General features: G+C 39.4%; 4 protein-coding genes across 6 annotated transcripts; 1 reads left to right on the top strand and 3 right to left on the bottom strand.

Moving 5' to 3' along the window:
* Positions 1-3,775: 3,775 nt before the first annotated feature.
* Positions 3,776-6,807, bottom strand: LOC144711924 (uncharacterized). The gene is made up of 3 exons (XM_078586078.1): positions 6,572-6,807; positions 5,302-5,899; positions 3,776-4,758 (listed from the first exon to the last, which is right to left on the bottom strand). The coding sequence occupies exons 2-3, from the start codon at positions 5,851-5,853 to the stop codon at positions 3,916-3,918; spliced, it is 1,395 nt and encodes a 464-aa protein (XP_078442204.1). The 5' UTR covers positions 5,854-5,899; positions 6,572-6,807; the 3' UTR covers positions 3,776-3,915.
* Positions 6,808-14,859: 8,052 nt separating this feature from the next.
* On the bottom strand, positions 14,860-16,966 carry EMB3111 (Tetratricopeptide repeat (TPR)-like superfamily protein). Its single transcript, XM_078586476.1, has 2 exons — positions 15,941-16,966; positions 14,860-15,871 (listed from the first exon to the last, which is right to left on the bottom strand). Exons 1-2 carry the CDS (start codon positions 16,803-16,805, stop codon positions 14,892-14,894), a joined length of 1,845 nt encoding a protein of 614 aa, XP_078442602.1. The 5' UTR covers positions 16,806-16,966; the 3' UTR covers positions 14,860-14,891.
* An 11,499-nt stretch (positions 16,967-28,465) lies between these two features.
* Positions 28,466-31,418, top strand: LOC144712445 (Methyltransferase MT-A70 family protein). 3 transcript variants are annotated; one of them, XM_078586725.1, is made up of 9 exons: positions 28,466-29,029; positions 29,105-29,309; positions 29,373-29,521; positions 30,094-30,127; positions 30,202-30,271; positions 30,379-30,556; positions 30,651-30,740; positions 30,821-30,917; positions 31,226-31,418. In XM_078586725.1, exons 1-9 carry the CDS (start codon positions 28,703-28,705, stop codon positions 31,279-31,281), a joined length of 1,206 nt encoding a protein of 401 aa, XP_078442851.1. In that variant the 5' UTR covers positions 28,466-28,702; the 3' UTR covers positions 31,282-31,418. The 3 variants fall into 3 exon arrangements, with proteins under 3 accessions (XP_078442851.1, XP_078442848.1, XP_078442849.1); XM_078586722.1 differs by having other exon boundaries at positions 28,470-29,029; positions 31,212-31,418; XM_078586723.1 differs by having other exon boundaries at positions 28,473-29,029; positions 29,376-29,521; positions 31,212-31,418.
* Positions 31,419-36,769: 5,351 nt separating this feature from the next.
* On the bottom strand, positions 36,770-44,923 carry APP1 (aminopeptidase P1). Its single transcript, XM_078585914.1, has 17 exons — positions 44,765-44,923; positions 44,634-44,697; positions 44,421-44,560; positions 44,070-44,354; positions 43,862-43,984; positions 42,036-42,350; positions 41,357-41,443; positions 41,002-41,069; positions 40,119-40,179; positions 39,742-39,876; positions 39,577-39,657; positions 38,457-38,511; positions 38,259-38,363; positions 38,100-38,171; positions 37,718-37,842; positions 37,475-37,630; positions 36,770-36,931 (listed from the first exon to the last, which is right to left on the bottom strand). Exons 1-17 carry the CDS (start codon positions 44,855-44,857, stop codon positions 36,914-36,916), a joined length of 1,983 nt encoding a protein of 660 aa, XP_078442040.1. The 5' UTR covers positions 44,858-44,923; the 3' UTR covers positions 36,770-36,913.
* Positions 44,924-64,238: the final 19,315 nt, after the last annotated feature.

Here is a 64,238-nt window from a genome sequence, read left to right as displayed (position 1 = left end):
ATGCACAATCATTGGATTCACATCCAATGATTAGTATCTCAGTGATTTGACATTTTCATGATTTTATGCAAGAACATGGAACAAAAATTAAACTAGAACAAGTGCAAGGCTGTGATCGGACAGAGTGGAGGATCCAAAAAATTTGCTCTAATGGAGCATATCAATCGTAACCGTCGGAGATGTAGAACTCAAGGATGATAAAAAGCATCAGGTAAGATAAGATACAGTTTTTTTCCCAAATCACATCAAAGGGGGGAGAAAAGTTCCTAGATATTCTCCCCCTCAGATCTCAATCTCTATATCAGAAGAGGCAATGAAGTGAAAGGCATATTTTGAGGTGACTAGAGATAAAATCTGTGTATTTTTACTCTGATTGGGGTAAGATTTCTTCTCATTTATGTTAATTCTCACTTTCCCATAGCAAAATGCCTTCTGCGATACATTTAATAAATGGCAGTTTTAGGTTGTAATAGATCACGCTAAAACCATTAAATATTAGTAAGTTTATTTTCATTAGCGCAATACTCCTCTATTGGTTACCATCTTGACAACACATTATATTCTTCCCACCTTGATCTAGATTCACATATTCTCGATCATTCAAATATTATTTCTATTCCTCTCATCTATTTTACTCATATTTCCAATTCATTCGTCCCTGTTGATGGAACATAACACTCAGATCAATTAAACATTTTTCTATGTAGATCCACCTCTTACTCATCACGATACTCTGCTTCAGGTGCTTAAAATGAAGTAATTTTTTGTATTTTGTATTTATCTATCCCTCAAGATGTGCACCCTTTTTCTTCCTCCCTCATACTTTGCTAATATGATGTACCTACTTGTATAGCTTTATTTATGTAAATCTACATCTCTGCAATTTTACTATACCCCATTTTCTCAACATTTTAAAGACCATTCAGGTAGCTCTAAGGTAAAGGTTTGGTTTAAGTGGATCTTCATCGACGAGGTGGTTCCTTGAGGTCCACAGATTACTTTATTTCATTGTATACAATGCATCCATTTTTGTGTGTTGGACTTAATAAGCATTGGTTGGACATATATATATCGGATTTATTTGATTGGAATTTCTCATGGAATGTAGAGATATAATAATGTGTTCAAGGTCAAAAATTTAAAGTTCAATAATTGTTCACATTTATTAGTCAATGCCCTAAACCTCTGTAAATAAAATGTCTCTATTACAGTCTAAAATGTTAAAGTTGTAACTGATCAGAAAATTTGGAAATTATACAATGAAAATTTTAAGGCAAAATATAACTGTTCCTATTTATTAGTCAATGCTTGAAGAAATTGTGTATTAAAAACACTATTATAAAATTTAATATTTTGAATCATAAACATGATCAACATCTTTGGGAATTTAAAATTTATAAATAATTTTTTGAATTACTGATTTGAACTTTTACAGAAAATATAAAGCTAGAAGACTAAGATAACTAAAAAACTTGGAAAAATTGGCCTACAAAAAGTGATATTGTTTGGATGATGAATAATTTTTTTATGGAAAAGCATAATTTTAAAAATAGTGTTTCAACATTTAGGGATCATATCAATCAAAAAGAAAAAATCAAATTGAAACTGAAGAGATAAAAATTGTAAATACTGATTATATGTTAGGTAGATCAACCATTTATTTGAAAGACATTAAGAGGAATTGTATATCTTTTTTCAGATAAATAATTTCACCAGCTATCCAATATTTGATTCATATTATTGAAAAATTATGATGTTATTTAACTCATGATCAAGTGCGTATACTTATGGAGAATAATATTTTTTTCATATATTTCTCAAATTCCCAATTTTGATTAGTGATGATTTTTTAGAGCTTAAATCAGGCTGATATTTTTTTCTAGAGAATCATATTCAAGTGCAGAATTATAAAATAATTTTATAACTAATATTTTTAAAAAAAAAATTGAAACAAACATTAGACAGATTTTTCATGCTATTTTAAACTTTGATAAGGCCGAGAGAGAATATGATATGCCAAATTCAATAATTTCGATATTTTTATTATTCAAATAAATTTTAACCTTTGGGGAAACTTAAGCTACTAAATAGTTTACTCTTTTCCCAAAATATAAATTAAATCACTCACAGAAGAATCTACTAAAAAAATACAAAGGATAAAAATGTCATGAAATAAAATGACGTTTTAATTAAGAAAATTATTAAATCCAAGTTTATTCATGTGTCACCTACTCATCTGACTAAAAAAAATCACAATATTAAACGTGTTGTATAGGATATAAAGTTAAAATACCTAACATCCCATGTCAGCTATATTTGAGGGATAATTCAATCCTGAATGTTAAATGAAATTATAACGAAATCCAACACCATTGTTAAACAAAAAATAAAGTCATAACATTAAAATCATCCAAACTAATGCTCTTGCATAACAAATGAGAGTGTATGATATTCAAAATATGTCTATTAAATTCAGTCCACAAAAAGATAGAAATGTAATATCCTTACTCTCAAATGCCTCTGTTCTTCTTCCTGCATTCTCCCTGAACTCAATTCAACCAATAATTCAAAATAAATATTTTGCGTCTATATTACTTTTCATAACTTTATAATAATATTTCACTCAGAAACCTCAATAACATTCTTTCTAGATTTTACTTTCTCCTTAATTTCCTCTTATATATAAGTCATAATGAGATCATATGAAATAAAAACTAGTAGGAATACCAGGTCTATAAATGAGTTTAAAAATAATTTGTTTAACCATTTTTATACCACAATCCAATCATTTCATTTAACAATTATCCCTCCACATAAATCGTGATCATATCATTTTCAGCCTTTGAACCATTATCTTCGTACAATATCTGAAAACACCATATCAACTGGCTGGATGAATCTTTTGGAGGTCTATCTCAAGTGAGTAAGCTTACAGATAGTGAGAAAAAGCTTGGGGAGGAAAAAGGAATTTGATTGGTAAAATATGTAATATATATGTTTTCAATCACAGTACACCACATCACTCGAGACAACAGTAGTAGTCATCCTTGTGCAGCTGTATTAGGTTGGGGATAAATAAAAAATTATTTTTTCCCACGTTTTTTATTGTCATATTCACCATTTTTGCACTTAATATAATTCACACCTCTATTGGTAAATACTCTTTATACCGAATTGACTAAACTACAAAATAGTTGGTGCCAGAGCATCTATTTATTCTCTGTTAAATGAAATATTATAAAGAGACTTTGTAAACATAATTAAATGTAGTAAAAGAGCAGAAAACTTCATATTCCACTTCCAATAATTAATATGACGAGACACTATTTCCTTCACTCTTATGTCACCAATATGTTTTTTTCTCCCAAGAATTATTCTCCAAAATGCGTTCAATAATTCATTCAATATAAACTACTCTATACGGCGTTGTAGACTTTACCAATGGCCATCCAAAACAAATGTTAAGCAGTCAATAATTTTGACCAATGATATAAAACACTAATCTTCATCACCTGACAACTTAGATCCAAATTCTTAGGTTTGTCCCATCATCATGCTACCAAAACTCATTATTCATAATCATAGATATATTAGGTGCTAGTGCACTACACTTCATCCCAAAAAAAAGTATTTCTGCATCATAATTCAACATGAAATAGTGCAGACAAGTTCCCAATAGTTGACTATGAGTTGACCTCAGTCATAGTGCCTTTTACTTATGGCTTGACTATTTTTAAATGTTTTCTAAGCAAGACATTCCAACTCAATCAGCCCAGCCTTCAATCTTCACTGTCACAAGTTAAGAATCATGATAATAAATATTCACAACATGGATGGGGAACCAATGACCCAATAATAAAAGGTAACAAGACAGACATAGACACAGAGAGATGATCAGTGGTCACACATATTAAGTCAGCCCCAGCCCTGGGGTAGCTGCCAATGACGGTGCCAGAACACCGACACCCGAGACCAGACAGGAAACCGAAACCTGTTCTCCAGCAGCTCATCAACAGCACCGCCGACTCTTAATGGCAGCCACACGTACCTCGAGTCTCGCAGATCTGCCACGTTCCACCGATCAGCGATAAACACAAACCAACCAGGCAACCCCCTCAATGGCAACACAAAGCTCCCCTGTGCAAAGAAAGTGGTCTCCCTGAAAATCTTGTTACCACCCACGCATGGGCTCCCCATCGTCTCCCACGGGCCCATTATCGACTCCGCTGCATGCACCTCAGCCCGGTTCGGAGCCCACCCCGTGCACCCCGAAGTGATCATATAATATGTCCCCTCGTGCTTGAACATGGCCGGGGCCTCCCGCCGCCGGCCCACCAGAACCCGCCTGACTGGCCCGGCAAGGTCGAGATAGTCAACGGTCAGCAGCCCGACATGTAGCTCACTGTTGTCCGCCGATGAGTAGACCAAAAAGGCGGCGCCATCGTCGTCCTTGAACACCGTCATGTCTCGGCTCTCACAGCCGTGCGGTCGCTTGCTGTATAAAAAGTCAAATGGGCCTGTTGGCGACCTGCTGACGGCCACCCCGACTGCGGCCTTCGTATAATTGACATCATCTACATGCATCCACATCACGTACTGCTGGGCCAACTCATTGTATACTACTTTTGGCCTCTCCAACACATTTCCCACGTGTAAATCGTGTGATGCGTTGACTTTCTCCGCTGCCAGCACCACCCCTTCGTTCTTCCACGCCCATAAATCCTTTGACGAGTAGCAACTCACCCCCACAATATCTACCTGCTCAACAGTCAACCCAAAAGTCAATCTAAAGATAAAGTCAAAACCAATACTAATTCAGAATGTTAAAAGTCAAAAGCCAAGGATGAGCTGAGAGGTTAAAGGCAATCATATATCACTAAGATTTAAGTCAACCCTTAGTACAAAGACAAAGTCAAAGCCAACAATTGCTAGAAAGGCGAAAGTCAAAATATGACACAACGGTTAACATTTGAGGATAGTTATACGTGCTAAAGTCTATCAAGAGGTAAAGTCAAAGCCAGCACTGATTCAAAAAGCTAAAATCAATCCAAATTGACAAGGCCGCAGTCAAGATTAAGTTAAAGGACTTAAGTCAACCCCAGGTGAAGCCTAAAGTCAATCCCAACTCAAAAGTTAAGTATAAGAGGTTGCATGGTCTAAAGTCAATCCTAAGTCAAAGTTAAAAACACTAATTCAAAAGGTTAAAATCACTCTTAAACGAAAAGCTTTGAAAAAAAATATTCTCAAGCCAGTCTCAGATGGTTAAAATTGAGAAGATGGCGTAATTTATGTGGTACTCACTCGGGCAGTGGCTTTCTTGTGGGCCAGGTAAGTTGGCCCGTCTTTGTTTTCACCATACCAGTAATAGGTAGCAGAGGACTCTACATAGAGGATTCCGCCACCGTGGGCCTGGATCGGGTTACTGTCCGTGTCCAGCCAGACGCGGCCGGGGTAGAAAAAATGAGACTGGTCACCTTCCACTGCTGGGTCAACGGCCGAGCTTTGACCGGGGAAGAAGAAACTCCGCAGATCAGACGATTCATCCAGAAATTCATCAATTATGGTGGGGGGCTTCCTGGGTCCTCTCCGCTTAATCGCCCGAGGAGATCTTCGTGCTCGGGGAGGGGGTAGGTGGAAGATTTCCTCTTCAATCTTTGCCAGATCTCTGGCAGCAGAGAGCTGCAATGATCGGATGGCCCGGATCTTTTCGTGGGAGCTTCTGAGGTTGGATGTGTAGAAATGGACGATCAGGATGCACCCCAGCACGCTCCAGACGATTGCTGGGACAGGGGATCTAAGGCCTGCTAGACAGCTCATGATAGTTGATCTCCTGTTTCTGATCTTGGGTTTCATTTTTCTTGCTCCCTTCTGTGGGTCTCCAAAGTTGAGTTCATGAGCCCTGCAAGAATCCCAAGCGGACGGAAAATTCAGTTTTATCCCAATCAGATGGAATTGAATCTGATTTTTGTTGAGTATGATGCAAGCTGACATAGCAGATCATTTTCAGGAATTAAAATTATTTCACATAATTTTTCTACAAAAAACATCCTGATACAAATTCAGATTCTGATCGCCAAATAAAAAATTCAAGAAATTGGGAGAAGGGCTACTGGGTTTTCTGGCTTGGGATGAAATTGGATGCAAAGCACAACAACATAAATTTAAGCAAAAAATTCAAGGAAAATAAACAATTGACAACAATTCCAACCAGTCACTCGTGCATTTCCCTGAGGATTTTACTGCTGAAAGAGGCTAGCGCATTTTCTTATCAAGATCAATGTCATCATTTTTTCAACACCTTCACTCTAACAACTCCAACAATTAATAAAAAACTCCGCATCCGACCTACTCCTAACGCCTTCAAATGCAGGAAAAGGATGGCCCCGACATGAGATCTGGAACATATGCTGAATTGCAGCAAGTCAGGGAGACCTCTATCAATCAATTCACTTTCTATCCTCAGACAGACGTTAATCGAGTCAAAAATCTACCGCAGAAGGAAATTCTTCGCGTTTGATTCATTCAGAGAGTATGTAAAGAATTGGGGAATCAGATAAAGTCCAGAAAGAACCTCGCAAGGGCTCGCCAAGGCCATGCAGAGCACCACCGCTGCAGCGATCACATGCAGATGCGAAAAAATCGCGATCTTCGTCTTCAGACGACGGATCTGCTCCGAAGAACTTGTGAAATCGGATAAAGATGAAGAACAGACGGCTAGATTGAACGCGCGACGGTCGACAAGATTGGGGATGGCGGATTCTTCGTCACTGCTCTATCAGCAAAGCGGCCAAACTACCGACCATGTCGAAGGTCAGATCTACAAGCGATGTTGTAATTATCTAGAGCCATTATGGGCCAAATATCTTGCAACTGGGCCAAAATAAGCCCACATACATACATACATACATACATACATACACAAATACATATATACATCACATCACATGCATATACATGCATACATACATACATACACACATACATACATAAATACATACGCATTCACGCATACATACATACATGCATGCACAAATACATTTATACATCACATACATATATACATGCATACATACATACATACACACATACATACATAAATACATACGCATGCACGCATACACACATACATACATAAATACATACGCATGCACGCATACACACATACATACATAAATACATACACATGCACGCATACATACATACATACATGCATACATACATACATACATACATGCATATATGCATACATACATACATACACACATACATACATAAATACATGCGCATGCATGCATACGTACATACATAAATACATACGCATGCACGCATACACACATACATACATAAATACATACATACATACATACACACACACACATACACACATACACACATACATACATACATACATACATACATACATACATACATACATGCATGCATGCATGCATACATACATACACACATACATACATAAATACATACGCATGCATGCATGCATACATACATACATACATACATACATGTTGAAGATATTGGGGCCCTTTCTTTCTTGGGCTTTCCATCTCTCTCTCTCTCTCTCTCTCTCTCTCTCTCTCTCTCTCTCTCTCTCTCTCTCTCTCTCTCTCTCTCTCTCTCTCTGTCTCTCTGTCTCTCTGTCTCTCTCTCTCTGTCTCTCTGTCTCTCTGTCTCTCTGTCTCTCTGTCTCTCTGTCTCTCTCTCTCTCTCTCTCTCTCTCTCTCTCTCTCTCTCTCTCTCTCTCTCTCTCTCTCTCTCTCTCTCTCTCTCTCTCTCTCTCTCTCTCTCTCTCTCTCTCTCTCTCTCTCTCTCTCTCTATTGGTGGGCCCTACCCACCATCGCGTAAACCCTATATTAAGCCCCCATCGTGTATGGGGGAGTCACATCAAGAGAAGTGGAATAGTCATCCTTTCCTCTCTCTCTCCTCGTCGGAGCTCCCTCTCCCTCCTCGTCGATCTCTCTCTATCCTCTATCTTTGACTTGGTATCAGAGCTCCAGGTTTCCGGCGGCATCCTTCTCAAATCGGCGGCGGCCTCCTCCTTCATCGACGGCGGCGTCCTCCTTAATCGAAGGCGGCGGCGTCCTTCTCAAATCTCCTTAATCGACAGCGGCAGCGTCCTTCTCAAATTGGCAGCGGCGTCCTCTTCATCAACGGCGGCGTCCTCCTTAATCGACGACGGCGGCGTCCTCCTCAGGTCGGCGGTGTCTTCCTTCATCGTCGGCGGCGATCTGCATCCAGATCGGCGTCATCCTCCACCATCAATGTTCTCCTTCATCGACGGCGGCGATCTCTATCCAGATCGGCGACGTCCACCTCTATCGGCAGCATCCTCCTCCATTGACGGCAATCTCACCTTGACGGCGGCAATCTCATCGACGGCGTCGACCTCTCCTCAGTAGGGCATCATTCTCGCCCTCATCCCTCTCTCTTGGCAGACAGAGCGTCATGGCCGACTCGTCTGAGATCTAATCGACCCTAGTGGCTCCCTCCTCGTCCGGGATTCATCTGCCGGGGAAGCATTCGATCGTCACGGCCCTCACCTGTCCGGCGTACACCTTCGATGGCACCAATTATGGCTCATGGTCCACGGTATTCCTTGAGTTTCTTAACGCTCACCGACTCTGACATCATCTAACAAATCCCCCGCCGAAGGAATCAGATCCGACTTATGCAGAATGGAGCTCTCTGGAATCTGATGTGTGCACATGGCTATGCCAAAGCGTCGCGAATAACATCATGGAGCCGATCAGCCAAACCCGTCCCGTTCGCGCTTTATGGCAGAAACGGGCGACGATGTACGCCAACAAGAGCAATGTGAGTAAGACAGTGCGCCTATATGAGGATTTATTCGCTTGCAAGTAGGGTTCCCGGTCTCTCCAGGCCTATTATGGTGCGATCGAAGCTATATTCATGAATCTGGAGGTATATCAGCCTTCCTCGACTGATCTCGAGACACTAGCCCGCTATAAGGACGAGCTTAGGGCAGGAGCCTTTCTCAGTGGGCTTCGTCCAGAGCTTGCAGATATGATTTGGGGTCAAGTGCTCGGAGGCACCCGAGTCATGCCCACTAAGGAGATTTTTGTTGCTGCACTCCGGGTGCAGGATAGTCTACCGCCCTCATCTGCTCCTCCCTCCACTGAAGTGTTTGCACTTGTTGTCTCAGGGGGTTCCTCGAAGCCCTTTGGGAAAGGGCCATCATCTTGGAAGAACCGAAACTCCTTCCCTCCTTGCAAATATTGCGGGAAGATGTCTCATCTTGCCGACAAGTGTTGGAAGGATTTTGGGAAGCCGGCCTAAGTACTTGCAGCCTCGGGGGGAAAGCCAACTTCGGTCACTTCGAGTGCACCTACCCCATCTGGGCCTACCCCTGGGGTAGTCATTTTTGTCTCCTCTGTCCGTCTCTCCTCACCCTATCATGTCTTTGCCCTCTCCGTCCTCTCTGGGTCAATTCCCAAGACATATCTTGAAGCTTCGCAGGTACCGAAGTGGAAGGCTGCTATGGATGCGGAATACGCCACATTCCTTCAACGCGAGACGTGGAAGTTGGTGCCTCGCTCATCACATGCTAATGTGGTCTCATGCAAGTGGGTGTACTGCTATAAGTACAATCTAGATGGCTCCATTTCTCGTCATAAGGCACGCCTCGTGGCTCGGGGGTTCCCTCAAGCCTATGGTCTCGACTATACTGAGACCTTCTCTCCAGTGGCTCGTCTCAGCTCCATCCGCATCCTCTTCTCCGTCACTCTTAATCAGGCCTGGCCACTTCATCAACTTGATGTCTCTAATGCCTTTCTCTATGGTGACCTAGCAGAGCAGGTGTATATGGAGCAACCTCCTGGGTATGTTGCTTAGGGGGAGTCTTCCCAGGTATGTCTCCTAAAGAAAGCGTTTTATGGCCTGGAGCACAGTCCCCGTGCCTGGTTTCACAAGTTCGTTCGCGTACGGTTTTCTTTCCACGGTCTCCGACCCCACTGTGATGCGCAAGAATACTCCTCGGGGTTGTGTTGTGTTGGCTGTCTACGTTAACGATATTATCCTCACTGGCAGTGATGAAGCTGAAGTTGCTGCCACTAAAGCCTATCCGCCACTGAAGTTGCATACGTACATGGAATCTGACTCCAAAGACTTCATTGAATTGTCTACCTCGAGTTATTTCCTCTTATACAGAGGATGGAAAAACCCATTTTGAGCACTTCATCATCAATGTTAACTTATCAATGCACCAAACTAATATTGTTTGGAATTCCATGATTAGGGACTCGTACGACATAGTCAAAATACAATTATATGTCAATATATCTTTGGTATCTTAGACCTAAGGACCACTTACACAACTATGATGTGAATATACATGATTGGTAGTTTGGTACGATAACATTAAATGATTTGTACATACCAATTAGGTAAACTCTTTATGGTAAAGTGCATCTACTCTCTATCCTTAGTGTCTCCACACTAATGGCTAAAGAACCGACCATATACACCATATGAGTGAGGCTATATAGTGTATTTTATATGAATACTTCAATGTACATCTTGAATATTATTCAAATAAGAATATTTAAAGCATGTGCTTAATGGCCAGTGATCTCTGCATTAACATCTCATCATAATTCATGTATTCATGGGCTTCATTATAAGCATCACATCGGCAATATAAGGACTATACTATATTAATGAACATCTAGAAACACATGGAATGTGAGGCTGGGTTTTCAGCCACATATATTTCCATCAATGTATTCACCTTGTCACGTATTGTTAGGATTATACCATATTTTCACGTATCATCTTCAAATAACCAAGTCATAACTTATCATATTCTGTCAAAGTGTGTGAAACATTGACTGAAGGGATTTCCAACTACATCCAAATAACAGTTTTAGGATTTCTCATTACTTGGGGAAATTTTAGTGCATGCAAAGAATCAGTACTCGGGGAAAAAAATTGAATCTCAGGGAAGTGCAACTGGAGAGAGAGTAAGGATGGTGGAAGGGTGGTGGGAGTAGCGTCACTTCCACATAGGGATCGGCAATCGTCATCTGTCATGTCATGTGTCACCGTGACGGTCTCGTGACGAATGACGTGACGGTGACGGTGACGAATCAGAGGGCCCATGACGGTGACATTGACGGTGACGGATGGCCCGTGACAGTGACGTGACGGTGACGGGGTGGTCCGGACGAGTGACGTCAGTCACGGATGACGTCCGTCACGGTATTTTAATAAGTCTCTCTCTCTCTTTCGTTCTCTCTCTCTCTCGCTCTCTCCCTCTCTCTCTCTCTCTCTCTCTTTCGTTCTCTCCCTCTCTTGCTCTCTCTCTTTCGTTCTCTTCCTCTCTCGCTCTCTCTTTCTCTCTCGCTCTCTCTTTCTCTCTCGCTCTCTATCTTTCGTTCTCTCTATCGCTCTCTCTCTCTCTCTCGCGATCTCTCTCTCTCTCTCGCACTCTCTCTCCCGCTCTCTCTCTCTCGCACTCTCTCTCCCGATCTCTCTCTCTCGCACTCTCTCCCGCTCTCTCTCTCTCGCACTCTCTCTCCCGATCTCTCTCTCTCGCACTCTCTCTCCCGATCGCTCTCTCTTGCACTCTCTCTCCCGATCTCTCTCTCTCACACTCTCTCTCCCAATCTCTCTCTCTCGCACTCTCACTCCCGATCGCTCTCTCTCGCACTCTCTCTCCTGATCTCTCTCTCTCGCACTCTCTCTCCCAATCGCTCTCTCTCGCACTCTCTCTCCCGATCTCTCTCTCTCCCGATCTCTCTCTCTCTCTCGCACTCTCTCTCTCCCAGATGTGCCGTTATGTGAATAAAAATACATAACCTATTAAAACGAAAAAAAATTCCGTCACGGTGACGGTGACGTGACGGTGATGAGGGTCTGCGGATGAGTGACGGTTCGGTGAAGATTTTCCTGAAAATCCTTGGACGAGTGACGTGACGGTGACGTGACGACCAGTTCGTCATGTCGCCGTCCGTCACGATTCGACACCGTCCTGTCACGTCCGGGGCGTCACGTCCCAGACGTGCCGTTCCTTACTTCCACATAGAAGTACACTGCCAAGGGAAACCCCAAGATAACAAAACAATATGATAACAAAATAAAAAATGTATTGATCAGAAAGGAGACATTACACCCCACTATATTGGACTTAGGAAAACAACATTCCTCATGGGATATCGGAGTATAAACTTGTCTTTATGGAGCAAAATTTGAGTTTTGAATCGTTCAAATCTTAATGCATGTTTTGTGAACACGAAAAGTGATATATCTGATTAAAGAGATCATGGTCAGGTTGCAGCACCCTGATAACCTTGATGACCAAATCATCATAATGATTAGTGGGGGCACAATCTGATCAGGCTTCTTATCATCCAACACTATCACCGATCAATCAGATTGAGCCTTCCAGCCCATTTAAGTCATTTAATTTTAGAATAATTTACAAGATATTTCATGAACGTATGGTATTATATTACATAATAATTTGAAAAGTTAAAATTATTAGCTCATTAAGTAATGTTTTTTTAAAAAATGAGTCATAAGTAATGGTGTATTCATTAGGTAATGCACGAGAGTCACCCACTCATAAAAAATATTCAAATATTAACATTTGGTTGTCACTAAGTCATCTTATATAATTTTGATCTCATTTTGTAACATAATGATTTTGAAGTCATCATCCAATTAAGTAGAATACTTAAATTTTGTTGTCACTAAGTGTAATTGTGTACTAAGTAATGTTAAAATAGTGAAATATTTTTAAATCACTAGTAATGTTGTAAAATTGTGACCAATTAAGTAATACTAAAGGGTCACCAAATAATTGAATCATTAACTTAAAAATAAAATAAAATTTTATTGAGTCACTAGGGTTCTATCATTTCTCAAGCATCAATTAAAACAAAAAAATCCTAAATCATTAAATTTCAGCATCACGTTAACATTACATCAGTTTATATGTTCTTAATGTTAAACAGATCCATATCATTTAACTTCGAAATTATTCCTAGAGACATTGTAAAACTGTTCATTGATGAAATAAATTAACAATTTAAGTGGCATGCGGGTTATTGCCAATGCAATATCATTGTGCATTAAGATTAAATTCATATGGCATCTAATTGTGCATATCTAATTCACAATACTTCGCGTACTCTTGAGAGTACCATTGCACACTCAGTGGTCCTCACAAGACATAGATGTGCAGATGATAAATAGTAAGATATGCAATAAAATACAAATATAAATGAATGACCAAATAAGTCAACAAATAGAGGGAGCATAAACATATACAATGGATAGACAAACAAATATACAAATAAATATATGAACGTTGAAATCAATCAAATTGATAAAGGAGTAAAACCCACCACATTTAAATGCTTAAAAAACATTTAGCTCGACAGTAAGTACAGTCATTTTTTTCAATCTTTACAGCCTCAGAGTTCCTTAAAGTTTTTCAAGCAGTCTTTGACTGTGAATTCTCTTAATTGGAAATAGATGCTCCTTTCTGTTCTCTTGAAATTAATGCAATCTTTTTTTCTAAGGATGAAACTAATGCGACTTTCCTCAAGTGTACATATTGCAACTACTTCAAAATCCAGAATTAGAGAAGCAATTGTCCAAAAAAAAATCCAAATTCAGGATTCATCCCTGTGAAGAATAATTAAGACAAAATTTAAGAGCATATACTTGTAATGCTAAGTCCAAATTTTTCCATAGATAATTTAAAAGTTTTGTCAAGAATTGATGGGTAACCTCGTACCAAGGCCATGGCCTTGGTCAACAAGTTGAAAATTTGAGTTTCTTCATGCCATCTTTGTCCCATAATTTATTGACCGAAGCAAGGCACAAGAAGATACCACTGATATTGGGATAAATAGAGTCCAATTACTAGGCTCTGATCAATGAATCCTATTTGACATCAACCAAGCGAGGACAAGGACTGATCTTACAAACTGGAAGCAGATTAACCATCATCACTGTACACTAGCCATCTTCATGATAGACACAAAAGTACGGATGATGATAATTTCATCATCATTAATGTCTTCGCCCACATCTTGTCATCACTATCATCATCCATGTTTGGGCTTGGAATAATGACAACAATGACAACTCATCATCGACTGATGGATCACAATGACAATTCCGTATGGCACTGTCATTGTTGACATAAAAGTACGGATGAAGATAATTTCATTAATACGGATGATAATAAGTTCATCGTCATTAAATTCATCCCCCCATCTCGTCATCAATATCCATGGTTGGGCTTGGATGAATGACAACAACAACAGCTCATCATCAACCAATGGATGTTGATGATAATTCGGAATCATCATTGTAATCGTTGACACAAAACTACAGATGAGGACAATTTCTTCATCATTAATGTAATCCCCCACATCTTGTCATCGTCATCGTCATCCATGTTTAGGCTTGGACTAATGACAGCAACAATGACGAATTGTCATCGACCGATGGATGATGATTTGGCATAGTCATTGTCATCGTTGACACAAAAGAACGGATGACGATCATTTCATCATCATTAATGTCATCCCCACATCCTGTCATCATCATCGTCATCATCATCGTCATCCATGTTTGGGCTTGGACGAATGACAACAACAATGACAATTCGTCATAGCCAGACGGATGATGATGACAATTTGGTATTGTCATTGTCATCATAGACATAAAACTATGGACTAATGACAACAACCTATGGAGAATAATGATAATTCATCATCGTCATTATCATCTTTCACTTGACATAGTTGATACCAAAACCTACAGAAATAAACAACACTAAGCTTAAAAGAAGGCGAACTGCAGGATCCAGAGGAACCAAACCTTGTTAGCTTAAATCTCACCACCCACTTGCAAAAAATAAGTCACAAAGACTCTCGTCAACAGGAACCGCTGATCCTTTAGAAAAAGACCTCTGCAGCAATTTTCTCCTCTCTTTTCTGAAGAACTCGGCATTATTTTTCCTCCCCGCCTTCTCCATGCCCAAGATCAGCACCTCGAAAGTTCCCAAAGTGGCAGAAAACCCTTCCTCCCTCATCCTTGCGTAAGTCTCCAGCCCCTTCTCCACCTCCATGGACTGAAGGTAAACGTAAATCAGACAAGTATAAGTCAAAGAACTCTTCTCAGAAGTTGGAGAAGAAGAAAGAAACCCCGCTGCAATGGCAGGCTTTCCTGCCCACACCAGACCCAAACTCAGCACAGAATCAAGATAAATTCCAAGAGAGCGGCCTTCCTTCTTCATTTGTTCAGCGATCTTGAGGGCATCATGAACACGGCCTGATCTCAGAAGAGGGCCGAGAAGAGAGATGTAGACCCGGCTATGGAGGGTCTGCTCGAGCTTTACGCTGAGCAGGAACGCCAGCAGAGCTGTCTCTATAAACCCTCTTCTTGAACTGGCAAGAATAATATCAGAGACGAGCTCCTCGCCCAGTTCTTTGTTTTTCAATAGCATAGCTTCTAACATGACATCCATGGCGGCGAAATTGCGCTTGCAGAGAAGAAAACCGACGATTTTTGAATCTGGGTTTGCCACGTTTACATCAGAAGAGCTTCTCAGTTCTTCAGCCAGCAGGTGGGGGTTAACCTCGCGGAGAAGAAGATCGCTCTGGCCGGCTCTTCTCAAGCTCTCCAGAGCATCTAGAAAAACGGGGAGACGAAGAACTAGAGATTTATCTTTCATGTACCTCAGGACTTTGGTCATGGCCGTAATCTCCCCAAACTCGCTGCATTTCTTCACAAGTATATTGCAAGTCGCTTTGTCGGGCTCCACCTCCGCTTCCCTCATCTCGTTCATGATTTCAAGAGCAGCCTCGAATCGTCCTGAGAAATTCAATCTTCTAGTCAAAAAACGATCAAAACCCATCATCGAGATTTTAGTTTAGCAGCTACCTGATCCGGCGAGGTGTTCGATCATGACAGTGTAAGTGTGACAATTCGGCGAGAGACCCGCCTCGATCATCTCCTTGAAGACTCTCGAAGCTTCCTTCTCTCGGCCATGGTCGAAGAGGATCTTCATGAAGGCCGTGTAGGAGACGACGGTCGGGAAGTAGCCCCCTTCCTTCATCTCCTTCCACAGTTCAATCGCCTTCTCAAGATCACCCACCTTGGCAAACCAGGCCATGGCGGAGGTACAAGCGGCAGCGTCGATTTTTAGCCCTCTCTCCTTCATCTCCTTGAGCATGAGCTCCATTGACGAGATCCTCCCCGCCTCCCCGAAGATGTCGAGCATGGTGGTGTAGGTGAAGTGATCGTGCTTGAATCCCTTCACTTGAGCAACCCAGACGAAGAACAGCCAAGCTTTCTCCATTGGGGGATGAGTCTTGAGGACTTGATTCACCGTGTACGAATCCCATTTCACGGGAATCGCCTTCAGATCGCGCTGCGCCTCTTCCCATGTCGAAGATCGCAGGATTCTTGAAACGGAAGCGATGATTTCCCTCATGTAGGGCGCCTTCGGGGCTTCCTTGTTCGATCTGGCGGGGTTTTTAGGGTTTCTAGAGCCAGATTTCGATTGCCGACGGACATTGATCGATCTTCCGCTGCAAATCTTCGATTCTCGATCTCTACTCGTGCTCTGCAACTCCGTTGTACCTTCGTTCTCCAATCGATTGACTTCGCGGCGTGGACAACGATGGATCTTCGAGATTGTACTCTTGAATTCCGATCGCGGAACGCCGAAACTTCTCCAGATTTTGCAGATTCTCTTCGATGCGCGTATCACGGTGGCAGCATTGCTGAGGCCGGCGAATCGCATCAAATCCACGCTTCTTCTGCGATTAGAAAACGTATCAATGGCAAATCAGCAATCGAAGAAGAAGATTCATCGAGGAGATTTCCGCAAAGGTGGAACTTCACGATGAACAGAAAGAAATTAAGTTCTAAATAGATTAATGAATGTGACAATTGAAAGCCCAACTGTTTAAATACGTTTCTGTTATACTGTGGATATATGCCTGACTTTGTCTAAGCCCGCAAGTTCATTAATAGTATTTTTACCTAAAAAATAATCCCCAGTCTATATTTAATTTGTTTCCTTGTTGAATACCTTTGGACATTGTTTACTAGTGAAAATTTCGGATTAATAAAGTGAATACAAAATAATATTAGCTATTTCTATTGAAACTTCTAGTTCTCCCGCCAAAAAATGTAAGCTGGTATAGATGGTAAATAATGATCAGAATGATTCAAGCAGTATCTTGATGCTTACTACAATATTGTAATCCATTGCTACAATACTGATATCTGATACGATTATTTATCCTAATATTGACATATGTCTTCAGCCCAATGGTTGGATGACCAAATTGAATATTGTTGACGGATATCAGAAATTGGCAAAATCCGATATCTGCCTTTACTGATATCCAGATAATGATGGTGACATTGCAATCAGCTGCTACATTACCAATATCTGATACCTGATACCGACATATAAACAAAAACATGTTTACAAACGTGTAACTAAGTGTCACGCAGTCAAATCCGGAGATAGGAACAGTGCTCGGATCAAACGTGTGACGGTCTCAACTCTTGCAATAACGTTTAGCAACATTCACTTGAATAGCAGAAGTCTCTTTGGATAGCTTAAGATTGCTTGGAGTTTAAGGATAGAGGGTAGGGCTAGGCCCTTAGCATCAAATCGAGACATTGTATTATAATGAGCAGAATTGCATTAGAGGTTGTAGACATTACAAAAGGGGAATACTAGTGACGATGCCGAAGTAACGAGACGGGCCGCAACACATGTCGTTGGGTTGCTCCTACGCCTTGAGGCCAGCAACTCCGCATGCGCGCTTGTGGGCATCGCTGCCACAAGCAAGCCCCAGGCTGGGCATGCGGCCACAGTCTTCAGCGCATGTGCCATGGTCTTCGGTGCATCCAACCCACCTCTGTGGTTGGTACTCAGTCTTGACGTTCCATGTGCCACTAGCGTTTGCGCAGACACCTGTATTGCTTTGGTGCACCTTGGCGTTACCGTGCTCGTCGTCCCAAACCTTGATGCATGCGCACCGCAACACTACCCATAGGGCCGTCCCACGCCCCACAGCCGTCTTGGTGCTCCATGCGCCATGCCTTAATGTCGCGGAGGAATGAGTCCCACCTAGCGCAGCGCGCGCAACACTTGGAGCCTGCACACACAGGATGCGCAGCCCCGCCAAACACTAATCGGGAAGTGGAGAGGAGCAAATCGGATAAGGGATAGACACGCTTGTTTGATTCTTTTTGTGTGAATTTGTGCGATTTGTTCGTTCTATTTGGTTTTTTGAACAGGACAATAATGAACTCGCACAGATCATCACACAGACCCGTGTGCGGTTCGGATTGTTCGGTTTGTGCAAAATTGTAGTCATTTTTTTAAAAAAGATGACACGATTTTTCCCTCTCCCTACTCCTTCAGCGCTCTCCCAGTCCCCTCTCTCTATGTCTCTCTACTCGTCGCGGCCGTCAGTCTCGCTGCTCCGACCCCGGTTTGGATGAGGAGCAGAGTGGAGTCAGTCTCTGCTCATCTTTTTTATTTTTGATTTTAGTTTGTGTTCTGGCAATCCGAATTTCCATTTAGGGATTCGAAAGTGATCTCGAATGACGGCGATATGATCGAGTTCACTGTCATTGGGCTCTCGTTTTTCCCAATTCAATGGTTCTTGCCCTCGATGTGAACTGGCTCTAGCCTTAACAAACTGGAATTTGAAAATTTTGCCATGCCATTTGTGAATCTACGGTGTATATCTCATGGGGGTCTTCGGTTATTTTACGGGACCATCACCGAATAGAATAGAATTTTGTAGAATAGGATTATGTGTATGGTTTATAAATTCATGGAATAAATCATTGGGTATAAGGAAGATTTCCCTCCTGGAAGAGTTCCAAGTTTAGGCTGCCATCTTCACTAAACAATAATTGAAGTCAGCATGAGACCCAACAGGAGTGTAGCTGGCGAATAATAAACTAGGATTATCTTTGTAACTATGTAATTTTTATTTAGTCTAAATTGACTCAAAATATTCATATGATTTTAATTCTCACTCGTAATTCTCACGGATTCAGCCTCATAAAATATATTTAAAAATCTTAGGTAAAGGAAGAGAACGAAATATTACTTTGGAGAATAATAACTGGATACATCGCCAAATAGAATAGAGAAATAAAATGATTTAAGAAAATATACCAATAAGATAGTTAAGAAAAGAGTTGATGAAGATTTGAGTAAGAAAATAATAGATAATAGTGAGATAATAATACATATACTTATTGTATTTGAAAAATATGGCATCTAGATTGTTAAAGTAATGCGACATTAAGATAAAATATGGTCAGGATTGTTATATTTTCATGTGCATTCGTTCATTTTTTCATACAATATGTGGTTTCTCCACGATCGTCTTGTTCAATTAGAGAGATTTGATGCAAATTTTGATTTCCGGTTGGTTAAGGCTAGAGCTGGACTAGGACCTCGAGGGCATGGTTAGGATTGGCCTGGCACAGGATAATTTTGTCGAGTTGATTTAGTGCGGTTTTTTTCTTCCATTACGGCCTTGTGATTTATGAGAAGTGGAGCATGAGTTACAAGATGTATAAATCACAAGGCTATACTGCTGGAAAATCAAATCCATAAACTGCTGGACTACAGCTTCCGGTGTTTGATTCCAAAGTATTTAAGAGTCAAGTTCACTTTTTCCGAAGGGTGTTAGCAGATAAGGTTGAAAATTTTGCTATACCTGATCTCCCACTTTGAAGTTATCTATTTGGTGCTTTTCAGGGAATCGTTTCATAAATTATCATGAAACAATATGCCTTTCTATGTTATCTACTGGTCCACTTCTTTAGCAATAGTGTCACTAATGGCAGGATAATCGGGTCCATAGATTGCTCGAGAAGAAACAAATTGAGTGGGGGCTCAACTTGCAGGACTCTTTGAAATAGAGTGGCCTAGTTGAATTCCTTTTATTGCAGCCAAATTTTAATCTAATTTCCTCGTTTGGATTTACGATTGAATCTGGCATGGCACGTCGTTTGGATTTACTGTTGCATTCTTTTTTTTGTATTGTTCATCCGTGTATCTTTCTTCGATTCGATGAAGGGAAAACAGAAGAAATCGATTGGAATTTTGTTTGAAAAAAATGTCTTGTTGTTATCATGACGCATTATCTGTGTTTTGCTTCTTTTTTGGCTGTCTGAAGCAGAAAACAAGATATGGATTGGATTCTATAAAGGAACAAGAGGGATCTCATGCAGTTATACAACACAATGCGTTAGTTCCACGCATTTTACGTCTAGCTATCTCTCGTACATGTCCTTTGCTTCTCTATCTCTCCGATGGTAGTAGTTAAACAAATAAATTGATAACATTTTGATAAAAAAATCTTAATATTATTTGTCATGCTTGCATTCTTGTTTATGTATTCTGTATCTCACATTCTATCTTCCGTCTGATTTTTGCTTCTACATCTGTCCCGTGAAGGGGAAAAATGAGACATGGATGGGATTCTTATCTGAAAGAAAGAATTTTTTGTGTTATTTATTGTCATATATTTCTTTTATTTTGCTTCTATATCTCTCCGGTGGAGGAAAAGAACAGGTTGATGAGATTTTATTACGAAGAAAAATAATATCTTTTTGTTATTTATCATTGTGCTGTTGTCATTTTGTTTTTGCAGCATCTAGACTGTCGACTTGGCATATTTATTAAAAAAATTATCCACTGAGTTTTCTTTCTTCACCATAACGCTAGGAACAATTCATGATTTTGCCTCGGAGGTATTTTATAAGGTGCGCAGATATGGGATTCTCGTCTGAAAGAAAGCATTTTTTGTGTTCATTATTGTCATATATTCCTTTAATTTTGCTTTTATATCTCTCCGGTGGAGGAAAAGAACAGGTAGATGAGATTTTATTACGAAGAAAAGGATTCTCTTATCGTTAATTATCATTGTGCTTCTATCATATGTGGAATTTACATCTCAGTACGACTATGCTCATCTGCATTTTGATTCTATATATATCCTGTGAATGAGAAAGCAATAGGTGGGATTCAAGGATGAACAAATAATTTCTAAAAAGAACAAATAACCCTTTATCCTTGGACCTAATTGAGTAGCTATGATACATGAGATATATTACTCTTTAATTTTTTATTAGCTTGGTAGATGACAGTTATTTATGTTAAATGGAAAAATGCTTCCAATATCCTATTGCGTTATATTTCACATTTTTTCTATATTATAGTTGCACTTCAAACTTTGACTCAAAATAGTTTGCTATTGAATGAATTATTCAGATAAATTTACATTTTCAATTTTTAATTTAGGATGCTTAGAGGTCATCTATCTCATACTTCTAGTGCCTATGAAAGCGTTGCATCGTCCGAGGGAAGTGTTGGCCAAAATGGAAAAAAGAAAAAGAGAAAGAATGAGTGTGTTGCACAGACACACTTCACAGAGGTTGCGCCGAAGGTTTTCACATGCAATCTTTGTGAGGCACATAGTCCGGGTCGTGCTGTGACAGTAGAACAAAATAAGTATAGTTGCAGCATGGTCCTATGGCGACATTTGCAAAATGTGCACCGTAAAGAGCATAATGAGTTGAAGGCACAAGAAGGCAGCTCTTCTAACCAACCATCGATGGCTAACATCTTTGACCGAAAAGTGAATGCAAAATTGTACTTCACTGGTCTCACGCCAGAGACGACAAAAGAAGAGCTTGTACGTTTCATTTGTCAGTCGGCTTCACCGTGGAACATTGTATGTAAGAAATACTTCATGTGACTACTTCGATACATCACATAGGAGGAGATTTCCATTCCGTCGACAAGGGTTGTGAAGGAAAAAGCTTTCAAGGCTTATATATAGTTGAAGAGCAGCTTCCGTGACCGATTGGAGAGTGTTGATAGAGTTGCCATCACTCTAGATTTGTTGGACTTCTATGAATCGAATCTCATTCATAGGTCTCACAGTTCATTGGGTAGGCACAGAATGGAAACTATGTGAATGTGTCCTTGCTATACTCCAGTTGGAGGGATTGCACATTGAAGAGTGCTTGAGCAAGGTTGTGTCGGAGTTTCTTGTAGAATTTAAATTGAGCACGAAGATATGCGCTATTACGACGGATAATGCTTCGAACAATGCGACAATGATGGAGATATTAGAACAGGAGTAGTGACCAGTGAACGCCCGTTTTAGTGCAAAGAGATATGTCTTGTAAATTATGCATGTGATTAACTTAGTTATGCAGGCCAGATTGAAGGCACTACTTGTCGTCGAAGATGGGTCCGAGTCAACTTTCGTTGATGAAGTAGACATCACAAACCTTGATGGTGTGTTAGATGCATACGAGACTGATCCTCCTTGTGCTATTTCCTTAGGGGATGTTGTTCAACACCAAAGAGAAGTGGTCAACACAATACATGGATCGACAAGGCAAGAGGCGAAGTATTTTTCATATTGCAGACAGTCAAATATGACAAACAGGAGGAGGATCTCGCTAGATTGCCATACTAAGTGGAGCTCTACTTACAAAATGCTACGTGGGTGCCTTGACAAGAAAATAGTTATTGATATGATGATGTCCGCTCTTAGAAAAAGTACTTTACTTGATGCAAAATGGGACCTAGTAGAAAAATTTGTTGACTCACTCAAACCATTACATGAGGGTACCTTTATTGCTATTCAGAGCAAGGCACCAACTTCAAATGAGGGTATAGTCATTATTAAGGGATTGATGAGGCATCTTGAGCGAATTAGTGTGGGAATCTCAAACTCATCCATGCTTCCAGTTGGACACGCTTTCTTGAGTAGGCAAAGGAATGCTTTAGCTAGTGTATGTGACGTTATGAGGGCGAAGCTTGAGAAATATGTGTCAGTGCTAACACGAAACAAGGCTTTCACTATCGGTTCTCTACTTGATCCATCTATGAAGCTTTGCTTGATTAATCCACCGGCCAAGAACGAGGTTCTCTCTACCGTCCGAACTATCATGGAGTCATATTCAGTATCCAGAAACCTTCGGAATCGGTCCACTGAACTATCTGCTCCATCAATGAGGTATGATTTTCTACAAATGGAGCTACAACAACTACTAGATCTGTTTGAGCTACCATAAAGAGTTGATCCAATTCAAGAGCTCGACGTATATGCGACGGCCCCCCCAGCATTTGGTGCAAAGGTATTGCATTGGTGGAAGACGACGAGTATCATATAATGTGCATTGTTAGATTAAAAATGTTTTACTTGCCTTATTGAATTTCTGATTTCTTTTATCCCCATAACAGGTCAGGCTTCTTACCCCGCATTAGCATTGGTAGCGAAGGAATTTCTAGCTGTTCAAGCAACGAGTGCTGCATGTGAGCGTCTATTCTCAGAAGGGCTTCGTGTAATCAACTACATGCGACCCAGGCTCATAGTAGAGAGCGTCAAAGTTTTGATGATGTTGAAGTCATGGTATAGTAACAAAAATTTGAGAGAGGAAGATGACGATGACGGTGATGATGATGATGAGCCATTTGCCATTCGTGAGGATGCACCCACTAGTTAGACTCTGAATTTTTTGTCTTCGTCTAATGACGTATACTCTGTTATTGTTCCTCGACTGATGTATTGCACTCATCATTTATTTAGACAATGAGTTTAAAGTATTTGCTGTTATCGTCAATGAATTACATTCGGCCATCCAAGATTTATGATCTTATTAACGTCATTGGTGAACACACACCGTGATGATGGTGATGGTAAAATCTTTCATTTTTTTGATGTTACGGTTTAGTTGGCCAACACCCACTACCGACGACGAAGATGGAAGAAAACTATGAGCTAGATGCGAGAGAATCGGGGGACTAATCCGACATCCATTGTCAAGACTCCTCTATCATTCCTGTGTCTTGGATGATTGTTCACTCATGTTTCTCACAAATTTGGATCTGAATTTTTGAAATTCAAATGGTTCGTGACCCTCATTTCTCTTTTCCTTTTCTACTAATTCTTTTGGTTAGCAACGGTGACAATCCTAACCCAGTAGATGGGGTAGTGGAAGAATGATAGAAGAAGAGGATGAATACGTGGAAGACCATGGTGTCAATCATGAAGGTTGAAGTCGTGTCGGGAGCAACCATCTCGCACAACATCGAGATTTGGTAAGTCACCATTAAGAGATCACCCATCCTCCCATTGATCAGTTTCAAGGCTTCTAGTACTGCATCGATTCGAATCCTTCTGATGGATCCTTCTGCTGGATGCAGGACTCATCCTCCCACGGAAACAACATGACCCTCTATCTCTCTCGATCTCTGATGAAGCTATTTCAATGGTGAATCTCTCACTGTTCCTTGATCTGATGGATGCATGACGACAAGGTGAGGTTTGTTTAGACCCTGCTCTTCGTCAGCGGTATCAACACTTTGATTCAGACCTTGTCCGGAACCAGGCTTCCCATCATCATCGGTGGCTCCTACGCCTTCGTCATCACCGTCCTCTCCATTATCCACGACTCTTCCCTCACCCATATTGTCGACGACCATCGTGTCTTTAAGTTTTAATAACCCTTTTCTCAATTTTTTCTTATGGTTCGTTTCCTTCATGAGGTCTTTGAGATTTCAGACCCTATTTCTTAATCTTTCTTATGGTTCGTGTCATTCATCTGGTCATTAATCCTTCTTATTGGTTGCCTCGTTTTAATTATGGGATCCCATTTGCAGAGATTTTTAGAGACGATGAGGGTGATTCAAGGATCGATGATCATCGCCTCCAGCATCCAGATTATTCTAGGTTACAACCAGCTATGGGGACTCTGCACTAGATTCTTTAGCCCTCTTGGGATGGTACCACTTACCTTAATGGAGAATGGATTAAATCATTAAAAATTGTTACTAAAAATCACATAAAAATGTTATGGTCTGTTAGGCATTTCCTCGAAACTTTGGCATACACATTGCTTTTTGAATTGTTTTTATTCAAATGTTTTGGATTTTTCTAAATTTGATCAAATCTGCAAGAAATTACCGTAATTCTCTAATTTTATATATAAAATAACTTTACAAATTTTCAGCATCTATAAAATTAATAAATAAAAGTTTTATTGTAAAAACCAGTATAAATTTTCTCTGACTTGGGCATTTCCATAGCTGTTTTCTTTTCCCTGATTCATCATGATTCCTAATTAAAATTATCCATCGATATAATCAAGCCATGATGCATTATGCTTTTTTTAATAAGGGCTCGCATTCCAGGAATTTTACTATGTATTGGAATATTCAGTTTCCTAATATCATGCGTTTCTTTGTTGAGGATAATTTTTTGTATGATATATCATGTTGATAATTTAAAATATGTTTATGCGTTACATGTGTTCTTATAATGCCACCTCGCACGTGCATGCATGTATTTTTTATGTTACAAGATAGTATGCCTAAATAACACATAAATGAAAATTATTAAAATCCAACAACAGTAGATCTGATCGTGGAAGTCCTTGAGAATAGACATCACTAAATAATTGGAAGAGGATTTATGAAAAATTTTCATTTTTATTCCATTGGCCTTTACCCAAAGTGCCATGATCAAGGCTCTGATTCTCTTCTTCTTCAACAAGTTAAATTCAAATTTTAAGTCACTCTCAGCAAGATACCCAACAATTGATAGAAGGGATTCATAAACATGAATGTATGACAACCACAACATTACCGCATAGACGATACATGCCCATTAAAATCTTGTTATTAGGATCATTTGAATAAGTAAGATAATTTATTTAATTATACATCCACTCTTTGTAAGAAAAAAAATACTTTAAACATTTTTTCTAGAGAATTTGTGTGAATTGTGCAAATTTTAAAATTTTTGGGAATTTTGCTCGAATTGTGCGAATTTGTGGCAATTTGTGCAAATTTTGTTCGAATTGTGCTTTGTGCAAATTTTACAATGTGTGCGAATTTTATTCGAATAGTGAGAATTTTGTTCTAATTGTGCGAATTGTGCAAAAAGCTGTTCTAATTTTTGCACAAAAAATAACATAACAAAGAACAAGGCCTTCGCGGCTCTTTTATGCGAATTTTTTGTTCAATTCAAACGAACAGAACAGAACAACCATGTCTAATAAGGGAGAAGAAGGGTAATAACAAATGAAAAAAAAAACATTCTTAAAGAGAACCAAAGGGAAATCCTAATAATAAATGAAGTTGGAACCCCTAAGCTTGGTTTGGCAATGACGCCGTGGCGTGCTCCGTGTGCCGATTGTCTCCTCAAATGGTCGGCCCGGATCATTTGCCCCACAACCCAGTTTCAAAACAATTCCTTCTATTTAACAACTACTTAACATTAGGGTTTGACATTCTGGACCGGGGACCGGTCGGACCGGACCGAACTAGGATCGCCAGTCCACCATTTTAGGGTGGACCGGCTGTTAGGGCCGGATCCGGTCAGATGGTCAAACCGGACGGGGAACGGATCGTGTTCCCTGCCTGGTCGCGTCCCCCCCTTCTCTCTCCCTCGCTTTTTCACTCCTCCGTCTCTCGCTTTCTCTCTCGTGCTCTTTCTCGTCGGCTCTCTCTCCCGTTCTCTCTCTCTTTCTCTCCTGATCTCTCTCTCTCTCTCGCGCGTTCTCTCTCTCTCTCTCACACTCTCGCTCTCCCGCTCTCTCTTGCACGTTCGCTCTCTCTCTCTCTCTCTCCTGTTCTCTCTCTCTCTATTACACACACTCTCTCTCTCCCAGTCTCTCTCTCTCGTGTTCTCTCTTTCTCTCTCCCGTTCATTCTCTCTCGCACACTCTCTCCCTCTCCCTCTCCCGCTCTCTCTCTCTCCCTCTCTCCCTCTCTCTCTCTCACTCTTTCTCTATCCCGTTCTCTCTCTCTCGCACGCTCTCTCTTTCTCCTGCTCTCTCTCTCTCTCACTCTCTCTCTATCCCGTTCTCTCTCTCTCTCTCTCTCTCTCTCTCTCACGCTCTCTCTCTCTCTCTCTCTCTCTCTCCCTCTCTCTCTCTCTCTCTCTCTCGCACGCTCTCTCTCTCTCACTCTCTCTCTATCCCGTTCTCTCTCTCTTTCTCCGGTTCTATCTCTATCTCTCTCTCCCATTCTCTCTCTCTCTCTCTCTCGCACTCTCTTCTCTCTCACCCATTCTCTCTCTCGCACTCGCTCTCTCTCCCTCTCACTTTCTCTCTCTCCCAGTCTTTAAGTCCCTCTTTCTTGCTCTCAATCTTCAGAATGTTTAGTTTAACTTTGTTTTTTTTCTCGCCTCCGACTCTGTCAAGTTTGTTTCATTGTATTCCAAGCTATGTTAGGTTTCTCCGCTCTACACTCTACTCGGTCAAGTTTTCTTCATTTCTTTTAGGCTTCTTCTTTTTATTTTATTCTTCTTTTCGTCATCTGTTCTTCTTTTGCTTTCTTTTTCTCCTCGTTTTTATTATTATTTTCTTATTTTATTATGCTTTCTTCTTCTTTCCATCTTCTTTTCTTCTTATTTTATTCTTCTTATTCTTCTCCTTTTCAAGTCTTTTATTTTTTCTTCTTCGTTACCTTTTTCCTACTATTTCCTTCTTCCTCTTTCTCCTGATTTTCTTATTTCTAATTATGTTTCTTTACCTTCTTCCTTTTGATCTTCCTTTCTTCTTCTTTAATTCTTCTTTTATTTTTCAATTATTCTTCTTTCAACCTTCTTTTATTCTTCTTTTCATTTTTCAGGATGGGCTTCATAAGTGACTTTGGAACAAACTCTCCCTTTGATGAGAAGTCCATCCCATTTTTTTATCCTGACTTTTCGTTCTTCGACTTTGACTAGTCAACATGACTGGACCGGGACCAGACCGGGACCGGACGAGACCGGACCGGAACTAGACCGATTTTTAGGTAATGTTTAGGTCATTGCTAAAAGTACGGACCGGACCGGGACCGTCAAACCCTACTTAACATAGTAATCGAAATTCATCAGTATAATCTGATTGTTTAAAAGCTTAACTAAGCAGTGACGGGACGGGAAGCCCCGAACACGACGGGACGAATGCAATCTGTGACGGACGGTGACATGACGAAAGTTTCGTCACGTCACCGTCCTGTCACACATTTGAGGATTTCGGAAAAATCCGTCACGTTCGTGTCACTGTCAGGGTTTGCAGCGTACCCATCATGTCCGCGTCACCGGACGGCGTCACTGTCATGTGTGACTGGAAAAACAACCATGCAGAGGAGAGAGAATTGGAGGGGTATATCTCCAATTATCTTTGGACGTCATCCTTAAGGTGCGTGAACTAATGCAGGGACTTTTCTGCAAAATGCCAAGAAATCGAGTTACGTGGCGAAATCTCGGCCGTCGAAAAGCTTAAATCTATTGATTTTAAGCTTTTTTGGTCATTTTTAAAAATCCGTCACGACCGTCATTGGTGATGGCCATCCCATCACGTCACTCGTTCGAGGCCTCCCGTCACGGTCGCATCACCGTCACACCCAGTTTGTCACCGTCACCATCACCGTCACCATCAGGGACCCCTAATTTAGTCACCGTCACATCATCAATGACGTTGCTGTCACCGTGACGTGTGACGTGATGGATGACTGGTGCCGTTCCCTAAGCTTAACTAAGAGTTGGCTTTATAACTTTTGTTGTTCTTTGCGGTTTACCCTCAACCTATATAAAGCCCCGGCTGGATTGAACTTTGAAGGCGGGAAAGAGTTTTCAGATGAAGGAAGAGGCAGTTAGAGCGGGAGAGCTTGCGTTCTTCCTCGATTCAGGGATCTACACCGTGGATGATTCTTCCGCCGTGTTCTTCCTCGATCCGATCCGCATCCTCGCCAGATCTTACTGCCGTTATCGGCCCCGCCGATATGCCTATTACTCGAGATCTTTCGATCCGCCGGAGAAATCGGTTGATGAACATCAAATCGGCGATTCCTCCGGTGCAACGACGAAGAAACGGAAGCGTACGAAGCTGAAGAAGAAGAATTTGAAGAAAACGGAAGATCTGAAGCGGAACGAGCGAGAGATTGCCGCGGAGGGCCGGCATACGGTACAATTGATTTCCTTGGACTGTTTTTTCGTCTTCTTCATCTTTGATCTGGTCCTCGTTTATCTTCTTCGTTAGGAGGCGAGACCGTTCTTGCTGAACGCGCACGAATGTTTTCTTCGTTCAGCCGATTTGTTGTCCCTCCTGCCATCCGTGACAGGACGTGGCGACGAGCCGCGGGAACCTCCGTCCGAGCCTGAATCACCGTCCTGTGATTTCGTCGAGCTAGGCGGCGTCTGGCAGGCCTCTCTTTGGGAGATTTCGCTGTGTTTTCGATCACAGGGTAGGCCTTTGTCTTTTTCTCCTTACACTCTGCTGCTCTACGATTGAATTCTGTTGTTTTCAGCAGATGAACAACCTGATATGGATGAAACTCCAGCGAAGACTGTGGTGCCGCTGTTCGAAAATCCTGTTGCCAATAACACAGATGACGATGCAGAGGCGGAGTTTCTTCACAATCATTTCATACTACCCAGAAGAAGCTGCTTCCACATGGTATGGGTTTTCTTTGCCTTTCATTTAAGCTAAAAAATTAAGATCTTTTCAAACCTTTTGAATATCTCGATTGTAGACCTGCCTGAAAATTCCTCTGTCAATTTCTTTTTTTCGTATTATTTGTTCCCCATAATGACTCTTTTAGTATGGTCTTTCATAAGAACGCTGAAATTGGATCAGAATAAATGTCTATTGTCATAATTTTTCGCCTTAAAATATCTTATGCCATGGTTTAGTAATGGGTGATTAACCAGGTGATGAATGAATATCAGTTGGGTGCGTTTGTTGGCTACGGATAAGTACCTAAGAAGTTCGTGAATTTAATGATTGAAATTTTCTCAAAGCTTTATAGATTCTTGCATGAATTGAAGTTAAGAATTAATATTAAAATAGACCATTGATCTTAACTTTTTTATTGCGCGTCGCATGCCATTTCTTGGCGCTGTATGTATTATTCAAGACCTTCTTTGTTCTTCCTCTTTTATTTTCTGGTTTCCATTTTTTCACTGGCCTCGCGAAGAATCTAACCGAAGTTATTCAATAAATACATATTTCCGTCGATGGGATGGAAGTCCGACTTGAGACGAATCCACGACCTTATCCCCGGTAATTATATGATCTAAATAAAACCTCTGTCGATGAAGAAAAGACTGATCGAAGGAATTTCCATCTCTCTACAGCGAACTCGGACGACGGGTATACTCTTATCGTGATCGATCCACCCTGGGAAAACGCAAGCGTCAGCCAAAAGTCGACATACCCATTTCATCTCTCTCTCTTCTCTTGACATCAACCATCTCTCTCTCCTGTTTACCCATCATCTATCTCTCTAAAGATGGCCATGATCTTATGTGCAGGTACCCGACCTTACCCAGCCGCCACTTTCTCTACATCCCCGTACAGCAGTTAGCTCACAAGCGAGGAGCCCTCGTGGCGTTGTGGATCACCAATCGAGAAAAACTTCGTATTTTCGTGGAAAAAGAGCTTCTTCCGAAATGGGGTATCACAGATTTCTCTATTCTCTACTGGTTGAAGGTAGGACCCGTTTTCCTTTTTTTTCCTCCAAAAAAGGAAAGAATTAAAATTTTATCCTTGTTTTATTTTTTTATCTGCTTAGAATCTTTTTTAGGTGAAGGATGATGGTTCTTTGATCGGGAATTTGGATTTGTTTCATCACAGGCCGTATGAGTGCCTCATTCTGGGCTATACCAACAGCCAGGTACCGTTGATCTCATGGTCCTTCCATTTGGTCCACCGAATTAGCGTTTCTGATTTTCTTAATCTGCGTTTCTGTATCAGGAAATGAACGGCGGATGCGATGAGAACCGAAGACTTCCGGAGAGCGGAGTTATCATCAGCGTCCCCGGTGCCCACTCCCGGAAGCCCCCTCTTGGAGGTATTAATCCTTTCTTCTATTAAATAATTGATTATAAGCTTTTCGTCATTAGTCTGTTCTTTCCCAATGTTTGTATTATTTTGGTTGACCCTGATTTTTTGCCTTCATTTCTGTGCTTGAAGTTTCGTTATTCTTTGGTCATGGTCCATTTTGATTCTTTCATCATGCAATTATATCTTCATTTCATGGTAACTAAAACCTCACAAAGGGAGACTTTCATCATGCGATTATATCTTTTTCTTTTTTTTGGTATTACTGGAAATATGTGTTAGTATTAAAACCCTTGATATGAAGATGTACTGTCCAAGTTCGTGCCAAGGCCTGGGAAGTCGCTAGAACTGTTCGCCAGGGAGCTGCGGTCTGACTGGACGTCTTGGGGTAACGAACCTCTTCGCTTCCAAGATTCCTCGTTTTTTCTCAAGTTAAATTAATATATAACTCGATAGAACTATCATATTGTAGAAACGTATTCTTTTTCAATTCATTACTCTTCATTTTTCATTAGCAATCTTTAGAACTATCATATTTTTTATTCACCAGTTTTCCATCAGCAAAAAACACTTTGTATCTGTTAAAACCTAGACTGGCATACAATCTACAATTGCATCCGCTGAAATCCTTTGGTCCTAGTATGTGATATGATCCTCAACCTATCTAGGGGTAGTCTTGTCATGTTAGCCCTTTAGGGCATTTTAGTTATTCGGTCATTATGTATTTCCTTTAAATAGGGATGCCCTCCCATTTGTCTCTCCTCCCCTTAGAAAGCAAATTTGAATATTTGACTATCAATTAATTATTCAAGTTTGTTCAAGATAATAGCTAAAATATGCCTAGGTCTAAGCACTTGGTTGAATCTAAATGATATGCAGCTCTCTAAAGTTTCTACCCACTTTATGAAAGTGGGGAAGAGCTTGTATCATCAGATTATATGGCAAAGAAATAATGTATGAAGGCAAAATTGGATACCAGTGTCCCACTATTGATGCAATCCAGGAAAAGTTCGGTTTGATTTGATGTGCTCAAGTGATAAATTCTTAATTAATACCAAATCTTACGTTTAATTTTTTATGTTTTCTCATGAAAGACTTGTGAGGAGTCATTTTCTGTCATAGGCTCACTCCATGCATATCTACTCAGATTTGTTCTTCAGATATATTGTCAGTATTTCCTAATATCATGTATATATGATGTACATCATAAGGGACAAACTTAGTCACAAGTTGCTGTTGATAATTCCTGATGTTGTCTAATTTAGCTAAAATAGAGCTGAATATGTTCTTCAAAATTTATGTCTCAAACTACTTATGATATAGTGGTCTTGTACATCTGGGACCCTGTTCTAACCAGAGTTATATGGTGGCCAGCTGAATTAAATAGATTCTTGGAATAACAAAAACCAGAGTTTCACAAACCCAGCTCCATCCCAATGCAATCAAAGCCTCGCCCGACGTATTTTAATTAGAATTATACACTATTTCCTATTAGATGCATAACATTCCCAAAAATATTCTATAAAATGACGAATATGATAAAAATATTAAAGTTTGGTGTAAATCACTTTTTAATAGACATAAAATGTTAGTAGTTTATGGGATACAATTTGGTGGGATAAGGAGATCGATGAGTTGAGTTCATAAGGTCTAATTTTTCTCAAAAATAAATTTAGGGTGGGCATAGATTAAACATCAAAGGGACATCAACTTTTATTGATTTTTAGTCACTATGTTTAGAAAACTAAAAGGGAGATTAAAATTTATAAACTATTTATTGACACAACGACAAATATAATAATGTGACATTTTAGTGAAAACTGATCAGAAAATTTGGGGATGAATCCGTATTATTCACTGTAATGTCTGTAGTCCCGTATCACCGACCGAAGAATTATCTGGGCACGCAATGATTAGCCAAAAATGAAATTATCATAAATAACTTAGGAATATCCTTTTCTCTCTCTTCCCTAGCTGTTTCTCTGTTATTTAGAACGTGCCTCCAGTGATAGTAAGACGTTTATTAATTTTGATAATGATAAATTAAAGTATTAAGTTTTTCTATATAGTTAAAAGTTTAACCTTATCTATTTCTGGATCTTTCAAGTAATTCGTTGCATCTTCCCTTATTTAATTTCATTTCTGGCTCCCTTTATGTAGATATGTAATTACAAGAGTAAAGAAACTTTCATGAAATTTTGATAGAGATAAATTATGTTTAATTAATATCATTCAGGAACACTCATTATTACCAAAGAAACAAGTATTTATAATCATAAAAGTGTAATAAAGTAAATAATATAAATTTATAAAAAGGCTAACTTAAAAAAAAATAAATCAACTCTCCAACTTCTTTCCTGGTTTATCCTTTTAATTAGATACGGAATAATTTTGAAAAAAACTCTCCTTTTGATATTTAAAAAACAGATAGTTAAAGTGATTTTGAAAGATAGGGAGCTATGTGGGCGAGTGATATGTTTTTTTGGTATAGTTGTGACTCGAGAAAAACAAAACATAAATTGGGCTATTGTAAAAAGGAGAGTTAGATCTTGATAAATAGTGTAAGATAACAAATTGAGTTGAGAGAAAAAAATAGTTTTTTTACTTATATTGTTTGAGAAAAATATGTAAATAGAATGATTCTGAAATTAAAATAATAAAAATAGAGTTTAAGAATAGTATTTATTTTGTCTATTTATGCTGGCTAAGCTATAATAACTGAGGAAATATATAAATTGAGGGATTCTCATGTGAGCAGCTAACAAATTAAGCTTTTAATGATAAAGAAGGAGACATAGAACTCAACCTTTGCAATGAAATCCTGGACGAATCAGACAAGGAGATGATTTATTCATGGTTAACCATTTTTTTTTTGTTTAATCGGTGTGCTTGTGTATTTCCCTTATTCAGTGACCAATGATCTAGTGCACGATAACATGAAAATGCACTTGTAGAATCAAATTGCTTTTGTGCTTTTGTGTTATAATTATGATAATATCATGTTATTAAATGAATTACTTCAAATTCATCGAATTATGACTCATACATCATCCATAAATATATCTTAAATATAAAGGACATTTTATGATGTCCCATCCAGTTTCGTGATGATCTCCAATTCATTTTTATGATTAACTCTACCTGACTTCATAGAGGCCAGGCATTTTCCCTACTGATGATACTTTTTTAATGTTTTCAGGTATTATGTAGAAATACTTGGAAGAGAAATTCAATGGATGATAATGGGCTTGAAGGAGAAATTTAGAAAAACACTGCGATTACCATTCTCTAGGGCAGCAAGGCATCAATGGCCAAGCAGCTTACCATTCTCTTGGGAAGCATGAAAATTTTCCCTTTCATCTCATAAAAATGAGAAAGAATCAAGGGAGGGCAATGAAACACATTAAAAAAAATGAGAGAGTGAATTATTTTAATATTTCCATATGCATAAAAAATATCTCTCACCTCTTTTTTTTGTTTTCCCTACCAGTTTCTGTCCAAAAGAAAAAAAGTCCTTTCCTGGGTTGAAGCTGTTCTTCTTAGTAAAAGGAAAAGTACATTCTTTTTCCTTTATCTCAAACTTTTATTCAACTATGGCAAAACAACTTGATCCTTGCATAATATAAAAAAATAATAATAAAATCTTCTTTACTGTGCAAGGAATCAGTATATTGGCCATAGAAAAATAAAAAATGCTTTTCTTCCATTCCTACTTCATGTTCAACAAACTATATGAATATTGGTTCCATTTCCATTGAAGCATGCCACTGCACAGGTCTCCTCCACTTTTCCCATATGCTAATGGCCTACTTTCTAATGCACCTCTGTGTCACCACTGTCCTTTTCCTCCATGAATCAACATCATTCCTACAGAGGTACAGGGAAAATATGTCTAGCATGTTCTTGAAAAGTGGATAGAAGCAGATGACTAACATCCTCAGTGCATATTTTTTATACATAGCCTGCTTTTCATGGGGCTAGTGTGTGTTTTCATGCATCCTATGAGGCACCTCTTTTTTATTTCTAGCTATACTTATTTCCTGTTTTTTCATCCAAAAGACATCAAGAAATCCTTTCCCTACTTCCCTATGGCTCGACCCCATAATAAAGGTGAGAATTACAGCAATATTTTTCCTTAGGTCTGAATTAAAAAATGTCAGTCCCTAAATTTGGGGTAATCATTGATCCTGAACATTAGTGGAGATTGTGGGTGCAAGGTTCTGGGGAAGGCTCAGTACATGGATAAGGATCAGGGAATAGATTAAGTATGAAGTCTGTGAAATCACTTATCTCTTTAACTCCATTCCTTAAATTTAATTGATATTCTAAGGTATTTAAGAGTATCTTTACATATATCAGCTGATTTAAATCTCCGTTTTTTCCTAGGTAGCATAATTGAACAGGTGATAGTGAAGCTCAAATAGATTTTGAATAATAATGGTCCCAAGAATAATATCCAACAGCTATAAAGACTGACTTTAAATACCTATTTTTAGATACTTCCAGAGGCCGAACCGTGAACGACTTCAGAACGATCTCAGAGTGATAAAGTTAAGGGTGGAACAAGTTTCCCAAAAGGTATGTTTGATGTATTGATTTTAAAGATTGATTTTGAATCGATTAACACGCTTTGGCATCACGGAATCATGTTTTCCATGGATGAACCAAGGCATAGAACCCTACATAAGGTTCTAGTACACGTATAATGATTAGGGAGTGGACTAATCACATATAAAGTCTGTGAAATCGCTTATCTCTTTAACTCCATTCCTTAAACTTAATTGTGATTCTAAGGTATTTAAGATTATATTTATATATATCAGCTGATTATAACTCAGTTTTTTCCTAGGTAGTGTAAACTAATAGGTGATAGTGAAGCCCAAATAGGTTTTGAGTAATAATGGTCCTAAGAATTATATCCAGAAGCTATAAATACTGACTTTAAATACCTATTTTTGATCGTGCCACATGTAATGTTTTGTGGAAAAGGAACTCCCTTCACCTTCTGAATTGAAGGGCTGGAAGTTTGATCTATACATTGTTATCTTACGTGAGACTGATGGTAATCAAAGTTTTTATTCATAAAGGCAATAACCAGAAACATTCGTATTATTCTCCAATCATCATTACCTTTATCCATCTTTATTGATTCTACAGAACTTTTCAAGACCATTGGGTTGGAGTAAAACCAATATTTAATTGACAGTTTTGGATTTTCATTTACTAACCTTATGAGTTAAATTTTTTTTTTTTCAATTTCCTCCACCCACATTATAAGATGTCGTTTAATTATTTATCTGCATTGTCTCGAGTTATCAATTGATTTTTATAATTTACGGGTACATGAATTTTCCTCGAAGAAAAATACAGATTAGTGAAGAAGAGTCGGGAAAAAATAGGCGTTGTAGCAATTTCGTTGAAATAAAATTATCCTTTCTTCTATTATTTTCAAATATATTTTTTCCTTTAATGTCATTTATCGTGAATTAAAATGAGCGCAATATATTAAAGAAAGATTGTGTTTAGCCGCCATGCTCTCACTGGAGGTATATTGCATTCATCACATCCTACCACATTCTTCGTAGAAAAAAAAAACCTCTTTTTTCGTTTTTTTCCTTACGCTTTCTGTGCTTAGCTTCTTGGCAACAGAAAATTATAAGATACCTCCACGCTTGAGCAGTGTATGAAAAACTTACTATTATCTCGTCATAAAAAACTTTTTCGTTTGGTATAAAAAAATAAATACACTTAGTTTAACACATGACTAAACACTGCCTCCGAATAATTAACCTTTCATATTTAAGACATGACATGTCTCAGCATTTGAAATTCGGACATAAAAAATTAGTATACCATCCACAGTTCTCATGAAACATTATCTATAAAATAAATAAATACCATATCCCAAATAAACAAATAATACTCGGTCATTTTTAAAAATGAAATCTACTATCTTGAATGATGGGAGGGTGAAATGGATGACCATGAACTTTATTTTGACAGGTTTCATAAATTTTCATCAACCTGAATCATGAAAAGCGAACAAAGTATACATAAAGAATGAGTCAGTTTTAATTAAACTCAATCAAACCGCTATCAAGGAACTACTTGCACAGTTTTTTCTTTCCTTTCACACACGAGATAGAGTTGCACAATATATAGTAACCACATCCCAAAATAAATAAGTAAATACCACATCCACAAATAAACAAATAATACTCAGTCATGAAATCCCATATTATAATCAGTATCTCTATTTTTAAATATGAAATCTAGTATTGTGAATGATGGGGAGGGTATAATGGATGACCATGAACTTTATTTTGACGGGTTTCATAAATTTTCATCAATCTGAATCATGAAAAGCGAACAGTGTATACATAAAGAATGAGTCAGTTTTAAATAAACTTAATCAAACCGCTATCAAGGAACTACTTGTACAGTTTTTTCTTTCCTTTCACCCAAGAGATAGAGTTACGTAATACATAGTAACCCAAGATTATCCTCTTTATTTTTCTTAGGAAAGGAAAGCAGAAAAGAAATAAATTAAAAGAGGGAATATCATACCTGTAGCGGCACGGTCGCTCTCTCGAGCCACCGGTTCTCCTCGGCATTGAGATAAGGCGCAAGGATCTTGCGACACGTGGAATGATAATCGTCAACCCAGCGGATCTCATCCGGAGTCAACGCCGCCGAGTCAATTAGCTTATTCTGGAAAGGCACCTGAAGGAATCTCCCCATTGTTGACGTCAGAAATTTAGGTTAAAAAATAGAGTTGACCGCGCCTGGTCAACGAGAAGGTCAACGTACCCAGGTGATATGTTCAAATGAGAGGTATCCTTTGCCTCCAAAGTCAAAGTCTGTGGATGCTTCTTTCACTATGAGAACGTTCTCCAGTCTGATTCCGAAATTTCCATCTTCGTAATACCCAGGCTCTAAAGAAAACAATAAAAAATTACAGTAAAATAGATCATCTCAACATATTTAGGAATTTAAGCCTCACAAAACTTATAAAACATAAAATAAAAAAGGAGTAGAAGATGATCGATGCCTCTGTTTATAATAATTACAATTAGAAAATGGTTTGTTAAAAACGAGTATAAATGAAACTTTCAAGAATAGAAAATGGAATATGATTTATGGGGGGGGGGTATTAAAAGAAAATTTAAAGAAAAAGAAAATTCCCACTGACCATCTGTGACAGTCATAGATGCCTGCAGTGCAACATTTCCAGCATAGGGTCGGAAGCTGATGAGATGGGGCCCTAATTTCAAGGTAAATTGGAATGAGAGTATGAAAAAATTATTCATAAATATAGAAAATAAATTATTGGCAAATAATTCGGGAGAACCTTCGTGAACAAGGAGATAAGATCCCACGCCATGCCCTGTGCCGTGTCGGTAGTCAAGACCGCGCTTCCACAGAGGAGTTCGCGCGAGAACATCTAAAGAATGCCCTGAGACCCAAAGCGTTGGAGTTCAATAAAATATATAAAAATATGATTCAGATCGGATGTATTATCCACTTAAAGAATTTCTTATGATAGTACCAGTAGTTCCGTTGGGGAATGTGGCCACGTCCAGGGCAATATGACCCTTGAGAACCTGAAAAATTTGTTAATGGCTCTATTAATCGAGCAAAATAAATAGATTCGATCTGAATAATATTTTTATATATTTTCTTGAATGCAAAATAAAATAAAATGCAATTATGCATGCAAAATAGAAAACATAGTGGGAAAAATTTTAGAGGGAAGACTTGGGCCACCACAGATCTGAATAAATAGTATTTTGATAGGGTCTCGTACAAATCTCTAAGAGATACAAAGCCAGCAGAGAAACGGAAAGAACTTGTTCTTTTTTTTTGAAGTTCAAATGAGGCTAACTTAACTACAATATATGAGCACATATATTGTTATAACCTAACATGCGAAGCTCATGTGCTATGTTTCCCTAGACGTCAACTAGCTGTTCTAACTGCTCTTGTAATTGCCATCTATACATGTATGTTCTACTGTTATAGAAACATTGTCTTTTTTGGCTTGATATCTAAAGCATCTATCATGTCAAGAGTTTTCCCTTAGCATATCATTGCTCTCCTTCTCCATTGCGTGATCTCGTTCTGTTCAATCAATCATTTCTGGAATGGTATCAAAGCAAGGCGGACACGTCTGTTCAATCAATCATTTCTGGAATGGTATCAGAGCAAGGCGGACGGTCGATCCAGCTGGAGAAGGAGAGTGACGATATGCTTAGCACAAACTCTTGAACGGCATAGACGTTTCGGATATCAAGCCAAAAAAGACAATATTTGTATAAGAGTAGAACATACATATATAGACAGGAATTACAAGAGACGTTACAACGGCTTGTTGATATCTAGGAAAATGTAGCACGTGAGCTTCATGTGCTATGTAATAACAGATACATTTACTAATCAACGTAAAAAGTCATTACTAAAGCTTAGGATTTCTAAGAGTATTTGAAGATACCTTATTGACAAATTTATTGATAATGTTTTTTTCACATCATTATCGATGCCAGAAATTCGAAAGAGGTTTCAAAGGGCGAGAAGATTTTTGTATATCTTACACTAAGCCCTAAAACCTAAAAATGCAAGATAAATCAAAATATAATCAAAGCACGGGGTGATGAATGAAGGCACCAAACCGCAGTATAGCATGCTTTCTCGTGGGCTGAAGGTTTGCCAAAATGAACTGTTCTCGTCACATCAGTTGTTCCATCTCGGTACTACAGAAGATGGTTCTCAATCAAAAACTATACTCCAAGTAGATATTTCATCAATCGATGCGTTCAATAAATAATTCCACAAACCTGCGCTCCCGAATCAAATAGATATATGCTGTCGGGATCAAGTTCAGAACAGGTCTCCAACTGAGGTTTATAATGGATTATTGCTGCATTCGGGCCCACCCCCGAGATAGTGGGAAAGCTTAAGCCTTTAAAATGCTGCGGGACAATAGAAATGAAGCCAAACGTTCAAATCGGAACGTCATTATATATGACGTTCTGCTTCTATTATTTCTTCTTGTTTGGGAGGACAAAAGGTTTCCAAAAGTATTTTTCATCCCTCGTCTGGAAATAACAGTTAATAAGTAACGACTTTGATAAATTCTCTCATTAACTTAATTGGTTCTCTAATTTTCACACCACCAGAAATGAGACAGATAAAAAGATAAGCAAGCACTTACCTCCTGCTTTGAGCGGAATTCCTCTAGCCTATCACTTACGGACACTTCAGTCAACTTCACCCTATAAGACACACCGAGAAAGGAATAACAAAGCTTTAAACAGTTGTGGATCATTAAAAAGACGAAAAATATCTTAAAAGATAAATCCTCAGAACATGTCAACCGGTTACATTTGTATAAATTTGGAGGAAGAGGTCGTAATAAGGGAATTGCAAGGAAGATGTTTCAAACTAAAGATATAGCTACAGAAACAAAGCTGCACTGATGCTTTCGCATCCATGAAAAAGGATGGACAGAATAAAAAATACAACAGAACATTATAAGCTGACACTCCCTGCAAGGATAAGCAACACAGCCGCGTTAATTTAAAGATATTTCCAACAATAAGGAGATAGATCGCTCAATTCTGGAGAGAATTCCTATTTTTGTGCCAAGCTTCCAAATTGTTCCAAGATGAATGCAGGAATAAATGATTCACATTGGAATTTTTGTTTTGAAAGATCGCATTAGAATTGATATACTCGGATTAGAATTCTGTCTTAAGTCATGACTTTATGATATCCCATTAATTTACTCCTCGACGCCGAAAACACGCCATTTTTTAATAGAATTTTAGTAAACATATATAAAATAGACCTAATTAACTTTACACTAGCCATTCAAATCAGCAGCACCCTAGTATCAAAGATGACCTCACAATAAAGAGACGAAAATAATTGGATTAAGACTATGCCTAAATACTTGATGCAAACACAATTTTTTAATGCTCAAAATAGAAAAAAATCCATCCAGATGTTCTCTAAAAAAATGTTATATCCTTATGTTTTTGGTGTTTAGACAAACTGCAAAGAAGGAAAGCAAGTGCATGTGATAGAGGTCGTACGAGTTATTCTTTTTCTTCGCCCCCTCAGACTCAAGAAAGTAGCCGGATGCCCCATAAATTTGTTGCATCTGAAAAAACAAATCGAGATAATTATGAGGATCGCTGCTCCTAAATGAGATCCTGATAGGATCCTATGAACAAGGTCAGCCCATTAGGCCCATGAAACAGGCCCAAACCATGGAATCACAGCGCTATGAAGGCTGTAGTACCCAAGGAAAAGACGTGTTCTTGATAAGCAAGGGTCACTTGTCTTTCCTCCTGCTCTTTTGCCCCTCTCTCTCTCTCTCTCTCTCTCTCTCTCCTAGGGAGGATACCAGAGAAAGAATATGTGTACGATTTCCATGAAATTACGCACCTGATTGTCTAGCCAGCTAAGGAACTGCACGACCGCAGCACCATCCCTCTCGTGAGCTTTTCTTAAGCCAGAAAGCTCGACGTCATTCTACATGAAAATCAAGATATGCGCATAAATTTTAAATCAGATGAAAGTCTCGAAACTGCAATAAGAAGAAACATACACTTGATTATCAACTTTTTAGAAAGACATTTTCGAATCTTCCCCTTAGACTAGCAAGAACCAATCAATATCCGTGAACGATCAGCATGGAGAAACAACCGTACAGTGGAAATCTAGATAGACGACTATTAAGATAGGAAAATCAGAAATTAAATTTTGATAGTATTTCCAATATCTAAGGGGTTAAAACATGCAATCAAAACCTGTTCATCTTGAACTCTTGTCCCCCTCTACGGTTCTATCATGAGCTGCTAAAACAGTAGTCATTCTGTTGCGATACACCACCCGAATAAGTGTGGTTACATCACAAATCTGGGCTTGGCCCACATCATTTTATCTCACAGATGAACCACGCGGCTCACAATAGTATCATGTCAGTTAAGTATTTCATACACAGAAAACCTGAGGGTCATAAATAAAGAATAAAATAGATTACAAAGAGGTATTTTTTAAGCACGATAAAAACAAATCAACATGCCTACATAAGAAAGGAGCTGATCATACGTTTCATCCATACCTTGAGAGCTTTAGACAAAGATAAAGGTGACGGGAGAAGAAGAATCTTGTCTGAAGCGAACTTGGAATATAGAACAAAACAACATGAGCTGGGATCTATCCACACGGCATGCTGTTTTCTTTTTTCATCGTCATTCTCAATCAGACGAGCAGCACCAGTATGTCCCTGGTCATCACTCCCAGTTGCATTTGATTCACCAATACTGTGTCTGGTTTTGGAGTTTAGTGATTGGCCAGATGCAAGAAGAACAATATCTGACTCGACATCGCTATAGCCTCGAATTGTAATTCCATTATCAGTCAAGTGATCAACCACCTAACATCAAAATTAAAAATTACTCAATGTCAGCCTTTAGAAACCAAAATGACAAAACAAGATGCATCAGGCTTCGGTCCATCTGCCTTTTAAATGAGACATTTCCAGCAACTGACCAAGAAAACCGCAGTAAAATTATAGGCTTTCGTAATATATGCACCATAACAATTAACAAAGAAGATTAACAAGTGGTTCAAGAATTTTGCATCACTGCATTCAGTTCACAATAAAGACAGTTTATGAGTACAAGGGTTCCCCATTTCAGGACAAACTCATCCACAATGCATTGTCATCCTAGTCACTGAGAAGTGAGGATGATGATGATGATGACTTCATCGTTTTCATTGTCACCTTGGCACAGATTGACAATGAAAATGAGCTTGTCGAAGTCTTCTTATCATCCTCAACAGGGATGAGAAGCTCGCAGCAGCAAGAGCTGAGGAGAAGACTGGAGACGGGAGTCAGTAATCGGCAGGGGTAGACCAAAGATGGAACGAGGATATGACAGTGACATGATTCCTCGTCGGGTCTATGTCTACGTAAGGCCCAACAAGGGACTCAAAGGGAAGACTGGGGCCCAGATCCCTGAAGAGTTACTTAAACCGTCAAGTCCCTCTGGGTTAGGGCAAGAAGAAAGTACCCAAAGTGAGCCTATCTCTCTCTCTCTCCCCTCCCGATCCGTTCCCCTTCCTCTTCATTCAGTCGTACTCATCTCTCCCTCCGCTTGCAGGTCACTCCTAGCTGCAAGCAACGACTGTTCAGGGCGTTCCGTCGCCCCTTCGGCTCGTCCTCGCCTTCCTCCTGTCCCCGTTCTCCCTTCTCACCTCTCTTCCTTCTCATCCATCAGACATTTGAGACTCTAAGTTCAATTGAGGCATTATGTTACGTTTGGTTTATACCAGACAGCAAGCAGAGTGGATTTGTTCCTCCATCATCTTCCTCATCATCATCTTCCTATCAGATGATAGTGAGAATTTAAACATTGCCATCCTGGTTGCACATCAGTTTTTTTTTGAAAACATATGACGCGGTCACCCGAACAAATTGGTAACCACCTGACAAGTACATGGTTCAAGCCCTAGGACTCTAATACATGTATGCATTTTTCTCTTCCCTCTTCATCCCCGTCATGAGGAAAACCATGATGCTAGGAGACCTTCTACATCAGTGCCAATTACAATGACAACCTCATCATCCTCATCGTGGTCTTGGCACGGATGAACGACAATGACAATGACAAAATTTTCACCGTACTCTCTTCAATGTCACCCACAACAGTCCAAATCACAAGAAGTACCCCTCTGGAATGGGTCCCAAATTTTGAAGTGAGCATATCATGAAAGGAAAAGGTTTGAAGTTCATAAGTAAGGCATTTTAATAAAGTTAATCAGTGATCTGAGCCTCGGCACATAAATCATCGCAAGATTAGTCCATTGATCTAAAAACAACAGAGACATCATTCGGGAGTGTCGGTTGTCGCAAAAAGGGATAGATGGTTGGTAATCACAAACCTCGTTAGGCAACTTTCGCTGGTCCACATAGAGGAATGACGAATCGGCGGTTACTATGGCATATGCATGCACAACAGGGCAATAAGCTACATCATTTCCTCTGATATTATACAGCCAGGCAACCTGATTCAAACAAAAAAAAAACCCAGATAGTAAGCTACAAAGATGAAATTAATCGGAAACAAAAATTACCACTCAGCTTATGAACCTCGTCAAGAGCAGTGATCACTATAGCATATGCTTTCTCCTGGGAAAGTCTTCCCCTGAGATTCCGAATTTTCTCTGAAACTGAACGACCGGAGAATTCCAGCGGTTGAACGCTGACTGGGAGTATCTCCTCGGCCGGGCGATCTTTCCAAACTTCATCGACCAAGTCGTTGGCCAACTGGACGAGTTTCTGCCGTTTCTTGATGAAAACAGACTCCCACCTTCTTGCAGTGTCTACAGAGACACACCACGGGTTTACTCCAATGGCAGCATCACGCGGCAAATTCTGCAAATTTTTTTTTTTAAAAACAGCGAAATCTAACGTTGCTGAAATCCAGAAAACGACGCTTACATCTGATATCCAGGTCTCCACGGCCGGATCTTCCCCCGATCTCATCAGCTTCCACCGATCAGACAATTGCTTCGACGCTTGCAAGAAATATCTACCGTCCGTCCACAAATACGCTCCATTCTGTGTTACCAGCGCAAGACCTAGAACAAATGCAGCAAATCAACAAACAATACGTCCACAATCGCGGTCTTTTTCAGCAGGAAGAACACTAACCCGCGCTACCGGTGAATCCAGAAATAAAAACTCGCCGCTGATCCCTTGCAGACACGTACTCGCTCTAGAAAACACAAAATTACACGGCGAAATCGCTCCAAATGATCAAAAACGACAGATCGACGATCTACCTGATGGCTATCTTCAGAAGGCACGATGAGCGCGTCCAGAGGAGGAGATCGCGACGCCATGAGAGCTCTGAGAGCATCCAACGAGTCCTCCATCTTCTCTACTCCGTCGATCTGCTCGCAGAGCTCTCCACTCTCGTCGAACTCGAGAGCGGTTGAGAGCAGATTCAACCGTGCGATTTAAATAAATATCTCTGAAAAAGAATCGGACGTCATCCGACGGACGACGGACGGACCGCGGATGACGCAGCCCCTGCGGTGGGGCCCACAGTTTTATGTATCTATAAGAAATTAGTTGGGATGCTCTGTTGGCAGATACTTTGATCAGATTATTTTTTTAGTGGGGTTTGACCATCCAATCTTGGTATCATATTCTTTGATCTAGAAATTCGATCTGATCCGATAGTATCCGTCCCGTCCCGTCCTACGTCCCAGTCCCAGACAATTGTGTACTATACTTGAGAAACTTGTGTATAATCGAAACCTGTGCATAATAAGACACGCCAATAAAATTTTGCATGTGGCAACAGTTGGGTCCGCACGTGTAAAAAAAAGTAGTACATTTCACATATTTGATAAGATACTTTGGTCAGCTTATTTTTTAGTGGGGTTTGACCATCCAATCTTGGTATCGTATTCTTTGATCTAGAAATTTGACCTGATCTGATACCATCCATCCCGTCCCATCCTATGTCCCAGTCCCAGACAATTGTGTACTATACTTGAGAAACTTGTGTATAATCAAACCTGTGTATAATAAAACAAAACACACCAATATAAATTTGTGTGTGGCAACAGTTGGGTCCGGACGTGTCAAAATAAGTATCACATTTCACATATTTGCCTTTCGCTTTTGTTCTTTGTGGAATTGAAAATTTATATTGGTGCTCCAAAACGATCCGAAACTTGCCCTTCTTATTTAGAAATCGTAGGCCTCAACCGGGGGAGGGGGGAATGGCCGGGTGGTCAAAAGCAACATACTGTAAATCTGTTGAAGGTTTTCTATGCAGGTTCGAATCCTACCTCAGGTGACACTGAGCTAATAAAAAGGTGACTCGCACAGATAGCCAACACCTTTTCAATAATAAACCAACCAAACTGGCTGGTCAATTTCAGTGATCTCATTGACCAACAAACAGTATATGTATTATATTCATTGTATATATGGTCCATAATAACAAAAAAAGGTACATAAATGAAATAATATATAAGAAGAAAGCTATGCACCTTCTGGCTACTCTGATTCATAGATGCCATGTTTAGTTCACCAGGTATCTCAACTGATCTGATTCATACATGAAAAAATTTGAAAGATTATTTATAGTGCAGCTTTGCCCGTAAAAGAATATTAAAAATAGCAGATGGTGAAAGAATATGTATAGAAAAATTTGCTGGTGCCATCCAGTCTGATTTACAAGGTCCACGTAAAAGTAAATGATGTAACACAACAGACGTCATGATCGAATGGCTCGTGTTACACCATAGGGAGGGCGAGGGTAAACATGTCATGTAGTAGAGATGACTAAAGCAGGCGTAATGCAACTGTTGATGCAACGATGAAATCACTGAGAAGTATTAATCCGGCCCCGATGGACACCAACAACCACTAAGCTACCGATGACCTGGACGACCGGTTGAAGGCCAATGGTGGGAATACGACTATTGATGCTCGCGCATGCACCATTCAAAGCACCTACTAAGACCATACTGATAGAAACCTACTCCACTGATGTATTCCTATCTATCACTAACCATACCCCGTCGGTGGAGAAAACGTTTGGAGGCACTGAAAGAAATAATATAACGTAGAGAGGGAGTTGATGATCATACTAGTAGCAGTAGGCACGGGCCGTGTCTAATTCGGCAGTAGTGGGAGGCGAGCAACACGTAGGCGCGATGACGACGCATGTATGAGTGACGTCGCAAGTAGGCGTGGTGACGCAATTAGGCCTGACGGTAGGTGTGACGTCAAATGCAGCGATGGGCGCGGCAATGGGCACAAACAGCTAGCACGGGAAGACGCGGCAGCGGTAAGGGAAAGCAACAACAGGATGCGGTGCGGTGGAACAGCGCGATAGTGGCGTAGTGGCGTGGCGCTATCGCGACGGCAAGGCATGGAGGTGTGATGGCGACAAGGTGTGGCAGCGCAACTGAAATAGTAACGACATGGTGTAGTGGCATGGTGGTGCAGAATCACAATGCTAACAGGGCATGCGGCGTCAAGTCACGGAGGTGCGATAGATGCCAAGGTCAGCTGTGGCTGGTTGGAAGGGGGCGGCCGAGGGGCGGCCGCGTGGGCGGTCGAGGGGCAGCTGTGGAGACGGCCGCGTGGGCGACCGCGGGGCGTCTGAAGAGAGGCCAAGGGCCGATCGGGGGCGACCAAGAGGACGGTTGAGGGAGGGCCGCGGGGCTGACCGGGGGCAGCAGCCAAGTGACAGTGGCGGGGTGTGGGGGGAAGAGCGCGGGAGCGGCACAGGCAGCTGTGAAAGTGGCTAGGGTGGTTGCGGTCGCGAGCAGAGCAATGGCAGGCGGCGGCGGTTGGAGCTCCGACAAAGATGGCTGCGGTTTTCGATGACCGAAATTAGTTTTTTTTTCAAACTTCAAATTCATAGTGGCACTTTCATAAATGTGGAAAAAATAAAAAATAAAAAATAAACAATAAATACCAGAAAAATCCTTAAAACTCACATTTTCAATCTTTTCTTCTCTCCCTATCTCCTATGGGTGGCTCCACCTTTTATAGGGGCAAATATGGGCCTTCCCCCTTAGAAATAAATGGGAGAAGGCCCAATTAAAAGTAATTAGGCCCCCCAAATAAGAGAGAGAGGCCCCTAACACGCCCACACATGGGCTCACTCACACGCAAACGTGAAGGTCCATACAGTGGTCCAAACACGTGCGGACAAACAAAAAACAAGCACATGCACCCGACATACAAGGCTTACTAAACAAGGAAAATACAAGGAAAGATAACATCAAACCTTTGTGGCCCCTTGGCTTGGCCGCGTACTCCAAAGGCTGGGTCTCGTGCGTGAACCCTAGCAAGACAAACTGGTTCGACGGGGTACAACTCGCCCAAACCTAGCGCATCGTGAAGATTATGAGCTCCATGGCCATTACCGCACCACTCATAACAAAGACAAGACAAGTATGGTGAAATAAAGTGATGTAGGATGACTAGAGGAGACAAGGCAGGACAACAACGGGTGTAGAATATTGGACAACTAAGGAATGGGTAGGATAAAACCAGACCACAAATCACACGATCGATTCCGAAGAATTAAATCCGATGAAATAGTGATGGTGCAGCCCCTTTCCTTGTCGAGGGCTGAAGTACTGTCTTCAACCACCGCCTTGAAAACAAAGAAACACGTTCAATAAATCTGGATGGCGATCGCTAGAAGATTCAAAGGCCTATTCAACTAGTCGCTTGAAGATTCAAAATCCAAATCAAATACGAAGGCGGTGGATAAACACTCGAAGAATACTGGCTGAAGAATACAATCACCAAAGAGTGCAGAGAATACTGGCTGAAGAATACTGGCTGGGCACTAGAGTAGTGCGTCCTGGCAATGAGAGAGATTCTTGACGCGTGTTGGCACTGGCGATTGACATGCACTTCCACAGGATATCGCGGATCCAACTACGCGGTCAATTGGCGGGGGGTTAAGGGGGGAGTCGCCCACTTGCGGGGTTCGGGGCAGTGCCCCAAAACTTAAATGGTATGTGCGGCGGCAAGTAGCTGCGAGGGCGGCCGGGAGCACGGCTGGCGCGCACGGGCATTTGGGGGTGCGGTGGGAACATGCGGCTGGGGCGCGGTAGGCATGGGCGGCCAGGGGCGCGGGCGACCGGGTGCGCGGTGCGCGTGGGTGGTCGAGCGCGCGGTGGGCGCGGGTGGCTGGGGGCGTGGGCTGCGGGGGCGCAGAGCGGCCGCCAAGGGCGCGGCCTGCGCGGGCGGCGTTCTGCACGGGCCGTTTGCCTGTGCGGACTAGCGTCATGTGCGGGCAGCTTGTCTGCGTAGGCAGTCGGCCTACGCGAAGATGGGGGGCGGTGACAACGACGAGCGGTGGCAGCGTCGACCCGAGAGGGGAGAGAGTTAGAGCAAATCTTCCAAGAAGAATAAAACTTCAATTCTTGAAAATAGATTCACCAAGTGTATTGTGCAACATTGGCCTACATATAGGCCTTGGAGGAAAGAGAAAATACAAGAAATAAGATAAAATGGACGACGTCTTATCGTGTCACGTCAAAGGGCAGTTCTAGATCTGGTATTGACGACGTGTCATGATGCGTGATGTGTCGTGTGTAGGAGGGGACGTGAATGATGTCGGTGCGTTGACTTGGTCGTTATCAGGGTGGTTCTGCAGTTGATGTTGGCGACAAGTCATGATTTGGGACGTCTCGGATGACGGTGGTGGCGCGTTGGAAGATGGTGCGTTGACATTGGAAGAGCAAGATTACTGAACCTTTTAAAGGGCTTGACGAAGTGTAATGTAAAGTAGTGAACACTCAAAATAGTTTGAAAATGCCTATTGGGATTTGACAAAAGAACCAAAGATATATACCTGGAAAGCTAAACATGTTTCCAAGAGAAACCCAAAATACTCCCACCCTAAATATAAAACAAAACTGGAATCAATTTTTGTTCGAGGTTCCAAATATTTTCAACATTACTGGTATTTATGTAGCTATCCCAACTATTTACCTAATTATCATGAAGAATCGAGAGCTTTAGTTATAATTTGATAGAAACTCATTTTTTGTGCAATGTAATAATTAAGAAATGAGAAGAGAATACAATCTGGATAAGAGTGCTGGCCATAGAGGAAAGAAGGGCCATGATAATCAGCTTCTGACCTTTGTGAATGCATTGAGGTGTTCCTATAGTGAGAACTTCAATCCTCGTATTGTGGAAGGGTACTTGATGTAGGACAACTAAGGGATATGGGAAAATGACGACCGAAGGAGACAAAATGGGGGCGATGGATGGTGTAGGTTGGAATGGTTTGGGACGGAATGAATAAAACAGACCACAAAACTCACGATCGGTTTCGAAAACTCAAATTTGGTGAAATACGAGTGGTGCAGGCCCCTTTCCTCGTCGAGGGCGGGAGTACTGTCTTCAACCACCGCGACGATGCTAAAGCACCAAATCCAGTAATCCCAAATTCGCGATTGCGGGAAATCTCACGAAGGAAAACCTATTCCACTAGTCGGTGAAATTCCAAGGAAATCAAGACAAGTCCGACGGCAGTGGAGGGATTCTCGCGGAGCATTGGACGAAAAACACATAACACCAAAGAGTTCAGGCCTACCTCGGCACCTTAGTGCGTGAAGAGGTTGCGTGGAATTCGGGTCGTGACGAGATTGGGCGATCTGGGCGTTGTATGGCCCACTGGACGATAAGATCTGGACGTTCCAGGCGTTGAGCGGCCCTGGTTGAGAATCGACCTGGTTGATGAGCGTGCATGGGTGTTGGCGGAGTTGACGCACAATAGTAAGTGCGTGGCGACGACGAACGCTGATACCGACGGGTACCGCGCGCGCATGATATCGGTGGTGACCGGCGTGCACGGCTGCATGGACGGCCGGGAAGACGATCCATGTGGGCGGTGCTGGCGCCTGCGTGGGCTGGCGGGCGACAAGACTGGCGGTCCGTGTGGGCATTGCTGGCGCCCATGTGGCCTGTCGCCTACCGGCTGTTGCCTGCGCGGGCAGTTGGCGCGACTTCGCGGGCGGCCTGGAGGGTTGCCCGCGCGGGCGGGCGTGGGCGCATGCGTAGGCTGGCGGGCGGCAAGAATGACCGTCCGCGTGGACGGCGCTGGCGGCCGCGCGGCCTGCCGGCTATTCGCCTTGGGCGGGCGGCCTAGGGCGTGCAGATCAAGAAAAAGGGAGAGAAAGAGAGAAGGAAAAAGAGGAAAGAAAGAAACTAAGGAAGGAAGGAAAGGAAGGAAAGAGAGGAGGAAGAGAGGAGGAAGAGAGGGAGGGAGACCGGCGGCTGGCGATGGCGTCAACGGCGGCAGCTGCGGCGGGGTGGAGATGAGGTAGGGGAGGCTAGGGCTGTCCTCCACGAAGAGTTAAAACAAACTCAATTCTTGAATTATGACAGCCTAACTATTTCTTGAAACATTAGCCTGTACATATAGGCCTTGGAGGAAAGAGAAAATACAGTTAAAAGAAATAAAAATAAAGACGAGCGACGCGACGAGCAACGTAGTTTCGTGTCATGTCAGGGGGCAGTTCTGGATCTGCCTTTGGCAACGTGTTAGGACGCGTGAAGGGGCGTGCGTGGGTGGAGACGTGCCTAATGCTGGCATGTTGACTTGATCCGGTAACGATGGCGGCGTGTCTTCAGCGGTCGTGTTGACTTTAGATGACGGTGGAGACGCATCCGGTGTCGATGCGTTGACGTCGTCGTCACCAGTACTATGATGATAAAGTTTAAAGTTTTGCATGTACCTATGGAGAAGAGTTTGTCGAGGATGTTCCAATGATGTGAATGTAGAGTGGCCTTGTCTTGGTAACTGATAAGATGGGTAACAGTTCTTTTAGATAACACGCAACAATGAACAATGATATAGTTTCATAGAAAAGGTCACACACATTACTGATTATGGTCCTTAAAAATTTGAAGCTTAAAATAAAATAACACATAGAAATTGTTATCTAATTTTTATTTTGGTAACATACGATAAATGTTTAATTATATATGTTGCATAGAAATTATTATCTAATGTTACATCATTAAAGTGATACTTTTTGTCTTGTGTGTATAGTAAATTAGACACAATTGGTTGGTTTTTATACCTGTGATGTTACCTATATGGGGATGATCAGTTCCATAATTATTTGCTCGAGCATTCACAAAAGATGATCAGATGTAACATCATGTGTTGGACCATTGTGTACAATATGTGGTCCAGATCTTTTTGACTTGATAGAGTTATTATATATGTTTTACAATATGATTATGCAGCTGAGGGTTTCCAGCTTTCTGATCATATGGGCCTCCAGTTTTGACCATTTCTGGAAAATCATTTACACGTAGTCATGGTTTTGAGTAAAAATATAATAAAAAATATACTTGATCTGGCATTCTATCTAGAGGCTAATGCAATTTTTCATGATCGAAGGGTGGAGCTTTCAGTGATCGTGATTCTGGCAAGCGAACTGTGAGTTGACTTCTAATTCATGTTTCTTCATGTCATTATTATCGTCCTTTGTGTTCCTCGTCTGCAACTCTTGATGTTAGTCATGTACAGCTGTTTTTTAGGTGATTCTTACTTTTAATAGTTGGATAGTCTGTTGATAAATAATTGTTTCTTCATTGTATGTTGATTGTGGTTCTCTTCCCATTTATGTTTTTTCTTATTTTACTCTTCTTCTGAAATATTCTATCTTCTTACTTGCATAAGATTTCTTTAGTTCATCACTTCCTCTGTTTCCCTCCTCTCTCTGTTGTCTTTCATCTTAACTTATTGTATTGTTTGTCCACAGATCTTCATCTGTTGTGTTCTCCATGTTCTCTTTTTGTTTTCTCTTCTTCTTTTCTCCATTCTTATCATCCTATTTCTTCTTATTCTCTGCCTATATATGTTTCTAATTTGGCATGATTTTTCTTCATTTATTTTTTGTTATTTTTCTCTTTTCCGTGTCTTTAGTGCTTCATTTCTTCTATTTGCCTTTCCTTCCTGTTCTCCATGTTCTATTTCTCTCTTATCTTCATCTTCTGTTGTATTTCTATCTGTTATTCTGGTTATTTTTGTTTCTTTCTTCATCATTTTGTTTTTTCACCTTTTCATGTACTTAGTGCTTCCGTTTTTGTCCTTACCTTCTCTCCCTCGTTTCTTGTCACTTTATCTTATTTTTTCTCTCCTATTTTTTATACAATTATAGCTTTGTTTTCTTTCTATATTCAAAATTTACCTTTTTATTTACACATTCTTGATTCATTTTTTCAGTCCTTTGCTCATTCATTCTATACCATCCATCTTCCATTCTCTTAAGTTTTTCCTTATATTGTCTTTTTGTTCCTATTTTCTCCATGTCTATCTTTTGTAATATAGAATTTTGTGTTTTTTTCTTATTCATTTAATTTATTTTCTCATAGTATTCTTTAAGTTATGTATGAATAGAGGATTCTAAGTTCCTTGTATTATTTTTTATGTCATTCAAAGTATAAATAATAAAGCAATCAAAAGTGTTTTAAACATTCTATGATGGAATAAGGTTTCCTGTTCCCTAGACTATTTTCTGTAAGATTATATGTGGAATATGAACTGAATTACTATATAATGAACAACACAAAAAATTCATCTTAAGCCCCATGTGGAGTTATGGTATTTTCAACCCTTGGAAGGACAAAATTTCAGATATTATATTTTCAACATCATCGCCGAGCATAGTAAATATCGAATTAAGCTTCAACAATGGAGATACATTTAAGGTTATATCAAAAATCTATGTCAATGTGAAGAGCAAGGGGAGTCCTGTGTTATCAAACAAGTTAGTATCATAAAGTAGAATGCAATATTATACTGGCTGGAGAGAAGACTAAAGAATAACTCTTGTGTTTCATTTCTATTATGATTTGTCATGCAATTATTGTTACCAAAAAGTACTCCATATGATTTTTGTATTATATAGTGCAAGAAGATATATATGAATATTTATTTATGGCTATTTAGACAAAACATAATTGTTATATATAAGAATATGAAGAGGATCATAGGAGAAAAACTAGACAACATTTATCGAGTTCCATTCACGCTTGATGCTTGGATATTGTAAAACAAGATTGTCTTATGTAGAGTGCCAGTGTATTCATTAGAATAATTGTGGAAACTATGTCAGCATGTAGTAAACATATTTAATTGAACGGTGGGTGATAACATGCAACTAGGAGCTAAATAAGTCCTAATTTCATCGTATTTTTGGGCTTTAATGCATAAAAAACATTAATTTGTCATGCATGTTATCATGATTTTAGTTTAAAAGAATAATTTCCTTAAATTTCAAGTTAAATAATATGTTTGTTAAATAATTAGGTCAATATATACGTTTTAAACATTTTTAAAATGAATTCCAAAAGAAATTAAATGTTTAATTGACATGCTTCTATAAATAAAAAGAAAGTGAACAATAAATAAAATTCTAGAAATGACTAATTTGGTTTTTATGCATTAAGAAAATTTTTTACAATTTATTCTGAGTGTTGTTTTAATAAAAACTCTTTTTTATTGAAACTGTCCCTTATTGGGCTGGTTTAAGCGCTAAATGTCTGTTAAGTGCGCAGGGAAACTCACCGAGCGGTGTGTGAACGCATTAGAAGCCAGATCCAGAGTTCAGTGCGTGACACGCATGCACCCACGCAGGGCTGTGTGTGTCGCGCACCACATCAAGCACGATGTGCAGCACACTCCGCGCGATGTGGACCAATCACACTTGACATAATGGTGTCACGTCCATCAAACTACGTGTACCAATAGAAACGCAGATCACGATTAACCTGGCAAAGTTTTTTTCATCCCGTTTATACACACACTCTGTCGTGCGCACGACGCCGGACGGCCCACTGCATGACGTGGACCAACCGGCGTGCTCCGTGCGACCTGCGTGAAAAGTTAAAAAGACGAAGTTCTTGGAGCGGCGATAAAAGGGTGAAACAAAAAATTGGAGTGGCGTTCTTGATCTATAAGCTCAAGGAAGGAAGGCCTAGCATCCTTGAATACTCAAGAATCAACTCGGAGTGAAAGGGAGCTCAAATTGGATGAGAATTCTGACAATCTGGCGCCGAATTCCTCCCCAAATTGCAGCACTTATTTGCAGGAAATTCGGTCTTTCATTGAGCGGGATTCCTTCCAATTGATTCAAAATTGCTCCTGGTACCTCTAGGCTCTTTTTTATTTGATTTTACCCTTGATTTCGTACTTAATTTCAGCAATTTTAGAGTTACGTTCATGTTCACCATTTTTTCCCAAAATTTGATTTTAATCACTTTAATTTGTAAATTTTAGTTCAGTTAGTATTCCTTGAGTCTCAATTAACAACTTCGAATTATATTGAGCCCTTAATTCACTCAATTGAGTCTATTGTTTCTTAAATTAGCAAATCGTAGATCGCAATCATGATTTGCTAATTTAGGACATCTTTATCATTTCAAGTGAAATAAGGTGAAATAGAAAATTCAATAAAAACCTTTCTCTTGTTATTCCAAATCCATGAGAAATTTTAATAGGATTTTACAAAAAAACCATAATAAATCAATTAAGATTTACTATCTTTTCCAAAACATTTCTAGTTAACTAAATAACCCAAAAACTTAAATCAAACTGAATTAAGTTCTTGGATAAAATAAATGAGGAACATTACTGGTAGGTGTTGATTTGTGCTTATTGATTTAAACAATTTAATACAAAGTAATGCTAAAATTCTAAGAATCTAAGATCAAATCAACACATAGCCGATCGAGTTAGGAGATTATTTAGCAATTCCTATCAAGAATTGCTAACTAACCATAAATTTGATGCTTATTGATAAAAGAATTTAAATATCATTTAATTGAGATCATTGTATTGAAATGGTATAAGGTTGAATACATCTTATAGGCATTGATATCATTTGAGTAAAAAGGACGTCATCTGTCCAAGTAAGAGTTCTTAAACCTACGCTGATTGAAATTGAATTTCTCTATCGCCTCCCTAGGGTTTGACCCCTTACTCAAGCACGAAGGGACAAAAAAATTTTAGTGGTTAAGTTCAGAAAACCCTTTTAAAAAATGACATATAAACACACATTTATGAACTTATCAGTGGGGACATTGGGGACAACCTCAGCAAGAGTGTCCTTCAAACCATAAACTCATTTCAGTTCAATTCAAGAGTATATGGCATGTGTGACATGGCTCATTAGTTTAATGTTAATCCCTTATGTATTTAGGGTATCTATTTTGGTCACCGTGGGAACTACATACATTCCATAAAATAATAGGAAAATGATAAATCTTCTTAAAGAAAAAATAAATTCAGTGTACTCCACATTAAGTTTTAAGAAAAAAACAATTTTTATCTCACACATCAATCTTTTAGTCAAAGCTAAGTTGGGTAGTCTACATGTCGTAGAGGCACCATTGTCGCAAAATTATTTTTTATGACATTTAAAATGCCAGTTCTGACGATGAATAACATAAAAATTTGATAATTATAGTTCATCTACCTTGGGTAATGCTTTAGTTCAGCTCAAGAAGATAACCACTGCAATACGTCGTATGACGCAGGGTGGAGAGTTCTACGTAATACTTCATAAGAAACTTGGCCTACTAAATCATAGCAAGGTTTCATCTGACCTCCCAAAAAAGGTGGAATTGTACTTTTGTTATGCTAGTGGCCAGCTCAGTAGTGACATCTTCACCCTGTTTTGGGTTTGTAAATTCATTAGTGTAATGTGATAGAGTTCTATGTAACACTACGTTAGGAACTCGGCCTACTAAATCATAGGAAGGTTTCATTAGACCTCCCAGAAAAGGTGGAATTGTACTTTTGTTATGCTGATGGCCAGCTCAATAGTGACATCTTCACCCTGTTTTGCATTTGTACATTCAGTAGTGTAATGTGATAGAGTTCTACGTAACACTATGTAAGGAACTTGGACTACTAAATCATAGAATATTTCCTTAGATCTCCCAAAAAAGGTGGAATTTTACTTTTGTTATGCTGGTGGCCAGCTCAGTGCTGACGTCTTCACCTTGTTTTGGGTTTGTAAATTCATTAGTGTAATGCTACAGAGACAACATATGAACACATACAAAATTATACTCACTTGGAACCAGGCTTTTGCTAACGGCGCACTCACGGATCCCTTCATGAAGCTACAATTAATTTCCTACAACTACCAAAATGTGGTCATATCTTAAACGTTGAGTTTATTACATTTTCCTGGTGTCACATTGGTCAGAGCATTGTTGGGATAGTTTCTTTGCATAGTTTTCATCTTGTTAGGACACCTTGAGCCCATTTCAAAAAAGCACTTGAATTGTTAGACAAGAGTGATCAGATGCAAAAAATTGAGTTGGGGCATCAATCAGAGATTTACATCAAGGTCAAATCCTATCAAGGGGACAGAGCCATTGGGGTAGTAAACACTCATATCCTGGCTTCACAAGGGTTACAAAGGAAATCATGTCAGTCTTGGGGAAGAGTAAAATTGCAGAGGGATTCTTCTCATTATTTGTGCACAATACGACTTGGGGTTAGAAACGATTGATTAAATAATGGCATTTGAAATGTTGAAAGCGAGTAGAGGATGACATTAACATGATACCAATAAAATGCATGAAAATAGTGATGATGATCCAGGGGTTGATTATGAGTAATATTTTCCATTTGCATTATGCTGACGAACCATTTAGTTATTAGTTTTTAGTTGATATGAGAGTTGCTGAATTATGCCAAATTTTCTTTTACAGATCTATATTACAAATTGCATCTCTATCCTATATTTCCAAATCAATAAAACATTTGATTAATATGCATATAAATTTCATATCTACATAATACTTATTTTTATGAATACTTATTTCTTTGTAATGTCCTTGTGGGACCTAATTATTTCACACATGCAAAATATGGATCTTGACAGACTCCAAGAATTAACAAATCACAACAAACATTACAGAGTGTTGCAGGAGTTAATTTTAATCTTAAAAAATGGTGCTATAAATTAAGTGTAATTATGTTTAAGTATATCTTGATAAACATAAAGATCTTCGATCTCATAATTTAGTAACTTTGAATATCATACCTCCATGAGGCTGCAAACCTTGCCTATCAATATTTTTCCATGAAGCTAAGTAAACACAACAAAATATTTGAACCGTAAATTGAGTTGATCACATATATAACTTAATTATTGTGAAAACATAAAATAATTCGTATCAACACAATCATCCTGATTAGCCATTCACTAGAATTATATACTGTTGAATGTTAATAATTAAATTGTTGATTCAAAATTCTGAATCTATTATAGAATAACTTTAATGATTCATGTAATATCTTATAGTTATAAATTATCTATTAATACACTTTGGTATATATATATTTTTGTACATACACGATATTCAGTACTTTAATTAATGTGGTAAGTCAGTAGTTATAAAGTTAACTTCAATTTTATAACACTTATAGATTAATTGATTCTATGTAAGATCTTATCATTATAAAAATCTAAATATAATTTTTTATCTGTATTAAATATTCATTCATATTATGTTTAGTCTATTAAAGACAATCTTTAAGATAATTTAAATGTGTTATGTTTTCCCCCCAAATTTATGACATGCCCAGAAAATAACGCATCTCACGAATATGCCAATTAATTAAATGGGAAGTTTCTAGGAGCTATAGAGAAAGTATACATTATCTTATTAAAAGGAAATATTTCTTCTAATCTATATGCTCATATTTCAACATACTCTCATACTCTTATGTACCATATAATATTCCAAAAATATGATAATGATACAATTCTTAAAGTTAACGCTAAAAAAAAATGTCGCATCATTTTCTTCCTCTGAATATAAATATGAAGATCTTCATGTTGACATATAATAGTATTTATTAATGTATTTGGAAGGAACAGCTGAAGTTTGGAATTTGGACTGATCCGTTAGGCTATCTGTTCTTAGAAGTTTTGTTCAGTTTATCGTATTCGTTACAAATTGAAAACCGCCTTCTGTTGATGGAAAAAAGAATTAAAACAAGTTTTCCCTCATGTTAGCAGACCTGGTAGAAATTTTCATAATCACCTTTAACTTTGACCATTTGAGGGGGAAAATATAAACACCATTTGAAGTCTTATTGCCTTGTATTTGATACGAACCCTTAAGAATAGTGTTTGTGTAATCACTATAAATAAACTATAACTAACCAACTCAAGTTAGATCATATTGCGTACTTTTAAGATTGTCACACAAAATTAAATTAAGGCATTAAAATTTAAAACATGAAAAATATTGTCTGTCTATATTGTCTGGCTTCTGGTAAAAATTATTAAGGATCCCAAGATGTGGAAAAAATGAGGAAACCGTGAATTAAAACTGTTCATTACCCACTTATTCATATTATTACTAGCTATTTTAAGTAAATACAAAACATACCATCAGATATTTGATGATAATGTTGGATAACTGTTCCATGAAGGCAGAGAAATTTTCTCAATGTGGTGTTTGTTTTATTGTGCACTACAATGGGTAGAGATCTGATGATTTAAGTCCGTCCAAGAAGAATAGATGCAGAAAATTGAGTGTATCCCATGTGTGACAATGATATAAGCATGAGTGGAGACGTAGAGAAACCCTTTTTTCTAACCATGTTTACTGCACCCTTTTATTTATAACCCGCGGCCACTCCTACCAGCTCATGTCAAAGCCACCTTCCTTGAGAAGATTTGCTCAATTAGTTAATAGTTATCAGTATCTGAAGGCTATTGATAAACACACTGTAAGTTCCCTTGCTGTCAAATTCAGAGAGGCCAAAAACCAAGTCGGGAAAGTTGGATATCGATGCTACAAAGTGGAAAAATAAAAGGGCCTACCAGGTGTTCACCATTGTTTCTAAAAAAATGGCCATTGTGTTAGAATATGGTTGTGCTTATTTATTTGCCCACATTTTATTCTTTGATTCCAATAACGGGCTCCCTACAACCTACCAAGAAGATACAAGAAGATAATTAAACCCATGGCACATGTGACACATCAGTACACATGTGAGTACGTAGTCCAATAAGTGAATACTATTAATTTGGGCTAGGTCTTACGGAAATGAAAAACCTTAGTTATTGAACTAGTTAGTGGCTGCATAATGGAGACCGTCCAATCCAAAAGAACATCACCACTCTGGCCAGATGGAGACTCTCCCATTGTGAGCTTTCCTCAATCCTTGGCTAGTCCAAAAGGATGACCTTCTAGAAACAGAAATACTAAAAATATTTAGACAAATATCTGAAAAATAAAAAATATTTGGAAGCAAACCCAAAAAGGGACACAATCCTTATTTAACATGAGGGGTGACTATGAATTGTCTTTATTCTTACTTATCATTTTGGCCGTCCTTCTCTAGTATTTTTACTGATGTCCATTATGATGACTACAAAGCGTATGACCATGTCAAAGAAATGGGATGGGAAGAGAAGTCATCATGCTGCCATTCAGGGTACAGTGATGTTAACTTCTAATTTTCCTGTTGGCGAGAAACTGAGAGACCAAATCAACTTAAGTATTTTCAACTCAAGCGCATAGAAGAGGGTATTTTCGAGGTTTTTGTGACTCCTATCCTAACTTGAGCATAATATTAATACATCTAGAGGGATACATGTGCTCACCGTGTAGTAAACTATTTTTCGGGAAGTTAGTTTTTTTTATAATTTATTATCCTTGTTTTAGACACATATATAACCTATGATATGGGTATTATAGATACTTTAACATTCTTAGCTAACATTAATCATCAAATGTATTTAAGAATGTCATTAACTGGTTATTTTTATAGGAATAGATGTTATCACAATGTTGACAAGAAATGCAGATGTAGCTATAGCTTTATTCCAATTTTTTCTGCATTTCTTGTTGATGAAACAAGGGGAAGGCTCTTTCAACGATATCTCTATGTTTCCAATGAAAAGAAGCATAAGTTCTAAAGAATACGTTTGATTAGTATTATATATCCCAATTGGATGATAATTTTTCAACTTTAGTTGAAATATCTTGCAGGAAATTTAAGCATTATCAATGTCAAGTCATTATTTCTTTGAGGAGGGGGAAAACCAATGGGACAATAGATGACTAGGTAAAATTCCCAATTCAAAAAATGAGTAGGTAATAATTTGTTATCTTATAAACATTCATGTTCATCATTTTGCTTGCTCTTAAATTTACCCATTTATACTTTTCTTCATTTCTTTCTGAATATCCTTTAATTCTTTTAAAAATTTAAGAGAACAATGGATCTAAAATCCAAAGCAAATGAGGTACATTGCCAGTGGTTTTGATGGTAGAGTTAAAGGCTGGAATGTACCAGTTGTGTCCAAAATGGTGAGGGAATTTCCCTTAAAAGAGTCAAAATAATCAGGGCATTATAATTTACGACATTATAATCAATATAAGAGCAAGGACACAATGAAAGATCATAATTTTTTGAAAGTAAATGGTTCTAAATATCATGTGGGCAGTTATTTCAACCTAATGTAATATATATATATATATATATATTTGCAAAATACATGGTGCAGCATACATCCAACCGTGCCGTGGATGCCACCTAAGGGGGATTATATATATGAAGTGTATTGTTTATCAGAATTTATAGGCGTGGAGCGAGCATAAATATCCCAATTACACTTGGATCCTACTCGTCCATGCCCATGGGGCAGTAAAAGAAAAATACATGAGTATATCTAGGAGGTGCTCAGAGAAGGTCGATCGTGCCGGCGTTGCGCAGGGTCCCCCGCAGTAGTGATGGTGCACGGAGTGTCTAGAAGTTTTCCCGCCTTCAATAGGTGTCAGCGTTGAGGTGCGTAGCATGTACATTGGTCATGCAAGAGGGCGAGCGCTCTTGCCTCTAGTGCTCCATGCAATACACTAGTCGTGGGGGTTATCCTTTGACAGGTGTGACACGTGCGAAGAGCTGGCAAGCCAAGGCACTCAACACGGTGGCTAGCACGAGCTGCCCGAGGGAATTCGTACTAGGAGGAGTAAATAGTAGAAGGGATTCGAGTGAATATCGCATGGTTGGCAAGGGCATCCACAGTCTGGTTGCCCTCGCGCAACTAGTGACAGATGATGATCAGGCAAGGACAACACCGTATGATGTCCTACCATACTTGCTGTAGTAACACATGTGAGTCCGATTCTATGACATTGTGAAGGTTTCGCTTCTCATAAAGGAGCAAACCATCACAAATTGCCATAGCCTCGACTACTGTGTTAGTTTGGATAACATAAAAGATGAAATGGCAAAGAGAATACTACGGAGGATACCTCCCCCTCCGGCGGGTCCTAGGTTCCCATTGGCTGCACCATCCACATTTAGCTTGAAGATGCCAATCGGGGTGGGTGCCAATGGACAAGTTGTAGTTGAATGGTGATGGAGGCAAGGGTCACCGAAATGCCCTAAGTGTGAAGGAGATCACATTTGAGGGCTGAGCTGCGCGTGAGGGGTGGTCTGAGATGGTGAATGCGTCTTATCCACTAATGCGTCTTGTCGCATGATATCCAGTGCTCGCATGGGGTTCCCTGCAAGACGAGAATAACTTTGTCCTTTCTAATTTGGTTAAGAATTGAAAGCACAATTTTAAGCACAGATCAATAAATACAAGCAACCATTTCATAAAGCTTTAGTCATCCTTCTCGAAGGATTTGCATGCAGATCTTTCATTAATATACACATATGGGGATAACTTTTGGGTGAATTTAACTCATTTATTTGAGCTCTCCCCAATTAAAAACTAGTCTTCCTAACCATATTTATACTTAATCTAATCCTATTATTTGATTTAACTATGTCCCTTTTTCAGAACTTCATATGACTGGGTTCGACTTTAAGGCCATGGATTTTGGGACCTTAATCAAGTCTTGATGCCCTACTCAAAAAACTCAGTATCTACGACATAATATACTTTATGTCCCTCCGTTAATATGAGGGCTCAAAGTTTTCCTATCATCTTTCAATCTCTGTTTCTTAAGGAAATTCTCAAAGTACAGTGTAACCTGAAAGTTTCTAAATATACACCATGTTAGTGAAAATAATGTATTCCTCCTAAAGCTACATTATATGGACAGCCCAAGATTATAATAACAGATGCTGCTCAACATAAATTGAACTAAATAACTTCAAGTATTTTTTTTTAAATAGTGATCTGTATAAATCATGGAAATACTTTATATTATAAGAAACACGAAGATCAGATTATATTATTACAAACTGTTCAATTTGAGGGTGAGGGTAGCTATGTGGTGCACCCCAAGGCTATATCCAAGTTCTTTTGCCATATATATATATATATATATTTGAATCAATGTGATTCCAGAATGTAAAATTCTAGATTTAAGTAAGTTTGGTGCACGGTCGTATTAGTATTACCATCCTGAACAAAATAAAGCAAAAAATAAATCCAATATACATCATCCAGGAAAAAATACTGGATTTTGTTATTTGGTTACCGTGATTTCAAAATGTGAATAATTTCCAATGAAAAATTTTATAATAGAGGGATCTTCTTACATTTCTAGACTTCTTGCTCTATTATCAACAAAGAAGTTGCTACACCACTTCCTCTATTATCATGCGGTGTAATGGCCTACTACCATATTTGTTTTTCATCTATGAGAATAATCCCAGTCCTTATAATCATCTTATACATTGACTCGTAGCCCAATGTTTAATCATATATTCACGTGTGAAATCATCTTGTGTCCCATTGTAGGTAGATGTGGGTGTGAGCAGGGGGTAGTGACTGTGGCCATGGAGAATGGCAACATTGTCATAAAGAATGGTGTAACTAATTGAGAAACTTATAATAATGGTTTTGAGTATGGATGATGGTTGTCAGCCCCCAATGTCGTTGTAGCCAAACTTTTGGTTGCTCTCCCTTGGACTCGTTGAGACGTCCACCATTCATTGAATTCATCCTTGAACCTGAGTTTCCCAAACCAGGATCTATACATCTTGAAGTATGTACCTGGTAAGCCTAAAAATGGTGCCATTAAATAAAAAAATTGATTGTGTTGTTCTATTTATCTGTATGTAATAAAATTTATAAAAATTCTTTATATTTGAAAATATAAAAAGTATAGAAAGAGAGAACTGTCGATCCACATGGAGGCAATTGTCCTTAAAAGCTGAGTATATTTTATGGTTCTAAGAAATAGAAATTAGACACAAAGAAGTGGGATGCGTAATAGTAGAGAGAGGATGCAAAATAGAGAAGGAAATAAAGTAATCTGAACCTTATCCTGAAGATTAAGATCACCTTAATGAATTATGCGAATGGTTGTGGTGTTTATGGCTTGATCCTTTTAAAATGATCAATACCCAAGAAAATAAATGAGGGAAAGAAATCCTAACCCTTCTTGATCTTGATTATCCTTTAGGGGAAGCAAGATCCTAAAGAGAAACTGAATATAAATGCTGAATGGGATGTAGGTAAAAAAATTCAATCTAAATGATATCGTAGAAATGGTAGATGACTTATCTAATTTGTATTTGATTTTAGATTGCACTATTGAACTAAGGTGATTCTCTCCCCACAATAAATCCTCCAGGAGCATAAATATTTCTCCCATGCTTGGAATGAATATTCACCAGATTAACTCGAGAACCACATAATCATTTCACTTCCAAAACCTTAGAGTGTCCTTCCTGGTCAGCTAGGATTGGGCCAAGTTCGAAGTGGTTTCCCCCTTTTTGCAACTTTATTTTACAAA

Source organism: Wolffia australiana, chromosome 14 (genome assembly GCF_029677425.1).
Source record: "Wolffia australiana isolate 7733 chromosome 14, ASM2967742v1".
NCBI classification, from domain to species: domain Eukaryota; kingdom Viridiplantae; phylum Streptophyta; class Magnoliopsida; order Alismatales; family Araceae; genus Wolffia; species Wolffia australiana.
The sequence above is the reverse complement of the archived record's forward strand: the minus strand, read 5'-3'. Positions and strand labels throughout refer to the sequence as shown.

Bases quoted from the DNA above. Each gene is read 5' to 3' on its own strand.
- LOC144711924 (XM_078586078.1), bottom strand. From the start codon at position 5,853: ATGAAACCCAAGATCAGAAACAGGAGATCAACTATCATGAGCTGTCTA. The intron at 4,759-5,301 runs GTGAGTACCACA...ACTGTTGAGCAG, and splicing joins ACAAGAAAGCCACTGCCCGA to GTAGATATTGTGGGGGTGAG.
- EMB3111 (XM_078586476.1), bottom strand. From the start codon at position 16,805: ATGCGATTCGCCGGCCTCAGCAATGCTGCCACCGTGATACGCGCATCG. The intron at 15,872-15,940 runs GTAGCTGCTAAA...TGAATTTCTCAG, and splicing joins CGAACACCTCGCCGGATCAG to GACGATTCGAGGCTGCTCTT.
- LOC144712445 (XM_078586722.1), top strand. From the start codon at position 28,703: ATGAAGGAAGAGGCAGTTAGAGCGGGAGAGCTTGCGTTCTTCCTCGAT. The intron at 29,030-29,104 runs GTACAATTGATT...CTTCTTCGTTAG, and splicing joins CCGCGGAGGGCCGGCATACG to GAGGCGAGACCGTTCTTGCT. The intron at 29,522-30,093 runs GTATGGGTTTTC...ATGGGATGGAAG, and splicing joins GAAGAAGCTGCTTCCACATG to TCCGACTTGAGACGAATCCA.
- APP1 (XM_078585914.1), bottom strand. From the start codon at position 44,857: ATGGAGGACTCGTTGGATGCTCTCAGAGCTCTCATGGCGTCGCGATCT. The intron at 41,444-42,035 runs GTATGGATGAAA...ATTTTCATGTAG, and splicing joins CTTTGTCTAAAGCTCTCAAG to AATGACGTCGAGCTTTCTGG. The intron at 41,070-41,356 runs GTGCGTAATTTC...TTGTTTTTTCAG, and splicing joins TTAGCTGGCTAGACAATCAG to ATGCAACAAATTTATGGGGC.